Source organism: Anolis carolinensis, chromosome 6 (genome assembly GCF_035594765.1).
Source record: "Anolis carolinensis isolate JA03-04 chromosome 6, rAnoCar3.1.pri, whole genome shotgun sequence".
Lineage (NCBI taxonomy): Eukaryota > Metazoa > Chordata > Lepidosauria > Squamata > Dactyloidae > Anolis > Anolis carolinensis.
In genome coordinates this window covers 91,397,317-91,467,311 of record NC_085846.1, presented here as the reverse complement: position 1 = coordinate 91,467,311, position 69,995 = coordinate 91,397,317, and the positions used below count along the sequence as shown (strand labels likewise).

Below are 69,995 nucleotides of genomic sequence, written 5' to 3'. Positions count from 1 at the left end.
AGTGTGTTAAAGTGCTGAGCTGCTGAACTTGCAGACCAAAAGGTCCCAGGTTCAAATCCAGGGAGTGGAGTGAGCGCCCACTGTTAGTTCCAGTTTCTGCCAACCTAGCAGTTCGAAAACATGCAAATGTTAGTAGATCAATAGGTACCGCTCCAGCGGGAAGGTAATGGCGTTCCATGCAGTCATGCCGGCCACATGACCTTGCAGGTGTCTACGGACAACGCCGGCTCTTCGGCTTAGAAATGGAGATTAAGCACCAACCTCCAGAGTCAGACATGGCTGGACTTAACCTTTACTTTTACCTTATATTTAGGCCAAAAAATCAAAATCCAGAGATATAGAATGTGGGATTCATGGTTCTGCAGTACTATATGCCAAAAGGACTTTGGTATTATTCATGTTAATCATAAATTAGACATCATTTAGCAGTGTGGTGCTTCATCAAGGAAGTTTTATTCTATTTTATCTTGTGTTAATAGAAGCATAGATTCCAAGTCGAGGGAAGTAATAGCCCCACTATATTCTGCACTGGCCAAGCCTCACTTGGAGTACAGCAGTTAATTCTGTGTACCTCATTTTAAGAAGGATATAGACAATTTAGAGTGAGTTTGGAGAAGGACAACAAGGATGATAAGAGGCATGAAGAATGAATCATATGAGGAAAGGTTGACAGAGCTAGCCATTTTCAGCTTAGTGAAAAGAAGACTGAGGTATAATATGATCACAACCTTAAATATCTCAAGGAGCGTGAAGAGGGGACAGTCCTGTTCTCTGCTGCCCCAGAGGACAGGACCAGATTTAATGGTCTGAAGGTATAGGAGAGATAAGAGGTTGTGGGGTCTCTTTCTCTGAACCGCTTCCAAAAGAGTCTGGACAACTACTTGCTAGAGATATTTTAGCTGGAGAGCTTGCATTGAACTGGTGGTTGGACTCAAGGACTCATGAGGCATCTTCCAAATCTGTTTCCATGATTCTGCCTAGGAGAAACATTTCACATTTTAGTATGAGGGAGAACCTTATACAAAAATGGGGATAATGCTGTCGTCATCATCATCATCATCATCATCATCATCATCACAATAATAACAATAATAATAACAGCAACAACAATTTTATTTCTTGCCTGTCTCTCCACATGCCTCGAGGTGAGTTACAACACACAATCATCTAAAAGCTTTATATAAAATACACATATTTTACATATTTTGGCATAAAACTAAATGGAGTGCCCCTGGCAAATCAGGAGGTTGTGGAGGTTATGATTATGTAGTCAAAAAGAAGCATTAACAGCCAGAAATGAATAAAATTCTACACAACAAATATCTATTTCTCCTTCAGAAAAAAGTTAGAAAAGTGAGAGAGCAACTTAAAAAAAAACACTGAAAGAATTTTTAAAATAAAAGAATGTACGTAGCAGGGCAATTCATTAAAGTAATGACTACTTATAGTCTCCTCTAACAAGGCAGAAATGTGTGCTTTTCTGTGTGTGGGCCCATTTTACTTTAAAACGATGACCATTCAACATTTACATATATTTCTATGTATGTCGATGTATGTGTACATTTATTTGCTAAAAATATCATTTTTGAGCCAATAGGAATAGGTGAGACTTCTGTCCTAAGAAGAAGAAAAAACAACATTTGCAAGTCAGTCCAAGCTTTCTTTTTTCACTAGCACACCCAGTTGTACAAAAAGGTCAGATCCATCTCATAATTCCTGCAAGATGACAGTCATTTGTGAACATTATGCCAGGGAAAATCTGGCCACGCTCATTTTGAAATGGGGGAGTGTTGACTTAAAAAAAAAAACAATTTTAAGTCTATTTCACTTTGCCTCTTCCATGTCATAAATAATGTATTTCACTGAAACCTTTGACTCATTTGGATTTTTTAATGCATAGATTAAAAGGAGGTGGTGGAAGAGGAAGACAACAAAGACGGAAGAAGGGGAGAAAGTAAGGAAGGGATGTTAATCCAAAATGTGTAACATCCCCCATAATGTTGATCCTAAAATGAAATATGAAGTAACCAAATTAGTACATGTGTTTGTGTCTTTAAGCCAAATGCCAAAACCGATACTTGGTTTTGGCATGAAAAAAATCGTATTTTCTGTTTGTTCATTGATTTAGCATACATATATTTTAAAAGCATAAGAACAAATAATACATTCACCTGAGAATGATCACATTGCCAGATCTGTCCACTATAAGGTGGCCTTTGGCTTTTCCAAACTTCATTCCCCTTTCTCCCTTCTACATAATCTTACTGATGGTGAAGCAAACCATAGCATCTGCAGAACAAAATCCATCATTCCTGATGAGCCATCCAGGCGAATCAAGCCATAAAATGTAGGCAAAAACTATCACTTACATTTGCTCATGGGCACATAGGTTTGCTTCTGATTAGCAGCCACCCATGAAGGCAGCTGGTTGCTGATGTGCTTCCCTCTGGCTGCACACCTTATTCGATTCAGAAAGTTCAGCTGCATGTGTTGCTAAAAGAAATCCATTTATGGTTCTCAGCTCCAAGCCTGATTTCACACAAGTGCCATTTCCTTATCACTCAGGAGGTGGAGGAGTTAGAACTTTGTAGCGTTACAGTGATGCCATGTCCCATTTCACAGTAAATAATCCTCGTTTGAAAGCACCTCCATTGAAAAAGCAGTCCAATCCAAGGGTGCATCTGCACTGTAGAACTAATGCAGTTTGATGCCACTTAAAGTGCTGTGGCTCAGTGCTATGAAATTCTGGGATTTGTAATTTGCTGAGGTACTGGCACTCTTTGGCAGAGAAGGCTAAAGACTGATCAAACTGTTACTGAAAACCCCAAAAGGTGAAACCCAGATTCTGCAGGTCCATAAGAATCAACAGGGAGCCAGTTATTACCCTTTTCCCTAGTTTCAGGCAATCCTTCAATAAATTCATCTAGATGTTGCATAATTATGACACACACCCCACACTTGAAAGAGTGTCCAAACATTCAATTACCATAATCTTTTGACAATGCCCCAAGAGAGACACAGGATACATAATAGGCCTAGGAAGAGCCACAGGGTTTTCCCTGGTGTTTTATTTTTGGGAACATTTGCTCATTCCAACCACTGGATCAGACCCCCTCCCTGGGGCCACAATTCTACGGTGCCAGCACTGTGGGCACCCTTTTGTCTACCTGGCTGGTATCCATCGTCCTGGCAGTAACAGAACTATTTCAACCCATTGTCTTTGACCCAGCTGCATTTCTTTCCACTCACACCCTTCTCCTGAACAGATCAAGAAACAAACACAAGCATTCAAATAAACCAATGACAGTTTATTAAATTTCCCACCAGAACTGAAGCCAATCAGTGGTGACAATGAATGGAGCTCCTAGACCTATCAAGGAGAGGATCCTGGCTGGGACCATTTTGGACCAATCAAAAGGCAGCAAGACAGAGTGTCTTTGTTTTGAATGGCTGTCATAGTGCTATAAATAAATCCATATGTTTGCAATTGCGCTTATTTCAGTCTGGAGCATCAACACTGTTGACTTCCACTTTTGGCCAAAGGAAAATAAAGCCACTGATCATTGCCTTCATCCTGTCTGTGTCTCATTCGACCTTTTGGGAGCATGACACACAGGTCCTGAATCAGCGGTTCTTACCATAGCCAAAATCATATAACAAAACTACAAATCTCATGATTCCAGGGTAGGTGCACTTTAAATTTCTAGGTGAAAAATCTTGAACTCCATATCTGCCTAAGAATACATTAGCCATCCATGGCGCCCAGTCATGTTGTTCTGTTTTTAACAGCAGCCTTGTAGGATCCAAAGTGGGTCACATAACAAACATTTAGATCAACTTTAGGAAGGATAGTAAGCTTTATTTTATTTATCCCATGCATCTTAGCTGACTGTTTAACAAGGGCACTTCAACTAACAACAGCCAATCCTTCACCTAGCCACAGCCAATTTGCTTTTTCCTTTTCTTTCCTTCTTCTCTGAACTTGAAAAGGTGTTTGTTAGTTCAAACCCCTCAATTGGATAGTAAAGAGTATTTGTACCAGGTTTGGGCCAGAACCACCAAGCTATGTGGGAGCCTTTGTGGTACAAACTAACAAACCAATGTATGTAATACATTGAGAGATTTCTTTATCTGTTTATTCACATTTTGTAACAGGGATGAGGGAATATGAACCCCTCAAGATGATGATGGATCCCAGCTCTGATCAACCATGGAATTTGATCTGGACATATCAACCTTTTATGGAAAGCTTTATTTTAGAAGCCAGAAAAAGAAGATGAGGGACACAAACCTGTCACAAATCAATTAACTCATCAATGTTGCTCAGAACTCAAGCAGAATGCTTGAATGACATCTGCTGAGTGCAAACCCTACTTCTGTTGAACATAAGAAGGGCTAATTTCCTCTGACCTCAGTCCGTAAGGTTTTTTATCTGCTGAATATGTGGTGAGAGCTTTTCCACTGTGGGCCTCACCAGTAAAATTATATCCATCCCTATGCCTGCAAAGTTGCTTAAGATCACCCACTAGGGATTTCTTCTGCCGGGAAGAGCGGCAGTCATTACATCAGCTTTTAAAACGCAAACATCCCATTGCCATTCATATCAACTGTTTATTTTAACACATTTTTTAAATTTCCAGCTCTTGTTCCTCAAATCATAGACTTCGTGTCCCTGTGTCGTATTTAGACACCCTCAAAAAATTTAATGCATTTTACCCAGAAGTCAGAAAAAGGGAAAGAGGCTTTCTTCAGCATTTTGCTATTTATTTTGGGCCTTCAATGCCCTTTAAAAACGGCAAACTTTTACTCATCAAAAAGGCATGCAGCAGCTCCCTGTAAAACCTTTCAAAGCCACTGCCTCATTTGACCCAAGAGTGTGGTTTGTGGGGGACATACAGAGCAGATCCTGTAGTCTCCACTCTGTTGATCAAATTCCCCAAGTTTGGGAGAAGAAAATCAGAGTCCACAACTGGATGTCCTAATTCCAAGTGTTGCATTTACTGTACGGGCATTTGCTCATTCAGTGAAGAAATGCTGAATTTAAGATCTATTCCTTTGGCTTGCTCAAACAGTTTCAATATCTATCTATACATCGATATCTATCTATCTATGTCTTATCTATACATATAATAAAAGTGAAAATCTGTATGTGTGTATGTGGCACGGGTGTCCATTTAGTCAGACAGGCTCCCACTTCCACAAACAGCTACAACTTCCAATGCTGAGGAGCCACCAATGGCCCTCCCTCCAAGGAACACTGCAGGTTATAGTGGGTGCCATGAACATGTCCAAGAGCTCTGCCAATGTCCTCCACAAACACCATACTACCCACCTCCCAAGTGAAGGCTTTCAGATGGGGATAATTTCATCATAGATTTTCTGTTTTTTCTCCACCAAAGACACTTCCCAGTGTTCCTTTCTCTCTCAATTGGTGTGGAATTTGCACGACCCTGCCTATTGCCTCTCCCTTAACCCTTTCCTACCCTTTTCTATAGCACACTGCAAATAGAGCGGAATTGATCAATAACTGGAACTAAACTTACTGGTGGGGTTTGAAGGAATGACTCAATATGATGGAAGTTGCAGTTCGACTTGCATCAAGACACAGCACTTGGACCCCCACCGACAATGGACATGGACCCCATTTGGTACACAGAACCCCCATTATGAATAGAACATACTGGAGGAATTGGGGGGTGGGACTGAACCACTGTAGTGGCAGTTGTAGTTTACCCTGCAGCCAGAGAGCACACTGAACTCCACCGGTGATGCATCTAGAGAGCACACTTGCCCAGCATGACAAACTTTAACCACTGGTCGAGTTTCTGGGGGTTACCTGTCATTATATGAGTTGTAGTTCACCCACAACCTTATGTATTTTTGGACAATTAAAAAATTGACTTTTTTCAAATAACCCGAGCAATGCCGGGTACCCAAGCTAGTAATACAATATTGGTCAATCTTACTTCAATCAATGTGATGTTTTCATGATATAACCTAGTATTTTGCAGGTTCAGTGTCCATGGAAATCATTGTGGTCATGACATCATCTTCTGCATGCACACATTGGGAATTATGCACCTACATTAGAGCGTAGATGTTCATTGTCCTATTTTTACATAGGCAGTTCTTTGCATATAGCCTCTTCAGCATTGCAGCATGTGCTTTTGTTGTGGATGGGTGCATCTGCAGAATTAATTCAGTTGGACACTACTTTAGTGGCTCAATAAAATGGAATAATGGAAGTTGTAGTTTGATGAGGTGTATGTAGTGTTATTTTGTATGCGTATTACATAAAACTCCAGCAGAATTGCACTCAGTGTACACATGACCATTATATGTTAAACATGGCAAATTCAGGACCTTCTACACAGGGCCAAATCCTGGGAGAGACTGGGATATTTAATCCGAGTTTCTCCTGGGATTCAGGTCCCACATCCACCCCAGACTGGGCTTTCCCTCGGAGGTGGCTATATTTTGACGCATCACAGAGGGTAGGGTGGGAGCACCATCCCTCTCCTTTGGGCTCTTGGAGCCCTAAGAACCAGGATTGCAGTGGGAATTGATCCCGGAATCGCAGAAGCAGTTCTGGAAGTCAATCCCCACAGGGCATACTACTGGAAAGATCTAGACCTTACATTAAGGTCAGATCTTTCCAGGTGTTTTATCAACCCAGGGAAATCCCAGTTTATTCCGGGTTAATTTGGGCTTACCCGAGGTGTCATTTGGATGCCTCAGGAAAACACGTGATAGATTCCACATTTTGGGCCTATCTGGAAGGGCCCTCAGATGTATGATTGCCAAATCTCAATTCACTAACAAGGTTTTTAGAGAAAGCAATACACTCCAGATTTTTTTCTGAATAGTCACAGATCGGTGCCAACCAGCATGTGGCCTGAACAGAGGTGGAATTTTTTTGCTGGCAATCCAAGGCGAGTTCTCTGTTGCTTGATCCACATTGTGTCACATGGACATCAAGATAAGCAGCATTGTATGGCTTGAATGCATACCCTTCAATTTTCACAGATGGAAATCAGGACACTTAAAGCCAAGCAACATCAGAGTGTGGTCAAAATGGGAAAAGTTATGAATGAATGAAGAACACACAAGCTAGGAGAGGCTACAGTAGCTTGCTTCTGCCTGAGGCCCCATCTATACTGCCATATAAAATCCAGATTATCTACTTTGAACTGAAATATATGACAGTGTAGACTCATATAATCCAGTTCAAAGCAGATAATCATCTATATATATAAAAGAGTGATGGCATCAGGGCAGCAGACAAAACAACAAAACTACAGACCCCCCAACCTCGAAATTTGACAACACAATCCATCATCCACGGCTCTAGGTTGATACAACAAAAAGAAAAGAAAAATAAAGTCGTAATTAGAGGGAAAGGAATAATGATTTTTATCCAATTGCTGCCAGTTAGAGGGCTAAGCTCCGCCCACTTGGTCTCCTAGCAACCTACTCAGTCCAGGGGACAGGCACAGTTAGGCCTCAGGCCTCTTCCACACTGCCTATAAGATACAGATTATCTGATTTTAAGTGGATTATATGGCAGTGTAGACTCAAGGCCATTCCACACAGCTATATTACCCATTTAGAATCTTATATTATCTGCTTTGAACTGGATTATCTTGAGTCCACACTGTCAGATAATTCACTTCAGTGTGCATTTTATACAGCTGTGTAGAAGGGGCAGTTCTAGGCAGATAATATAAGATTTCAAATATACAGTAGAGTCTCACTAATCCAACATAAACAGTGTCCTCTATCCTCACCACTTTCACAGTACACAAACAACCAAATGCATACTAAACATAAAGACAACCATACAACAGACATTCAATACCACCACTACCTCAACAATTTCTCACCAATACTACCAGACAATGCCACAGCAACGCGTGGCCGGGCATATATATATATATATATATATATATATATATATATAGAGAGAGAGAGAGAGAGAGAGAGAGAGAGAGAGCATATAACTACACTGCAATATAAAATCCAGATTATCTGCTTTGAACTGGATTATATGACAGAGTAGACTCAGCCAGAGAGAGTGCGCTAGCACTGCATGAATGGAAGTTCAATAGAGAAGTTTCTCAGACCCCTGTTCTAAAGCCTTATCCAGTGGCATCATGATACAGAAGTGGCTTAATATATTCCTTACTCTCTGGACATTCATTATATCTCTCTTGTTGAGTTCAGCGAGCATTTTGTCTCTATAAAGCGTAGAGAGTCAGTTCCTATATGAGCCCTTGGTAGTTCTTATTTATGTGCGGATTCCCAGTAGGAGTACTCAAATGCCTAAGGGTTTGGCGAAGCCAGCCAGAAAAAAGACTTGCAAGATTTAGTCTTCCTGTCGTGTGTCCAAACAAAATACATGTAGAGAAATCTAGAATTATATGTAAGTCCATTTACTTTTTGATATTACCACATCATTTCCACTTCTGGCAAGGAGACTTTGCTGAGGTTAAGCCTGGGCACCGTTTCACGGAGCACATTGGCACCCTTCTATATTGCCGACAGAGGCCTCATTGAGGAGAATAGCCGTGGCGCGGCGACCCGGTTGCCCTTCAGTTCTTCTCACAGACTTATTTGTTGAGTCTCTCAAGCTGCTGTCTGAACACATAAACATGTTACACAGACGGCACATTAGATGGAGGTGAAATACACATGATTATATTTAAGGGCTTACAATAGTCATTAAGAGCTCTTTAACCGCAAGCCCTGGCTGGGAAGAAAGCGAAGGCTTTGACTGCATCTTTTGGCTACTCTTTCAAACTGACTTTCTCTTTCTTCATTACTGAACTCAGGCCAATTTTGTCAGCCCAATGGCAATGAAGAAGCAGAAGAAGCAAAAAAAGGGGGAGGTTCTTTTTTTTTTTAAGGCACCAAGAAAAACATCCAGGCCCCTGTTAATAGGATTATAAGATTTAGGGAATATGATGTTGTTGCAGATGATTTATTTTGAAAGTTGATTTTGTTTTAGTCAAAACAAGCGCTGACCTGCACACAGGGGAGTTTCAGCCAACGTGCCAAATACAATCATTCCTGGTTTGAAATATGTGATTGCCTTTTAATGTGGAAATTTCACAAGGTCACATAGGGAAGGGGTGAGGAGGAGGAGGAGGATGTGAGATTAAACTCCTTTATTTTATTATAACAAAGTCACTTTGCGATATGGGCTACAACGCCCTGACACTGTCCAGATACCCTTCGATTCCTTTGTGTATCGGAACAGAAGGAACACATGCAATTCACACTAGCTCCCCAGCTACAACTTCTGTTGCCGCTTTTGTAAAAAAAATGAGAAAGGAGGTAGCAGGCCAGGAGGGAGAGGATTAAGTGGGTGGCTAAAAGAAAAAGAAAGGAAATAAATAAATAAATAAATATAGACCTGAATTGCAAACCACATGCAAAAACGCCAAGGGGACGGACATAGAGAGAAGAAAGCAGTCAATCCTATCAAGAAACCAGGACAAAATAATCTCCCTCATTCTCATTGATAGCTCGGCGGCCGAACTTGACAGCCCACAATTTGGCATATTCAAAAGGAACTTGGTTTTTGAGGCTACTCTGCGTCCTTCTTTCAAATTGGTCAGGAAAATAAGCAATATTAATAATAACCATAATAAAGAGGCCTGTCATTTTAAAAAGCAATCTTCCTAAGGACATAAAGAGAAGGCAAGAAAGGGCGGTGAAGCCCTCTTTCATCCTCCTTTTAGCAAACGTCCATTTCTGGCTTATGGGGGGAAGCACACCATCTTCTACTATAGACCTAAATATTGGCAGAAGGGAAAAGTTCAGGGTTTGTCTGCTTTCTGTTTCTTCTTTCTCTTTTCTCCGCCTCTTTCCATGGATGGATTCTTTCTTTTTAACATTCATTTTTATTCAAGAGAACAGAAATACAAGCATACGAATGGAAACAAATATTGGGGAAAAGAATTACAAAAAGGAAGAACAATATTCCACATACACACACACCCCAAAAAAAACTAGACTACAACTAAAAGAACTCTATTTCTAACAATCATCTTAACCTATACAGTTCACACTACTAAACATATACAGTGTTCCCTCACTTATCGCTGGGGTTAGGTTCCAGGACTACCCGCAATAAGTGAAAATCCGCGAAGTAGGGACACTATATTTATTTTAATATTTATACATTATTTTAGTAGTTATACACTATTTTAAGTCTTTATCAGCCAATCTTGTGTTGATAAATGGCCTCCTTCTCCTCCCATTGCTGCTTGGGCTCCTTTTCTCTTCCTTTGGTTTCTCCTTCCTCACTTCCTTAGGCTGTAAATTGTAATTTTTATTATTTATAATAGTCTTTTAGAGTTTATTGAAAAACCGCAAAACAGAGAATCTACGAAAAGTGAACCGCGAAGTAGTGAGGGAACACTGTACCAAGAACTATTATATAAGCCTCATACTCATTGTCTATTGATTTTTACTTTTTACTTTCTACTACAGTAGAGTCTCACTTATCCAACACTCGCTTATCCAACGTTCTGGATTATCCAACACATTTTTTGAGTCAATGTTTTCAATACATCGTGCTATTTTGGTGCTAAATTCGTAAATACAGTAATTACTACATAGCATTACTGCATATTAAACTATTTTTTCTGTTAAATTTGTTGTATAACATGATGTTTTGATGCTTAATTTGTAAAATCATAACCTAATTTGATGTGTAATAGACTTTTCCTTAATCCCTCCTTATTATCCAACATATTCGCTTATCCAACGTTCTGCCAGCCCGTTTATGTTGGATAAGTGAGACTCTACTGTACCTTAAAATATCATTATATATTAACCCTTTTACTTTTATTGACACATGTCTATGTCAGAAATCTAATAGTTGACATTTGTCCCCATCTTTGCTGTAGGAAAATGATATCCCAGGGCATTTCCACACATACCCAAAAACCCGTGATGGGACATAGGTTTACCTGACATAGGTTTACCAAACAACACCTCAAGTAAACTCAAATTAATCTGGAGTAAACTGGGGTTTTCCAGTTTACTCTGGATTAATGAAGCACCTGGAAAGATCTGAATCTTACTGAAAGGTCCAGATCTTTCCAGGTATGGGCCTGTGAGGATTGACTCCCGGGATTGCATTCCACGATTTCAGGGGTCAATCCCCATTGCCATCCCAATTCTTCAGGCTGTAAGAGCCTGAAGGAGCAGAATGGCACCCCCACACTTCCCTCCCAGCTCTCTGCTTTCCCCCGAAACATACCTGAAGAGCCTGAGCATGCAGCCAGACCCCTCAGGTAAGTTTAGGGGGAAAATGGGGGGGGCTGGGGGCTGGCTGGGTCCCCTTCCGGGTCAATCTTTGGTTGACCCGGGCGGGCATGTAGTCACCACCTCAGCAAAAGTGCAAGGTTTTTGGCTGGTGAGGGACATGAATCTCAGGAGGAACTAGGATTAAATATCCCAGTTGCTCTTGGGATTTGGCCCTGTCTGGAAGGGCCCCAGTCTTTCTTAAAATTAGTCAGGGATTTCTCCATGATGAACGTCTTTTTCTATCTTAGGCCCCAACCACACTGCTATATAAAGTCCAGATTATCTGATTTGAACTGGATTATCTGGCAGTGTACTCATATAATCCAGTTCAAAGCAGATAATCTGGGATTTGTATCATATGACAGTATATGCACAGCCTCAGTTAATTCACATATCACCATCAGCCATTCCTCTTGCATTGGACTAACTGAATGGATTCTGATATTGGAAATGATAATGTTCTCACATCCAGCAGTGTTTGCCTACTTATTTGTGCATTTTATATATGAATTTGAAATTCTAGAATAGATCTACACTGTAGAATTAATGCGGTTTGCACCACTTTAACTGCCATGTCTCAGTGCTATGGGATTATTGGAGTAGTAGTTTGGTGAAGTGCCAGCACTCTTCAGAATAGATGGCTAAATACCTTGTAAAACTACAACTCCTCGCATTATGCCAGTGTAGGTTCACCCCAGATAGGTACTTGAATTTCTGCCTAGGAATTCTTGTTTAAGGGTACATCTACACTGTAGAATTAATGTAGTTTGATACCATTTTAACTGCCAAACATTAATACTATGGAGTCATGGGAGTTGACGTTTGGTGAGGCACCAGTACTCTTTGGGCCCTTCTACACTGCCATATAATCCAGAATATTTAGGCAGATAATCCACATTATCTGCTTTGAACTGGATTATCTGAGTCTACACTGTCATATAATCCAATTCAAAGCAGATAATCTGGATTTTATACAGCTGTGTAGAAGGGGCCTTTGACAGAGAGGGCTGAAGGCTTTGTGAAGCAGACAAGCACACAAGTATCTCTCTGGAATAATGGGAGTTGTAGTGATTCTGTGTACTTATAAACTTCTACCTGAGCATGTTTGCAGTTTACTATTGAAAGTGGAGGAGATACATTGTTATGGTTTTTAATATATTGTTGTGGTTTTTAATGTTAGCTGCTTTGAGTCTCCTTTGGCAGAGAAAAAGTGGAGTATAAATACTAATACTAACATATTTGTGCTACTCTAAAGTTACAAAATCTGCATAAATGAGAAGAAGAAGCAGAATCAAAAGGCGAAAGAGTTCACACGAGGCTGGATCTACACTGCCCTATATCCCAGGTTCTGATCTCAGATTATCCCAGATTATCTGGCAGTGTAGACTCATATAATCCAATTCAAAGCAGATTATCTGTGATTAGATCCTGGGATATAGGGCAATGTAGATCCAACCTGAGATTGGCCCTTCTGTATGTCTTTTATATGCTTCAGATACCCTTTCAGCACAAAAAGAGGGTATTTAAGATTACTTTGTTCCATCCTTAAATAGGGAGCATTTGAGAATAACATATTTGATGAAGTGTGCATATGGAGAAGAGAATGTGATGGTATCTAGCACCTGCTCTTTGTGGCCATTCATTAAAAGTTCTCCTGCTGACCAGCCATAGCAAACTGGTCATTTAGAAGAGAGACATAAGAAGGACATAAACGATGCAGCCCAAATGTTTCCTCGTAAGAATGGATTGAAATGACACATATGCCACAGAACCTTTTGCTTTTCCATGTAATTTGCTGTCATTACGTTGGTATGGTGCATTTGGAATGCATGTCAGCCTGCTCTCTTTTATAAGTCGGAAGAGAGGAGAAGGTGCTGTTATTGCAGGGTTCCTTGCAAAAAGCCCGGCTGACGTTGTTATTATGTTATCTGCTGGGCACAGCACAGCGAGCGCAAAATAATCCATGTTTATTAAGACGAGAGAATAAGCATGAATCAGGTACATTTGGCTGTTGTTAGCAAGCCTGCGACTCAGAGGCTTGGTGCTATAAATGGAAAAGCGGTGAGAAGATGATCCCATGTTTTCTATCTAATACCTAAATGTAACTGTACAACTCATTTCCTCCGCCTGGGTAGGGGTAGTGTGAATATTAGAAATGTACTGTCTTTGAGTGCATCTACATTGTACATTAATGCAGTTTGACAGCACTTTGGCTCAACTGAATCCCAGGATTCATAGTGAGGCATCATCACTCTTTGGCAGGGAAGGTCATAGAATTATAGAGTTGAAAGAGACCTTGTGGGCTATCCATTCCAAACCCCTGCCAAGAAGCAGGAAAATCACATTCAAATCACTCCCAACAGATGGCCTTCTAGCCTCTGCTTAAAAGCTTCCAAAGAAGGAGCCTCCACCACACTGGTGAAAGACTTTATAAAACTTATACCTCCATGATGCCATAATATTGAATCATGGCAGTGAAAGTGGTGTCAAACAGCATTAATTCTACAGTGCAGATGTACCCTTTGACATTAGTAAGCATGAATGAGACTTTATACCCAAATAAATGGAGTCAGTGACTTGAAAATATTATTATTTTCCTCGAAAAAGACCTTTAGTTTGATCTTTGCAATTAAAGTTGTGTTAAGCTACATTAATTCTACCATGTAGATCCACTCAGACTCTAGATCTAACCCCTGAGAAGCTGAGAAGTGTCCCTGCTTCCACCTGTGCCATTGTTGCCTATCTTTGCCCTCAAATCAAAAATATCATTTTATTTTATTTTAAGTGTATAGCAATCCCTTGATATCCACTGCTATTTGGCTCCAAGATACCCCCCCCCCCCCTCCATGTATATCAGATACGTGGATCTCATGTCCCATTATGTACAATGGTATAGTAAAATAGTATACATTATACAAAATGCTGTCCAAATCAAACAAGTACAGGACGGGGGGGGGGGGGGGGGGGGATGTGATTGGTTGAATCCATGGGGCAGAATCTGTGGATACCGAGAGCTGGCTGTATATCATTTGCCTTGAGCAGATGTTGAGATTCTAATGATATCAAAAACAGGAAATTAAAGAGGTATGATAAGCCTGAAGTTTGTTTGTTCATGCTTTATATAATACCCAGTGACTTCTGCATCAGTAGAGAAGTGACTCAATTTCAGATTTCGACTAGTTTTAAAGGAGCTATCCAAGGTCCTGAAAATGGTTAGCAATATGGTTCAGCACCACTGATTGCTCCTAAAGTAAAACTTGAAATAGATTCCCTGCCGTGCTCACATGGGAGCATTGGCTGCCACTGCTATGACCGATAAATATGACAATACTATGCACATTATGAATCAATAGCACATATCTCAAACTGTCCTACACCACATAGAAATGGATGAGGTTCTATATTCTACTTGTAGATCTTGGAATGATTCGCAAGGGGATTTGCAAGAGTTTCTGACTCCCAACTAATTGACAGAAACAAAACAATCTCCTCTATTCTTGAAATTCACTTGCTAAAACCATGGCCTGAGATAACTCTAACATAGAGAGCTGTAGTTATTTTAGTTTGCTCATCCCTGCATATGGCTGATGGATTCTAGTAGGCCATTTGTATATGGAGTCTAACCCTAAATGTCTAAGGATCCTGATACTTGTACCATTCATACTTGATTGAATACTGATATCTGTTTAAAACATTCTCCGTGTCCCTCAGTCTGGAGCAGCACAATATGCAGAGACAGGAGAAGGCCATCTCTGCTGTGGTACCTTTGTTACAGAATGCCTTCTTCTTCAAGATCCAACTGGTAACCTTCTTGGTTTCATTTCAAGATCAAAAAAAAGCCAGTCTCTTTATTAATGCCTCTGAGGTATAGGGATCAAGGCCTGACTAAGGTTGCATCTACACTACAGAATTAACTCAGTTAAACTGCCATGGCTCAATGCTATGTAATCATGGAACTTCTGCCAGGTGTTCAGCATTCTCTGCCAAAGAGTGCTGGTTTCTCACCAAACTACAGCTTCCAAGATGCCACAGTCATGGCAGCTAAAGTGGTGTCAAACTGCGTTAATTCTACAGTGTAGATGCACCCTAGGTTGTGAAGTTTTACTTCAATTTACCTCATTTTTACTTGTTTTAAACCATTCAAAATTGAATTTTCCCTCTAACTTAAAAAGGTATATGGCTTTTTCTGATGTCAGTCCTTTGCCCTGAGGTTTTATAATATATAGGACAGGATATAGAGAATTTAACAATCTAATAAAAGCCAATTCATTTACCTCTCCCATCCTTCCTTCAAGTTATTGTTTTACACTTAGATCCACCTCTAATTTTCTCATCTGGCACTAGCTGACAAAGTTCAGGTTCGAAAGAAAATTAAAGTAGATTTCACAAGTCTGGCATCTGCCCGTGCCTGTTGTAACATACACATTTAATCCCTTCTCTCAGCAGGTCTGTGGTCAAGTCATTGTAGGCCTATGGCTTTTTAAAGTGGTGGTGATTTATGTCTGTCCACTTTCATCGCTGATGACTGTCTGACAACTAAGAGAATAGCCTCGATGTGCAGTGCTGGAGATGATGCCTGTAATACTCCTTCTAAAATGAGAGCCTCTCTGCATCTCATGGCAAAGTGGGGAGGACCATGACTTAATGCTAAGGTACCTATGCTGCCTGCTGGATGTCTTAGATTCAATCCTTGGCATCTTCAGGCAGGCTGAATTAGAAAATGTTGCTTAAGAGTAACTTTTCAAAAATTTGGAAAGATTAATATCAAAAATTCTGATAATCACCATCAATCTGTGTGTGTGTGTGTGTGTGTGTGCGTGCCTGTTTGTTTGTCTGAAATGTCCGGAGATGATATTTTTGAAACATGGCCATACAACCTATTTGTCTGTTTGTGCCACAGAAGCAATTGTTAGGTGAAGTGGCCCTCTGTGATGTCACTGGATTGGCTGTTGCTAGATCAAGTGGCCCTCTCTGCTGTCACTGGGAAAGAAACATGACATGTGTATGAAAGAGAGGGAGGGAGGGAGAGAAGATTCACAAAGAGAGTCTGTCCACCATTGCCCGATTATTGCCAAGGATACATTATGTGGTAGGCCCTCTAAGAGATGAAGAAGGGAGAAAGTAGGCAGTCAGCAGTCCCATTGATTCCTGGATTATGCCAGGTATATATGCTAGATAATATATGTAGTATGACCCTTCTATCCACAGGGAATACATCCCAAGAACTTCAGTGGATATACCTGAAAGCCTGGGTAATAGCAAACCCTGTATTTTGACTGTACCTGGGCTAGAAGAATTTCATAGAATCGTATTTGAGGACCTAAAGAGGTCCACAGACACTCTCTAGATCCGTGGTTCGCAACCTGTGGGCCACAGCCTAGCAGTGGGCTGTGAGAACGAAAATCCAGTCTGTAAACCTCCTTCCTCTTTATTTATTTTATTTTATTAATTTTATTTCCGCTCCTTTCTGCAAAGCTGACTATTGCATTTGATAGACCACATCAGGCCTAGATTATTAAATATGGTTTTATGTGGGTGAGCAGATGGCAACTACTGGATAGAATATGTTCTGTATCAGAAACTACAGCTGATGTGGTTTATCCAATGCAATTTTCCAAATCAGCACTCCAAATAACCAAATTAAATCTAAAGTGATGTATAACCCTTTTGGTACTAATGTTGGAGAGTGGTCCCTGGTCAAAGTGGGCCCTGGTCAAGTGGGCCCTGGTTAAAAAAGTTGGGAACCACTGCTCTAGATCCTCCACTACTGTATGTATGTATGGACTGGAAGCAGGCCTGTAGTGAGGGGGGGGGGGTTAGGGGTTCAACCCCCCCCCCCCCCATTTTCAGGTTATAAAAAAATCTGGTTTACTCATGAATTTTAACTGGTTAACCAAATCCTCATGCTAAGTCTATGAGACACAAAACATTAAAAGTCCCTCCAGGCACTATCTCAAGCAGATATTGACAGGTTTGTAGCAGCGGGGGGGGGGGGGGGTGCTAGGGGTTCAACCCCCCCCCCCCAAATTTTCCAAACCCCTCCCGAATTTTTTTTCTGGCTACGGCCCTGACTGGAAGAATACTATAATCATACCTCTGAGGTAATACTGTATAGTTTGTAGTGGGGCAAGTAAAACTCTAAATATCTGTTCTGTTCAACCTCTTTATTAATGACTTAAATAGAGGGTTAAAACACATGGTCATCAAGTTTGCAGATGACACCAAATTGGGAGGGATAGCCAATACTCCAGAAGATGGGAGTAGAATTCAAAATGATCTTAACAGATTAGAGGGATGGGCCAAAACTAACAAAATGAAGTTCAACAGGGACAAATGCAAGATACTCCACTTGCAAAGATACAGAATGGGGGATGCCTGACTGGACAGCAGTATGTGTAAAAAAGATCTTGGAGTCCTTGTGGACAACACATTAAACACAAGCCAATAATTTGATGCGGTGGCTAAAAAAGCCAATGGGATTTTGACCTGCATCAATAGGAGATGCAGGGAAGTCATTCTACCCCTCTGTTCTGCCTTGGTCAGACCACACCTGGAATACTGTGTCCAATTTTGGGCACCTCAATTGAAGGGAGATGTTGACAAGCTGGAAGGTGTCCAGAGGAGGGTGACTAAAATGATCACGGGTCTGGAGAACAAGCCCTATGAGGAGCAACTTAAAAAGCTGGACATGTTTAGCCTGCAGAAGAGAAGGCTGAAAAGAGACATGATCAGGGCCATGTGAGGGGAAGTCACAGGGAGGAGGGAGCAAGCTTGTTTTCTGCTGCCCTGGAGACTAGGACACGGAACAATGGCTTCAAATTACAGGAAAGGAGATTCCACCTGAACATTAGGAAGAACTTCCTCACTGTGAGAGCTGTTCAGTAGTGGAACTCTCTGCCCCGGGGTGTGGTGAAGGCTCCTTCTTTGGAAGCTTTTAAGCAGAGGCTGATGGCCATCTGTCGGGGGTGCTTTGGATGCAATTTTCCTGCTCCTTGGCAAGAGGTTGGACTGGATTTCCCACAAGGTCTCTTCCAACTCTATAATTTTATGATTCTATAATTCAATCTAGTTTGTGAATAGGCGGATTTTACCATACAATATTGAGTTAGATGATGCAATGTCCTGATAATATAAAGCAACTTTTGTTGTTCTTCTGAAATCTGTGTCAGCCAGATTATTTTGGAAAATGGAGACAAAATTGATGCTGGGCGTTATCACAGCATCCTGGAAAGGTGAAGACTTTTGCTCTCCTTTTCGACTTGCTCCTTCTCTCTGTCCCTGTTTTCCTTCTCCCTCCCTTCCTCCTCTTTCCCGCTCTCTCCTTCAGGAGAGAAACCCAGCTTGCCTAATGAAAAACCCAGCCTTGAAAGGGTGACCACAGCTCACAGGTTTCTCCTGGCATGACAAGCGCTCCGGAGGCCTACTGTCAGCAAGGGGCTGGACAAGGAGCAGCCTTTCATTGGGTTTGTCTTACTGAGAGGAAAAACAGCTTTGTGCAATAACTTTATGGCAAATGTTGGCAGAGGATTTGCACAGCATACTGAAAGAGAGACATTTCTAACCACAACCCGATGAACCGCACTTGTTTACCCTGGCGTCCGGCCACGGGTTGTTCATAGGCTTTCTGTCTCTGCTCGACATGTTCCAGTCTTGGAGGCTCAGTTATTGCCATTAGTTTTCCAGGACATTCCGCTAGGCTAAGCAAAATTGCCCTGAGCACTAGTCAAAAACCACGGGGGTAGTACTTTTTAAACTCAGGCCATTTTCAGGAGGAAAGAAAGAAAGATACTGAACATCCTCTTTCTCTTTTAAAAGACTATGGAGAAGAAAAGATTGTTACACCTCCCATCCTGAAGAGTTGCAGAGGTACAATATCACATGCCATGGCAAGCACCAATGGAGGTACAGAAGTTTGAATGCAAGGCAACAAGAAAGAAGAGCATCTAGACATTACCCCCGAGGAGGTCATCTACACTGTAGAATAAATGTAGTTTGACACTACTTGAACTGGCATGGATCAATGCTATGGAATCATGCGAATTGTAGCTTTACAAGGTTGTTAGTCTTGCCAAAGAGTGTTGGTGCCTCACAAAACTACAACTCCTAGGATTCCTTAGCATTGAGCATTCAGCAGTGAACAAACCCTCATGTACAATGGTGGCTTTTGAAGCAAGCAATGTATTGAGTTCTCCTGATCTGGAAGCAACAGTCTGTATTAGTCCTCTTCAGTGTTATTATTGTCATCCCTTGAGGATTTGGGCTACAGAACCCAATAACAACACACATGCAGGAGAAGATCTCATAAAATGTCCATCCGCAAGTATCTCATGTGGCAGAACTGGAAAAAGTCTTTGTCAAAGATCTTGAAAAGCCACTGTCAATCAAATTATGAGATGCATGCCTTGGTGAGTTTGATGTAAGGTAGTTTCTTGAGGGCAAGAGAAACTACTTACAAATGACTAGTTACTTATAATTAATTATGTTTTCCATTAACAAATGTGGAATGCCATTACATTATCTCTGCGACTTGATGAGAAGTAACTTCACTTCTTTTGCAATCTAACTGCAACTTTATGTATAGGGAATCATGGGAGTTGTAGTTTGGTTAAGCGTCAGTACTCTTTGACAGGTTATAGACTTCCATGATTCAATAGCATTGAGCCATGGCAATCACAGCAGTGTTCATGGTGAATACCTGTCTGAACGTATCTTCCCCTATGAGCCCACAAGAACCTTAAGATCTTCTGGAGAGGCCCTGCTCTCGGTCCCACCCGCCTCACAGGCACGGCGGGTGGGGACGAGAGACAGGGCCTTCTCGGTGGTGGCTCCCCAGCTGTGGAACTCCCTCCCCAGTGACATTCGGCAGGCCCCATCCCTTTTGGGGTTCAGAAAAAAACTGAAGACCTGGCTATGTACGCAGGCATTTGAAGAATAAGCATGTGTTGGCTTCGACTCGGTCTGAATTACGGCTCTTGTATAACGTCTGGTGGATGAATGGCATAAGCACTTTGCATTGTTTTAAACTTTGTATATTGTATTTTATGACTATTTTATGACTATTTTATGATTGTTTTAACTGTTTTAATCATTTTAGTTTATTGTATATCAGTGTAACGGCATCAATTGCCACTTGTAAGCCGCCCTGAGTCCCCTCGGGTGAAAAGGGCGGGGTATAAATAATTGAAATAAATAAATAAATAAATAAATAAGAACCAGCCAATATGAATTCGTGAGAAGTTAAAGAGATAGATTTCAGACAGACCTTTGCATGTTTTGTTCTCCATCCCAAAGCTCAAGATAATTAAACTTGTTCCCTTTCTGAACATATTGAGAGCTACAGACAGTTGCAAAAACTGAAATGTATGGACCTCTGCTTCATTTTTATTCATTAATAAGAGTAGACTGTGGCAAAGGAGGAAGAGGCAAAAGAGAGAAGCGACATCAAACAGAATCCAAGGGAGGCCAAGGAAATATTTGACACCTTTCAGCTTCCCTTGCTGTTTTTGATTTCACTAAATCACTCCCATCTGGGAATTGTGTATTTTCTCCCAAAAACACAGTGTAGAAGTAGTCCAAATGTCAGTTAAAAAACCCTCTGGGGTGCATTTTTTTAATAGGAGCATGAAGGCGGTCTGCTCCATCCTCAAATACTGCCCACTAGTATCTGCCGTCTAAAGTTCACTCTATAATATAGAATCAATACAGTTTGACATCACTTTAACTGGCATGGCTCAATGCTATGGAATCATGGGAGTTATAGTTTTACAACATCTTTAGCCTTTTCTGGCAAAGAGTGATGGTGCCTCATCAAACTGCAATTCCCATGATTCCATAGTATTGAGCCATTAAAGTTAAAATGGTGTAAAATTAAATCTATAGCATAAATGTATCCCAAGGTAGTGCATCTACCTAATGACAAAACCAACTCTCAGTTGAACAGGACAGACTTGGGTTCCGGATTTAAAAATCAGTAGAGACAGAGGCTGGTGGTTTTTCCTAAGGAAGAAATTTCACATCTGCGTAAACCAGGCAGAAATGTATTTTGGTAGCCATCTGTTTGACTTTGAAGTTTGTTTTTTGCCGCATGTTCTTAGCCTAACGGACAACGGGGAGCAGGGGTCTTCCATTCATCTGGATGTTTCTATTTGTTTGATTAAAGTAAACATGGAAAAATCAAGGAAACAGGAAGCTTCTGTTAGCAAATCACAAATATGGAATTGAATCCCCACCACGAAATAAAGAGACCAGACACAAGATGTGGAGAAATAAATTCAGATGCTAAAATATCTCGGACTCTCCTTAGCAATAAGTTGACGTGCCTATATCGGAACAGACTGTATGTGATGCAAGCGAAGCAGGACCAATGGGAGTGAGAGGTTCCATGCTCCTATTGTGAGGTCACAGCTGATTGTCTGTTACATAATACTTATGGGCAATTCAGCTTTGAACATGATAAAGCAAAACTGGCCCATTGGTGCTCTATTATTTTATATTATCATAGGAAAAACTTCCTTTCTAGTGCAGCTAACAAAAATGAAAAGCAGGCTTAAAGTACAATAAAATTCCAAAAAGGTGATGCCAATATAATGAAATGCAGGCAACCAAAGACTTAAACACGCACCTCAATAAGTTCTTCACCAAGGACCGCAATGAAGTCAAAGAGGGCTCAACAGCCTTCTCAAGGCAAAGAATCCTATAAAGTTGATTGTAGCTATATTAAATATATTTTCCAAAACATAAAAAGGATTTTTAATTCTTACTTGGATGTTGTGAATATATGTAATTAAATATGGAATTAATTGGGCTTTACAGTAGCTTGAAATAGAAGCATTCTGATCCAGAGACACCACAGTGGTTTTAGGCACAGAAAACGACTCGGAGGCTAAGTGGAACATTCAAATCTGTGCTTCATTTGCACCATATTGTGTCTGGATTGTATTTCTCTCTGCTCTGTGTGGGCTTTATGCTTCCTAAGAAATTATGGATGTGCACATAACTGTTTGCTATTACATTAACTAAAGCAGATGCTGCTCATTACAATTTCTATCATCCATTTGTTGCCACATTCAAAGCAGCTGTCAGTGGGTAGCATGTTTACTTTCAAATAAGCAAACAAACAAACATTGCTATGACCTTAGTGAGCGATATTTATTTGTGATGAATTATTATGCATAGCTTATTAAGTGGGGGTCAATGATGAAGCCCTAATGGATTACAGAGATATGAGGTACTCCAGAAGAATAAAATCTATTTGCTGATAATGTATCATATCAGAATCAATATACAGGACAAGTATCCATTATCCGGAATTCCAAAATACTCCAGAATCCAAACTTGTCCATGTGAGTGGATGAGATAGTGACACCTTTGCTTTCTGATAGTTCAGTGTACACAAAGTTCATTTCATGCACAAAATATTATCTTCAGACTATGTGTATAAGGTATGTACAGACTTAGTAGTTAGTCCTGAGTTCAAGTCATACTACCATTTTCAATTGTGTCATACCCATGGTTCTGATTATTCACAAGTTTGAAACCACACCACCTTCTGAAGTTGGGGTTGCTATATGATTGCTTCTGGTATAAGGAATACTTGACCTCTCCCCACTCTCAACCATCTTTCTATATGGAATCATGAGAATAAAACGTTATGTAAATTATCATTTCTGTACAGTTTCGTCAATGTTTCATGTATGCATATTTGTATTGGATTTGTTGCTCACAGTTGACATATCTTCCCTTGTGACTTTATCTTGGGGTGAAAGAAGGACAAAACATATACATCCAGTTTCTCACAAAGTATCAGTCCACATGTAAGTATGCTAGGTCAGGCTTATCTCTCCCATGACTATTCCCAGGTAAACGGGGTGACCAATAAACCCACCTGAAGAGCCAAAAATCAAACCCAGAATTTTACATCTCATCGCCTTTAAAATACCTATGCATAATGTTGCTGCTTTCATTCTTAATGCAATGTGCAGGAGATTGTTGTCGTTGTTATATGCCTTCAGTTGAACTCTGACTTGTGGTGAGCCTGTCATAGTGTTTTGCTGGCAAGATTTATTCAGAGGAGATTTCCTATGATCTTCCTTTAAGGCTTGGAGAATATTATTTGTCTAGGGTCACCTTGATTCTACGAGCAGGGCCAAACCTTGATCCCAGAATCCATTTCAACGCTGGGATCAATGTTTGCCTTTTCTCAGCCCTACCAAAATTGACCAGATTTTAGAATTCTCTACCAGTGAAACTACAAATTCCAGGATTCAGCAGTTGTCATTGAAATGGCATGCAAGTGCTATGATTATGCCTCTCTTTTGTCCTCCAATAAGCTCAAAATGGTATATCTGTCTCTTCTCCTATCTATTTTATTTCCACAATAGCCCTAGGAAAGTGTGATTAGCTATCCAGAAATGCCTACCTCTACTGCAGACTAGGAAACTAGACAATTTCCTGTAGATCAGAAGCCTGGACATGTTGTCATGTATAATCATGCATTAATTATATGCAGCAACTCCTCTCTCTCTCTCTCTCTCTCTCTCTCTCTCTCTCTCTCTCTCTCTCTCTCTCTCTCTCTATATATATATATATATATATATATATATATATATATATATTCATTGACCTGGAAAACTGCTTCTGTGCCTCGGTACTGCACACGTATGTGCCTTTAAATATAATGATACTAGATGTATGCAATCTCTGACCCAATAAATGCTTTTCAGAGGGTGGCTTTCATTGTGCTTGAATCAAACCTTACAACGTATTGACAATTTCGCATTGCATTGTCCATGTCATTCCAGGTGACTTGCACAAAGCACAAGGTGGCTATTTTGAAATCAATAAAGGCTCTATAGGTTTACATTAAGTGAACAGAAATAAATATATAAATGCAACTTCATTGGAAGAAATGTGGCCCGATGTCCTTCTCATTACATAGGGGACCTGAAAATCTGTGAGTAATTTACTCTCTTGTATTGAGGCACTGTAGAGTCAGATGATATGAAGATTGGGGAAGAATGACCGAAAAACATTGATGTTGTTTGTCCAAAACCAAAGGTATTTTTTTCTCCAGAGAAGCTGTAAAGCAAACATACAAAGAAAGAAGTTACAATTTATTATATTAAATTATAGTTAGTTTAATTAATTATTGAGTTATATCCTACCTTTCCTCCAATAACAGAACTTGAAATGAACTGAAATGAAAAGCACCAAAATTTCTAAGCTGAAAATGGCTTTCAGTCCCCTTCTGTTTTTAGTTTTTAAGGTTTGAAGACACACACACACAGAGCAGGAAAATTGGAGATAGTTTGAAACTGGTCTAGGGCCAGCAAAAGTGGCTTGTGGTCATACGTGACCCATGGTCTATTCCTGTTCTAGGTTATGCTAATCTTTTTTCCTCTCCAGATGAAGTAGGAGGAATAACAAGAATGCTGAATACTATGTCGGTCCATCAAGTTCAGTGATATGTTTCATGGGGACCTCCAGGTGCTGTTTGGTCATCCAGATATTGTGTGACTGTGCCTCAGACCTAGCCCACATGGCAAGGGATGGTGAGAATTATAATCCATCAGTACCTGGAGCAGGAACATATAACCAAGCCTTGGTCTTCATTAATGGGTTCTTCAGGCATGTTTCCCACTTTTACATGAAAATGCTGGAGATTGAACCTGGAAACCTCTATATGCAAAACATACACCCAACTGTCCCAGTTTGGAAGGGACTATCCCAGTTTGGAAGCAACTGTCCCAATTAATCCTCTGTCATCCCACACTCTGGTGTTCTTGGCTACACATGTCCTGTTGGAAGGTGTGGTAAAGCAAGTGCTCTATCACAAAGCTATGTCCCTTGACCTGAATTAGACCACCGAATGCGGTTACGTTATGGTGTTGCTGAAAAACTGCAGAAGTAGTCTATGACACAGTCATTTCACCTGGCTGTGTGAAAACAACATCTGGGTTATGATCAGAATGCAATGCTAGTTGGGTAGTTGTTTTTGTTGTGTGCCTTCAAGTAGTTTTCATCCTATGACAACCCTATGACATATGTTATGTATCTTCAAGTTGCCTGTAAACTATGGTAACGCCATTAATTTCATAGACTTTTCTTAGGCAAGGGACATTATTGTAGGGTTTTTTTGAGAAGACTAATTGAGATGTTTTCCATTGCCTTCCTTAGAGGCTGAGAGAGTGTGATGTGTAGAAGGTCACCCAGTGGGTTTCAGCCAAGTGTGGATTTGAACCCTGATTCCCAAAGTTGTAGTCTAATGCTCAAGCTACTGTACCATATTGGCTGCCAGGTCAGATGCACCGGGAGCTTAATACTGAACAACAGAGACAGCAATAGTCTCAGTAAAGTTCTTAGGTTTTGCAAAAGCAGCCTCTCATCTTAGTATTTGGTGCAGGTTGTAGGGGAATCACTGCCTCCCATAAAAATGAAGGCTCTGCCTTGTTGATGTCAACACTGATTGGTGAAGATGCCAATAAGAACAATGTCACAGAAGAAAGGCAAGCATTAACTGACAAAAACACTTTGTAGATGGATTCTCCCTCTCTCTCTTTCCTAGAATAATTTTACCTCTTTGAAAAACACTGTTCTTTGATGAAATAATGTATTCATTCTCACCTCTTCCTGAGCTGTGCACCCAAATGAGGAGGAGCTATCAGCTGCGTGATCTCTTTGAAACAGCTGAAAGTCAGATCGGATTCATCGGGCAAAGTCTTTCACTCACAAGCATCCCAGAGGCGTCTCATGTCCTCTGATCTCAAAACTGATGTCTCTGACACTGAGCAAGTGATAAGAGCTGACAAGTGATGGATGTTTCTCAGACAGTCAGGCTATCATGTGATAGCTGCACAGGGAAGAGAAAAAATAACCAAACTCTATGGAGCTATTTATTCAGCAGGTTTTTGTGTCTGTCAAACTCAGAGCTTGGAAAAGTGCTTTTGGAGACAGAAATTCTCAGAATCCCTTAACCAACATGCCCATAGGTCAGTAGAGTCTGGGGGCTTTAGTTCCCCAAAAAGGAACTTTCCTAGACTTTGCTATAGAAGTGGTGCTGGAAATGCCTCCCTCCATTGTTCCAGGGTCTGGTGCCAAACTGCCATATGCTTCAACATGTCAAAAAATCTTTTAATGTTATTATTTTGATCATTGTTTTCTGTGGGGTGGGGGAAATTAGTTTAAATGGATGTATATAATGATATAAATCATATAGGGGGAAACTATTGTCTTTCTAAATTGTATAGCAATATCTATATTGCTCAAAAATGAATAAAGACATAGATATAGATATAACGATATTGATGCTAAGAAGAGTGGAATCATAGAATCATTGAGTTGGAAGAGACCTTGTGGCCCATCCAGTCCAACTCCCTGCCAAGATGCAGGAAAATCGCATTCGAAACACCCCCAACAGATGGCCATCCAGCCTCTGCTTAAAAGCCTCCAAAGAAAGAGCCTCCCCCACACTCTGGGGCAGAGAGTTCCACTGCTGAACAGCTCTCACAATGAGGAAGTTCTTCCTAATGTTCAGGCGGAATCTCCTTTCCTGTAGTTTGAAGCCATTGTTCCGTGTCCTCGTCCCCAGGGCAGCAGAAAACAAGCTTGATATCTCCACCCTATGACTTCTCCTTTTACTTTTGCCCGAGTCTGCAGGGAAGGTCACGAATGTTGCTGAATGCTGTATGCATATGAGAACTGATCCTGAGTAAGTCACATTTCTTGTTGCAGTTACTTATAAGCCACACCAAAACCTTGGCATACAAACTCTCTCAAAAATAGTAATACAATAAATATAGTTTGAGAATTCCTATTTTAACAGAAGCAGTATAATTTAAGAGTCGAGATCCCAAAACCCTTCAGAAGCTGCTGCTGGGGAGATAATTTATGCCAGTTGAAACAAATGTGTACATGTGTTATGCATCTTCAAGTTGCCTGTCGACTTATCATAACTCCATAAATTCTATAGGCTTTCCTTAGGCAAGGAATAGTGAGAAATGATTTTCCCAGAGTCTTCCTCAAATATAGCCTACAACACCTGGCATCCATTAGTAGTCTCCCATTCGAGTACTGACCAAGTCTTAACTGCTTTGCTTCTCAGATCAGTCAATCAATCTGGTGTCTTTAGAGTATTTATACTCGGAAACCAATGTACATTTCTTTAAATCAGAGTTCTTTATAGACCTCACTTGATCATTTCCTCATTGCCCTCTTTTTGACATGGAACCAGGCTGATTGTAGCTGATCAGCAAAGATGCATCAATGTTAAATTACCATTTACTAAATTCCCCACACTGCCAGATTTTGTAGCCAGTTTTAAAAAGAATAATTGAATCTTAGAACTGATTAATGATAAGATATTAACCTAACTTGTCAAAACATATGACTTGCTGAAAGTGAGTAGGTACATAAACTTTTTTCCCTACACAGTAGTTAAGCCTACACAATTGGTTTTACAGAATTAGCTTGCTATAAATCTGCTTTTAAGGAGGAGGATTATTATTTTCTCAATACTTCCTCACCTACGTGAGGAGGGGGGGGGTGTTTGAAATGATCAGGTTTCTCAGAAACTTTAAAAAAGGCAGTTTCATCACAAATGAAGCTTGAGATACTGGTGGTTTTTCTTTTTCCCCTCCTACAACATATAATTCTAGTGAATCAGTGGTAACTGAGGAAATAATGCACAGTGACTCTAGTCTCTGCTAATGTAATATATGCCAGTACTTCCTCTCTTTTTCCTTTTTTGCTTCCTCCTTCACCACCAATATTTTAGTCCCAACTATTTGAGACAATATGGTGTAGTGGTTTGAGCATTGGACTATAACTCTGGAGACTTGGGTTCAAATCCCTGCTTGGGCATGAAACTTACTAGGTGACCTTGGACAAATGAAGTTTTCTCAACCTCAAAGGAAGGCAAAGGCAAACTTTTTCTGAACAAAACTTTGCCAAGAAAACCCTGTGTATTTATAAGGAAATTCAATTTTAATTTTCCATCTTATTTCTTGGCTGCTGCGATTTTTTGTTGTTGCCTAAATTGAATTTCACTTTCCTTTTTGCCTTTTCCACCCATATATTCAGCGGGCGTTTCATCTCCATCCAACGTGCAGCCGCAGATTCATGTGATCCGATATTTCCTCGGAAATGCAAAGGGATGGGCATCTTGACGCGACATCTGAAACCTGCCCATGCCTCTTAGCATGTTGTATTTCCTTTCCCGAGTCAGGCTTGTCAAAGAGATGTAGAACAGTAGCTAAATGATCATTATTATTTTGAAGTGTCAAATTCTGATCTTTCCCACATGGTGCCCCGTGTAGGATGAGATTTTCCTAATGCATAAACAATAACTATGATTATGACTTTTGACAACGAAGGTGTTGCAGAAATGCTATTCTTGTATAAAACCTGCCATTTGGGGAGGGAAGACCATCTAAAATGACAGTTGGTCCTCCATATCCACAGGTTCTGCATCGATGGGTTCAGCCATCCACAGCTTGAAAATATTCAAAAGAAGGTCCTAAAAGCAAACTGTGATTGTGTCATGTGCCAAGCCCTATGCTGACATGTAAGAATACTCTGCTGTAGCCTCCCACTATTTCAAAGTTTTTTAGGCTCTCTCTAGCACTCGTTTGAGTTGTTCACCATTTAATATCAAGAACACCATTTTATTGGCCCATTGTATATAATGAGATTTAGTACCCACAGATTTTGGTGTCCACAGGGCTGGAACCAAACCTCAGCAGATACCGAGGGTCCACTGTGGGTGGAACCGGCATTGTCCGTAGACACCTCCAAGGTCATGTGGCCGGCATCACTGCATTGGAGCGCCGTTACCTTCCCACCGGAGTGGTAATTATTGATCTATTCACATTTGCATGTTTTCAAACTGCTAGGTTGGCAGAAGCTGGAGCTAATAGCGGGCACTCACTCAGCTCCCCGGATTTGAACCTGGGACCTTTCGGTCTGCAAGTTCAGCAGCTCAGCGCTTTAATACACTGCGCCACCGGAGGCTCCTAGAAAACATATACATGAGTATATGCATTATTGCCTGCATGATACTTTAAATATTATAGCCAAAAAACAATCCAGAAGACCTGTGTCAACTTATCCACAGGTCAATCTGAATATTGCATCCTAACTCTCACATTTTTTAAAAAGGAACCATCACCTTCTATCAGCAGAGTGGCAAAAGTGAGAACTTCGGCCCCTTCTACACTGCCATATAATCCAGATTATCCAAGCGGATAATCCACATTATCTACTGGATTATATGAGTCTAGTAAAGGTAAGGTTTTCCCCTGACATTAAGTCTAGTTTTGTCTGACTCTGTGGGTTGGTGCTCATCTCCATTTCTTATCTGAAGAGCCGGCATTGTTCGTAGGTGTCTCCAAGGTGATATGGTGGGCATGACTGCATGGATCGCTGTTACCTTCCCACTGGAGCGGTCCCTATTGATCTACTCACATTTACATGTTTTCGAACTGCTATGTTGGCAGAAACTGGGGCTAACAACAGGAGCTCACCCCGCTCCCCAGATTCGAACCACCAACCTTTCGATCAGCAAGTTCAGCAGCTCAGCAGAGGCTCCTTATATGAGTCTACACTGCCATATAATACAGTTCAAAGCAAATAATCTGGATTTTATATGGCAGTGTAGAAGGAGCTTTAGTCCATCCATGAAGGAATCTAAAAGAAGCAATTACTTTTTTATTCTTGCCACTGTCACGTCCTTTCTGTCATTTTGAATGTCTGAATGGGAAAGTAGCCATGGTGGCCAGGGCAGCTAGCTCCCCGAGTTGTCACTGGCATTTTCCTCTCTCTGTGGAATGACCCTTGACTTATCCATAGGTCATATCAAAATTTCGGCCCCAAACTTGCCCTCGACTTACACATGGAAATCATTCATGGATCTTTTTTCATTAGTTTTTCATTTGGGGGAAGGAGATCAGAGTTTATTAACATGTTAGCATTTCAATTAGTTACTGTTTGGACTTTTAGGTTTGGAATTGGCTGTTTAGTTCTAGCATAGCTTAAGTCTAATACATACATACATACATACATACATAATTATATATATATATATAGAGAGAGAGAGAGAGAGAGAGAGAGAATATATATATATATATATATATATATATATATATATATATATATATACACACATACATACACACAATATAGATATAGATATAGATATATAAGCTTGAGGACTTGGTGGTGCCCAGGTTATTAGCAGAGGGTATTGTTTGTTTTGAGGTATTCGGTATTATTGGTTTGGTCCAGGTCTGACCTTCGTGTGGGTCACAGTATACACACACACACACACACACACACACACACACATGTATGCAGTTTTTCCTATGCTTGTATTTGTTTTATGTCTTTTCTTTTCTGAAGAGGAATAGGCAATTCCTAGAGCCTGTAGTGTCTACACTTTAAAAAAAATCCTTATTTGTACTATATTTTCCCAATCCACATAGACCCCACATTTCCCCCATTAGCACCACATGTAGCACACACATCGCAATGGATTTGTCTTATGTGGCTATAGTCCAAAGATATTCCCAAATTTGGATCAAATGGAAGAGGTTCACTTGTTGCAGGTCACCAGTTTCAGAAGCCAATTAGCTCCTGTCTTTCCCTGCAGGCACATTACAATCAATATGTTTCCTTTTCTTCTTGGAATGTTGAAGCTCAGCACATATATATATATATATATATATATATATATATATATATATATATATATATATACACACACACACACACACACACACACACACACACACACGATACCACAGCTCTGTTGCTTTGAAAAGAGGGCAAGGGCTAGAGGAAGAAATATAAAAATGAAATAGTGGTGCAATGGGATCTCAATGGGAAGGAAAATTACTTTCTACAAGCTGTGTAAACTTTAGTTAGGAGAGAAAGGGCTCTCTTCTCTGCCCAACACAAGTTATGCTTAGATTGTACTCTCCTGATACCTGATACTTCAAGAGAAAAGGGAAAGTTGGACAAATCTTTCTCAGGAATTAACATCCTACACAGAGTTGCAGTCATTGCATGTAGGAGATGCTACCCTATTTTCCTGAGGCCCCATCTATACTGCCATATAGTGCATTATGTGGTCAGTGTAGACCATATAATGCAGTTTAAATGCTTGAACTGCTTGAACTGCATTATATGAGTCTACAATTGGAGTACAAATTCAGGTGCACCACAGTACAAATCCCAAAGTCCTGAATAGGTATGAGTTTTAGCCTAAACTTTAAAGGAGCTATCCAATGGCCAGCCTCTTCTGGGGAAGACTTACTTTGTACAGCTTCTATAAAGTTTAGAATAAAATCCAAAATAGATTCATCACTGCCCTGATATTGGAACTACCAGCTTCCTGAATAGATTCAACACATTGGATAGCTCCTTTAAAGTTCAGACTAAACATTAGTGTGGACAATCTATCCTGCTGACAAGGGAATCGGTATCAGAGGGTGAATTTTACCGATTGTCACAGCATCTCACAGCTTAAAACTGGGCAAAAATTACAACTGGAAGACAATTGTGATGGTAATTCCAGGGAATAGATATGAACTGCTAATCCAGGAGTGCAAGCTGGTTGATGGGGGTGAAAAACAACCCCCACTTATGAAATTTAATTTTAATAAGAATCTAGAAGCTTTGGGGGTTCCAGTAAGTTGGTGCAAAAAAAGGCTTTATTAGGCTCATAGGCAAAAAGGCACAATGCCCGTCAGTGGGTTAAAAGCTTGTGTAAACCCATAAGGAACTCTGAGAAGTAAACTCTACTACTGCAGAACTCACCAAAATATGTTTTAGGTTATGTCATTGACTGGAAACAGATGCCAATAACTGAAATGTGTTTCCAAGTAAAACACGCCTATGGAGTCCTTGCCCAAATTTCTCCATTCTTAGACTCCACCCTCCCCAGCTTTAGATGATATATAATTTTTTTCTTTGGCTTATTAGTTGGGAAATACAGTACATACAGGCAGGGCCGTAGCCAGAAAAAAAATTCGGGATGGGTTTTGAAAATTTCGGGGGGGGGGGGGGGGTTAACCCCTAGCACACACCCCTCCCCACTACAAACCTGTCAATATCTGCTTGAGATAGTGCCTGGAGGGACTCTTAATGTTTTGTGTCTCATAGACTTAGCATGGGGATTTGGTTAACCAGTTAAAATTCATGAGTAAACCAGTTTTTTTTTATAACCTGAAAAATTTCGGGGGGGGGGGGGGGTTGAACCCCTAACCCCCCCCCCCCCTCGCTACAGGCCTGCATACAGGCAAGATGGAAACCAGTAGCAGCAAATACTCAAATGAGAGCTGTTGCCAGTTACACACCTTTCTGAAGCCTGCTTCTTCTTACGAAATCATATGATTTTTGTTAAGTCAAGTCAACTTTATTTATACCCTATCCCATTTCCCCTTGGGGACTCTTCTTACTCCTGTACTTTTTGGTAAAGATTTTTTCTGGAATATTAATTAAGCTAATTGGCTAGAGTTTCTGGTGTCCTTGGGGTCTCCTTTTTTTAAAAGTGGGAGTCCAATGGTAAACTCCCAACCACTAGGAGAACAACTTGGAATACTTATATGGGTGAACAATTTTTTTTTGTGGGGGGTGGCAAAGAGCACCTGCCAACATGTACGTACATATATGTTCAAATACCCCAAGAATATTACTGTTTTTCAGCACTCCACGTTTTTCCTCATTAATATATTTTGCCATGTTGACCACAATCGGATGTTGCTTCCCACACATCTCCCAGTTTTCATCTGTGAAATGTGAGTCATGTAGCATAGGCTCAAAACCAGCTGAGCTGTTTTATCATAGGACTTATAAAATTTCACAAAAAGTAAAAATACAACAAGAACAAAGTGAATAATTTATATTGTGCTGCCCTTCTGGGACATCCGTAATCTGTCATATGAAGCAGTAGTTTTCTGATTGGCAGGGAAAGTTTTAAGCAGTCTGCATTAGGTCCTGCCAGGGACGCCTGGCTTGACAGCAGTGTGTGCGAAAAAGACCTTGGAGTCCTCGTGGACAACAAGTTAAACATGAGTCAACAATGTGATGCGGCTGCTAAAAAAGCCAATGGGATTCTGGCCTGCATCAATAGGGGAATAGCGTCTAGATCTAGGGAAGTTATGCTCCCCCTCTATTCTGCCTTGGTCAGACCACACCTGGAATACTGTGTCCAATTTTGGGCACCACAGTTGAAGGGAGATGTTGACAAGCTGGAAAGCGTCCAGAGGAGGGCGACTAAAATGATTAAGGGTCTGGAGAACAAGCCCTATGAGGAGCGGCTTAAAGAGCTGGGCATGTTTAGCCTGCAGAAGAGAAGGCTGAGAGGAGACATGATAGCCATGTACAAATATGTGAAGGGAAGTCATAGGGAAGAGGGAGCAAGCTTGTTTTCTGCTGCCCTGCAGACTAGGACACGGAACAATGGCTTCAAAATACAGGAAAGGAGATTCCACCTGAACATCAGGAAGAACTTCCTCACTGTGAGAGCTGTTCGACAGTGGAACTCTCTCCCCGGGGCTGTGGTGGAGGCTCCTTCCTTGGAGGCTTTTAAGCAGAGGCTGGATGGCCATCTGTCGGGGGTGCTTTGAATGCGATTTCCTGCTTCTTAGCAGGGGGTTGGACTAGATGGCCCATGTGGTCTCTTCCAACTCTACTATTCTATGATTCTATGATTCTATGATTCTATGTGGCATTTGCTAGGTGTTTCCACTACTACAGGACTGAAATTGAAATGATGCACCTGATTCTGACAAAAATCTGGGAGACGTACTTATATTGTTTTTGGAAATGAACATAAATTATTATTATTATTATTATTATTATTATTATTATTATTATTATTATTATTATATTGTACGACACAGCAAACAAGATAGATATGCTGGATTTCGTTTCACAAAATCACAAGTCGAACACTTCCCAAGTGTCTAGGACTGTGTGATGTATTTTCGGATGATGCGCACAGATCCCAGTAGGGTGGCCTTTTGCAGTTGGCAGATCGTAATTTTGTCAATGCCTATTGTTTTCAAATGCCGGCTGAGATCTTTTGGGACGGCACCCAACGTGCCGATCATCACCGGGACCACCTGCACTGGTTTCTGCCAGAGTCTTTGAAATTCAATCTTGAGTTCCTGATAGTGGCTGAGTTTTTCCTGTTGTTTTTCATCAATGTGACTCTCACCTGGGATGGCAACATCAATGATCCAAACCTTTTTCTTTTCCACAACTGTGATGTCTGGTGTGTTGTGTTCCAGAACTTTGTCAGTCTGGATTCAGAAGTCCCACAGTATCTTTGCGTGCTCATTTTCCAATACTTTTGCAGGTTTGTGATCCCACCAGTTCTTTGCTGCTCGCAGGTGGTACTTGAGGCACACGTTCCAATGAATCATTTGGGCCACATAGTTGTGCCTCTGTTTGTAGTCTGTCTGTGTGATTTTCTTACAGCAGCTGAGGATATGATCAATGGTTTCGTCAGGTTCCTTGCACAGTCTGCATTTTGGGTCATCAGCTGATTTTTCGATCTTGGCCTTAATTGCATTTGTTCTGATGGCTTGCTCCTGGGCTGCAAGGATCAGGCCTTCTGTCTCCTTCTTCAGTGACCCATTTGTGAGCCATAGCTAGGTCTTCTCCTTATCAGCTTTTCCTTCAATTTTGTCAAGAAACTTTCCATGCAATGTTTTGTTGTGCCAGTTGTCAGCTCTAGTTTGCAGTGCGGTTTTCTTGTACTGATTTTTTGTCTGCTGTGCTTTGAGGAGTTTCTGATTTTTGGCTTCAATCAAAGCAGGTTCTTCACTTTGCTTTACATATTCTTCTTCTTTGACTGCTTGTTTTACTTGTAAGAGTCCTCTGCCACCTGATCTTCTAGGCAGATACAGCCGGTCAACATCATTGCGAGGGTGCAGTGAATGATGAATGGTCATGAGTTTTCTTGTTTTTCTGTCCAAATTGTCCAGTTCCGCCTGTGTCCAATTTATAATGCCAGCAGTATATCTTATGATAGGTATGGCCCAGGTGTTTATGGCCTTGATGGTGTTGCCTCCATTGAGTTTGCTTTTGAGAATTTTTCTGACCCTTTGTGTGTATTCTTTGCTGACTACAGTTTTCACATGTTCATGCTTGATGCTGTCCAGTTGTAATATGCCCAGATATTTATAGGCCTCTGGCTGGTGACACTTTATTGTTTGGCCAGTAGGCATATTTATGCCCTCACTATCAATGATTTTTCCCTTCTTCAATGCCACTGTCGAACATTTGTCCAAACCAAACTCCCCACCATCAAATCAAATGTAAGCTAACGCAGCATTTGTGTGGACACACATAGGCACAGAGAGGGGCTGGTAAACACATCCCATGTTGTGTGGGAGCAAGGAGCAATTGCAACACTCTTAATCTATAGGGTAATAGCCTATGTGTTGACTGAAGTTGTTTTAATCTCCCATCTGAAATGACCAGTTATTCCTTTATACCAACCACTCTTTTGCTGCCACCTGGCAATAGAGGCCCCTGAAACCAAGGGTTATATCTCGCAAAAAGCTATTTTCCCCACTGTGTGATGACCTGATTACTGCTGTGATCCCCCTTTACAGATCAAAGAAAGATTAGCGTGATTTTCTTCCTTTTTTGTGTGTGTTTTCCTGGCACATCACAAACCTCTAGAGATGTAATGGAAATGAGGAGCAGATTTGTAGCGAGAAGAGAATGTAACCCAGGGTGCATTTAATGAGAACACGTCAAAAGAGGTTTGTCCCATCAGCTGAATCATTTCAACTGGAGTTTAAACATGAATATGTTGGCATGTTTTAGACAAATCAAATAATTCTCTCGATATAATGTGGAGTCCTTCTATTTACATGTACTTAAACATGTCTTCCAACCACTATTTGATCTTAGCCATTTTACTCTTATTACTTTTAAAAACCTATCATTAAGTCTTCTGACCAAGGCAAATTCAAGGCTTTTTGCTAACAGAGAGTGCATCTACTCTGTAGAATTAATACAGTTCAATACCAGTTTAACTGCCATTGCTCAGTGGTATGGAATCATATGGGCTGATGTTTTAAAAGATTGGCCTTTTCTACCCAAGAGTGCTGGTGCCTCACCAAACTACAAATTCCAAGATTCCGTAGCATTGAGCCATAGCAGTTAAGGGGGTATCAAAATGAATTTTTTTTCTATGTCAGGAGTTACTTGAAAAACTGCAAGTTGCTTCTGGTGTGAGAGAATTGGCCGTCTACAAGGATGTTGCTCAGGGGATGCCTGGATGTTTAGATGTTTTACCATCCTTGTGGGAGGCTTCTCTCATATCCCCACATGGGGAGCTGGAGCTGACAGAAGGAGCTCACCTGCTCTCCCTGGATTTGAACCGCCAACCTGTCAGTCAGCATGCCTACTGGCACAAGGGTTTAACCCACTGCACCACTGGGAACTCTGAAATGCATTCATTCTACACTGTAAATGCACCCTTGAGCTGAGGAGCAAATGGCACAACTTTCCATCTACATTAAGCTGTCTAATATCCAAAGCATAGGAAGCCAAAATCTAATAAGTACCCTTATCTAACATTTCTTACAATATTTATCAAATTCAAACATGAGAAATGTGTTGCTCCTTCATGACACCCAAAATGCCATGCTCAAATAAATGGTACCATGTTGTTTAATGGGAGGGCTGGCCCTCAAATGAGGACTGGGCATGCTCAGTGGCCGGGGAATGCTGACTGAATGTCTGCAAGGAAGAAAGAAAAAACAGGGAATGGAATGGATTTACTCAAGAAGTGCTGTGCACTGCAACATTTTACGCCAAGGTCTGTTGTCCAAGTTAATTAATTGAAATCCTAGCTTAAAAGACAATAAACCATACATTGCTGGAGCAGCAAGATGACCAGGCAGGCCAACTGTCTTCATGCTCTACTTGTGAGCTTCCATGAGGCATCTGATAGACCTCGAAGGAAAACAGCATGCAGGAGAGAGATTATTCTACTGATCCAGCAGGCCCATAAGTTGTCCAGCTCAAGTTCCATTATGAGAAATTGAAAATCTACACAAGAGACATATAGATCCAATGTAGCAAAATTTCTAAAAAATTTGAAGGTCTTTCCATTTACATTTCTGGTAGGTGGGACATCAGAATGGTTTCTGCCTTACTCTTAGGCAGTCTGTAGGTACATCTGTATTGCAGAATTAATGCTGTTTGATGCAATTTTAACTACCGTGGTTCAATGCTATGGAATTATCAGAGCTTTGACCTACTTTCCCAAGGAGTGCTGATGCCTCACCAAATTAAAACTCTTGTGATTCCAAAGCAATGAATCATTGCAGTTAAAGTCCTGCCAAACTGCATTAAGTCTACCGTGTAGATGCATCCTGATATGATGACATCAGGCAGTCTATGTTAGGAGGTGGCAGTATGGTGTTGAAGGAGAGAGTTCTGTGTTTCACACTGCCAGTTCTGTACTCTAAAGCCTAGTCGTCTGTTGTGTCCAGTTATAGCAGCAAATGATATATCTCATTGCCAGTGTTGACAGACGGTTCAGCCATCAGTCCAGTGCCATTTTGTACTTTGCTGAAAGGAGTGAAATATCTTGGGTTGTCCTATCAGAACGAGGTGACTTTTTTGAACCATAGTTGAGAGTCAATGGGGGGCTATGGTTAAACTGTTGGGACATTCAGCTTGAAATTCTCACTCAGCTATGAAGCTTACTTGGCAACTTCGAGGCAGCCAATCTCTCTCAGTATGACCTACCTAATAGGGTTGTTATAAGAAGAAAATAGAAAGGGGAAGAGCCATATACATTGCTTTGAGTCCCTAGAAGACATATCAGGAGTATGTTATACTTGGTTATGGGGTGCACTCTGATACCAGAACAATGATGACTTCACGGATGTTGCCTCTCTGCCCAACTAGGAGGAAAACTCCATTTGAATAGACTTAACTCTTCCTAATTATTTTTGCTGCCAAGCCAGCCCATTGAACATCTCATCCCAAAGCAGTCAAATAAACCCCTAGATATCTAGATGATCTTGCCAATTCTTTCTTTCTTTTGCCCACTCTTGGCAAGGGATCCATTCACAGCTGCTTGAAAAGTCTGCTCAACAGGAGACCTCACGCAGCTGCTGGCTTCTGCTGAGCAAAACAGAATTGGCTAGATTTCAGCCTCCCAAGAAGCAGCAATAAAGCAGAGCTGTACTGCCTGCTTTTCAAAAAATATGACCTGTGACTTGTCTTCTTATCCTTCCTAAGAACATAGGAAGATATATGCTGGAGCCTACAATGGCTGGCGATCTAGAGAGAACTCACAAGCTATTGGCACTCACAGGTGTGCTACTTCTGATATTGGAGGTAATATAGAGCCTTCATGACCAGAAACCCCAGAATTTCTTTTTTGAAGTTGGAGATGGAGAAGGTCAACATTGACTGGAGATTATTACATTTACCTATTTGCACGTACTTGCAGCAAGAAGGCTAACTGTTGTTCTCATCCATTATCACTGAATGATTCATAAATACGAAGACGCTTACAAGCACAATCTAGAGTTACAAGTGCTCTCCATGTATTCAGTGTAGCTAACTCCTTATCAGCCCTTACTATTCCTGGACGACCATAATTGTATTCATATTTGTTTGTTGCTGCTGTTGTTATTTGCCTTTTCAGTCACTTCTCAGTTATGGTGACCCTAAGGAGAACCTATCACACAGTATTTGGGGCAGAATTTTTTCAGAGGGAGTCTGGCCTTTCCTTCCTTTGAAGCTGAGAGAGTATTACTTGCCCAAGGTTCTCCAGTGGATTTCCATGAGTGAGAAGGGATTCAAATCCCAGTCTCCAGAATTGTAGTACAATGCTCAATCCATTGTGTGTCAATAACATCTAAGAGGAACTTCTATGAAAACCTACAGGTGACTTCTTGCTACCTACTTCAAATTTTGATCTATCTCAATGATTTGGAGGGGGAAATCAAACCCAAATCCAAATACTATACATGAAAAAGACCACCAGAGAACCATATTCTAGCCCTATCACCTTTCACGCCCTGTGGTGTCCACATGCCAGCCTTCCAACCCACAGTATTAAGGACACAGAGCAATTCCTACTGTTGACCAGGGTCTTTTTCACATTACATAACTATGGCACTATAGTTCTCCTTTAACTGCCATAGCTCCATCCTAAGGAATATTGGGATTTGTAGTTTATGAGGAGTATTTAGACCTCCCTGCAGAAACATTCCAGGTCTTCACCAAGCCACAAACCCAAGTAATGGATCTAGCTTGGGAACTGCTGGTTTTCAACTCAATGATGAATCCTAGCTATATTCTAGACTATGGGAGAGCTATCCAAAGTGCTGAACCTGTTTTGAGTATAGGGTTCCTGTCATTATTTAGTTCCTTTAAAGTTTGGATTAAAAGATGAAACAGAATCACCATTGTATGCACTCTTATCTAATGAGGTCAATCCAGTTTCTTTCCTTGTAAAGATTCAAAGGATTGCCTGAACCAATTCACAGAAAAAGTAGGAACAAAACCTAGATTTTTCATTTTGCTTGTGGATACTTTTATGGGAAATTGCAGCCAACATTCCCTTCTTGATCTTGCATACAATAGCCTAAATTCTGTTATGTATCTATTTAATCATATTCCATCTTTTTCCCGTTATGGGATTATCTCCTGGGATGAGTTCCTACTATTAAAGGAGATAACTTATTTGTGATCTAAACTAGAGTTAATCCATTAGATCAATGGGATTTCTCCATATGTTGACTCATTACTCCACAATGAGTGAATGGGTCTACTTTTGTACCAACAGGATCTCATCCAATGCTTCCCGCGTTCTTAGGTTGCATGCAATAAAGACATCAAAAGCCGAGAGCACCTATAAAAGGTGAAAGGGCAAGTTCTTTGAAGCCAATCCCTACTGGGAAATGGTTGACTGGATATATGTAAGCCTTCAGGCAGTGCACATTGCATTAGGTAGAAGAGAGTGTGCATTATTCAATAGCATACCGTGTGAGATTGCATTGTTTTGGACACTTTTTTTTTTTAGCTGTAACATAGTGCTGTGGGAAAGTGGATCCATTACCGGGAGAAGGGCAGGATAAAAATTAAATAAACAATAATTAATAAAATGGTCCTGTGCTACTGAAATCATCGTGATCCAATGATTTCATTGTTGGATTAGGACTCTGGGAGACCAGGGTTCAACTTGAAGGCACATAATGCAACAATAGCAAATATTTATATTTGTGTGAGGGAGAAAGAAAAGGAAATTGGGTAGGGAAATGAATTCACCCCAATTGGACTAGTTGCCTCTGTATGCCTCTGTATCTATATCAAAAGACAACTAGTCCAATTGGCAGGATTATTTCCCTACCCAATTTTCTTATAATCCGTTTATCTATCTCAAGGGCATTTCTCATGTATGTGTGTGTATGTGTATATCTAGGAGCCTATGGTATCTAGATTAAGGTGCAATTTTTCCAGAGGAAAGGATTTCTAGAGCTTTCTCTATCTAGAAATCCCCTCTGGGGAAGAATTGTTCCTTGATCTAGAGGCCATAGCATTCTACATATACATAGACACATGTACATACACACATATACAGTCGAGTCTCGCTTATCCGTAAACGGGCTGGCAGAACGTTGGATAAGCGAATATGTTGGATAATAAGGAGAGATTAAAGAAAAGCCTATTAAACATCAAATTAGGTTATGATTTTACAAATTAAGCACCAAAACATCATGTTATACAACAAATTTGTCAGAAAAAGTAGTTCAATACACAGTAATGCTATGTAGTAATTACTGTATTTACGAATTTAGCACCAAAATATCACAATGTATTGAAAACATTGACTACAAAAATGCGTTGGATAATCCAGAATGTTGGATAAGTGAGTTTTGGATAAGTGAGACTCTACTGCATATCTATATCTACCTCAAAAACTCCTCCCCTGGAAGAATTGTACCTTAATCTAGATCTCATAGCCTCCTACATACATTCTCACGCACATACCCATATACACACATCTATATTATCTATATCCATCTATCTCGAAATCCACTGGCCTGTTAGATTTACTCCTTGATCTAGATAACATAGCCTCCTACACATACCTATCTACCCTATATACACGGGTATAAGCCAACCCAAATATAAGCCAAGGAACCTAAAAAACTGGGAAAACTTATTGACTCGAATATAAGATGAGGGTGGGAAATGCTGCAGCTACTGGTAAATTTCAAAAATAAAAATAGATACAGTACCAATAAAATTGCATTAATTGAGGCGTCATTAAATTAAATGTTTTTGAATATTTACATAAAACCGTAATTTAAGATAATAATAAGACTTGAATAAGATAAGACTCTCCAACTCTGATTACCTATACACTTTAGTATAAGCCAACCCAAATATAAGCCGACCAGGACCCTCACTCGAGTATAAGCCAAGGGGGGCTTTTTCAGCCCTAGAAAGAGGCTGATAAACTTGACTTATACTCGAGTATAAACAGTATATTTATATCTACCTCAAAAACTCCTTCCCTGGAAGAATTGTACCTTAATCTAGATACCATAACCTCCTACATACATTCACACGCACACATACCCATATATTATCTATATCTATCTATTTCTATCTCAAAATCCACTCGCCTGTTAGATTTACTCCTTGATGTAGATGCCATAGCCTGTGACGTATATGTAGACACACTTATGTATCTATCTATCTATATCGAAATCCCTCCCCTGTGAAAAAACTGTGCCCTGATCTAGATAGCATAGCCTTCTATCTTTTTCAGTCTCCATGCCCCCACCACCACCACCACCACGCAATTCTCCTTTACACACACACAGAGAAACACCACAAACCAGAGAAAAGGGGAATAATAAAACTGGTGGTTGTGTGAAAGAAGAGACCAAAGAAAGGGAAAAAAGGACCCCGTTTTCTCTGTGTCTTTCTCCTCTTCTCGTTTGTTTCTCTTTCGACTTCCAAACCAGCCAACCTGTCCCCGCGTGTGTCCCCCACCACCACCACCACCACCGTCGCCGCAACCACCGCCACGAACACCCCCTTTCCCCTACGAATTCATTTGAATAGCTTTCAAGCTGTAAAATGGAAATGTAGCTCCTGCCCTCTATTTCAGCAGCAGCCGCAGCAGCGTCCTGGCAACAGAGCAATTTTCTATCATCAAGGATAAATGGCATCGAACAGAACATTCTGATAAAAAAAGGGGAGGGAGGAGGAAAAGAAAGAGGGGAGAAGGAGAGATTGTGTGCCTCTGTGTGTGTGTGTTGGAGGGGGAGAGCTTGAGCCCGGGAAGAGTGTGTGATTGCTGCCCTTCCTGTCTGTCATCCCATTACAAAACCTTCCCTTCCAAACCTGAGCTGCATGCTGTCAGAACTAATAACGCCTCTGTAATAAAGAGTTTGTGTGTGTGTGTCGGGGAGGGGGCTGCATTCAGGCACAATGTTCCCATTTATGACATAGAGCTCCTTCCTTTCTCCCTTCTCGGCTCTCCTCCTCCTCCCCACCCCCTTGTTTCAAAAGAAAGAGGTCCAAAAATTGTGTGTGCACGTGTGTGTATGCATGCAAAGCTGGCTTGCAAATAAGAAACCAAAATGTGGACCCCTTCCTCCATGGCCTAGCAAAGCATCAGAACCTCCATATCTGATTTCCATGTTCAGATATTGCTGTTGTTGTTATTGTTAGAAATCAACTCCTCTATTTAGTATATTGAGTAGTGTGGAAGGAGGAAGGAAATAAAGGACAGAGCAACTTACAACTTAGCTTTGTGTGTGCTTAAAAAGAGATTTACTACCCTGTTTCCCCTAAAATAAGACATCCCCTGAAAATAAGACCTAGTAGAAGTTTTGCGGAAACACTAAATATAAGACCTCCCCCGAAAGTAAGACCTAGCAAAGTCTTTGTTTGGAAGCATGCCTGCCAAACAGAACACCAGAGCATGCAAGATTGGGAAATGTATGTACCAGAGATTGTTGTACATGGAAATAATGGTAGTAACAAAGAATTCTTGATAGAATTCACAGTTTGTCTGGTTTGCTGGTTTGTGATGACAACTACTGTACAGTATATAATAAATGTTATTTTTCTTTCTTTCTTTTTTACTCAACAATAAATATCAATTCTTCTCTATGGAAAAATAAAACATCCCCTGAAAATAAGACCTAGCACATCTTTGGGAGCAAAAATTAATATAAGACACTGTCTTATTTTCGGGGAAACACAGTATCCATAGAATCTGCCATTTTAGTTAATCAGGGTCTCCGCAAACAAATAACCTGGATAACGTGAATGCCATGAAGGTTCCATTGAAAATAATTCATTTATAGGCTGTTCCAATGCCCCTAAGCCAGAATCTTTGTATCTTCTCATTGAAGCAAAGATCCCAACTACTCTTGGGTGACAACAACCCAATCCATGGCACCTCTGATGACGCTTGCCTTTTTGATCACCCAAAGAGATCAATTCACCTTAGCTTCTAGATCGTGGACAGCCTTCAATCCACATATGGAGCAGATTGGAAGTATGGAAACTGCTTTCAATTATTCCAGCTCAAAAGACCCTAACACACATCAGCCCCATTGAAACTAAACCACAATCCAGTTACTTGCATTCAAGCTCTATATGAGAAGGAGGGAAGGACATCTTGTATCTACAGTCTAAAAATGAAGCATTAGTAAAGACTAGTAAGTCCAATGGCTTCTTGTTAACTACTTTGTAGATTAGATTGTTGGTTCATTCAATGTGTGTGTGGTGACCCCATGAATATCACAGGGATTTTTTAAGGCCAGGAATAGTCAGAGATGGTTTGCCATCGTTTTCCTCTGAAATATAGCATACAGAATAGTGGTCCCACAACCAAGTGCTAAACGGATCTGTCCCTGTTTGGCTTCAAAAATCTAATTTGGTCCCTTCAAGTTCCAGGAGATCTTAAATAATATGGTTGGGCCCTATCTACTTTAGGCAATAGCCTTGCTCGGAGCTGTCAAATATACAGAAATGCAACTGCTAAGTTAAAAAAAAAGTTTCTCATTTCTGTCCTATAAGGTATTTACCACAAGCATGAGTTGAAACAAATGTTGCAGTGTTTCTTTTCTGGTTGGAACTAACAATTAGACTTAGTCCATGAGGTCGATATAATGTTCTACTATGGAATAAAGGACATTCAACTCTGACAGGTGATGAGATGGTTTGAGGTTTCACCTGGAATCACCTCTAGAGGCATCAGGGGCAAAAGATACAGAAACATTTGATCCTCCATTATTGGAAATGTAAAATCCACCCATAAACTTAGAAACTTCTCATCCTGGGCAAAGGACAGTAACTCTTTTGTTGGCAGAAAGCAGAGAGAAAGTAGGCAGTCTTTATATTAACAGAGTCGAAGATGCTAGATTAGTAGTAAAAGTCAATCAAAACCCAAACTGGATAGCATAATTTCGTGAACAGAGGACAGAAAGCTTCCAAAACAATTGTTTTCAGTGTGTGGAATGTTATCTGCAACAATTAACCAGGATCTCTGAGTCTAAGTCAGAAGGGTTCATATGTAAGACATCTACACATTCATGTCACATCTTTCTCCTCAACAAGGTTGCTGATATTATACAACTAGTAAAATCCAAATAGAACAAACAACCTATAAAACAACAACTAACTATAACAAACAGCATGTAGATTTAACAAAAACAAACACTCAGAAGAAATTTCATGTTTCTTCAGTAGAGCTCTCAAAGTAGGAATCTTCCAGCTCTGGCACATTTATTTGGGAACAAGCTCTACTGAACTCAGTGAAAAGTGCTTCTGATGTGCCTTGTTAGATCTGGCTGCTCATTCCTTTGAAGGGTCAGCTTTTCCGCTTTGACTAACCAGCAGAATTTGTTCCTTGCAAAATTAAACATTGCTTTGCCCGACAGAGGCTGGAACAAGTGGGTACAGTATTTCTGTTTCCTGCTTTGGGCTGCAAAAATGATGGGGCCAAAGTGCACTCGGCAGAAAATAAGACATGATCCAGCATTCTTTCTGAGGCCATAACACATGGATTGTGGGATTAGTCAAGCACATTATGCAAACCTTGGTTTCATACCCTTTCAATGAACCAGGACACTTAGTTTTTCTTGTGTGCCTTTAAGTCAATGGTTCCCAACCTGTGGTCCGTGGACCACCAATGGTCCACAAGAACTAAAATATGGTCCATGGCCTCACCATTACTACACTGTTGCAATGAGAGAGACTGGTCTCGCGAAACCCTCTTATAGTGCTGAGGCTTATTAAATATGGTTTTCTGTGAGCGAGCAGATAGCGACTATTGGATGGCATATGTTCTGTATCAGAAATTAGATCTGATGTGGTCTATCTAATGCAATTTTCTGAATCAGTGCCCCAAATAACCAAACCGAATCTAAAGTCGACCAAAAACTGATTCATAAGCCTTTTGGTACTAATGTTGGAAAGTGGTCCCTGGTCAAAAAGAAAAAGTTGGGAACCACTGCTTTAAGTCCTTTCCAACTTATGGCAATCCTAACGCAACCATATCGGGGGATTTCTTGGCAAGATTAATTCAGAGCAGCTTCACCTTTGCCTTCCACTGAAGCTGAGAGAGTGTTGCTTGTTCAAGGTCACAAAGTGGGTTTCCATTGCAGAGCGGAGATTCAAACCCTGATTTCTAAAGCCATGGTCCAGCATCAAAACCACTAGGCTACACTGAATTTCAACCCTTGCATTTACTACAAAGAAATTCAGGGCGAATGTCTGACCAAAAAAAGCTGACTTCAATCTCACTTAGTAATCTTTGAACCGCTGGGGAGATTTGAACCCTGACCATCCCAGATATTTCTAGACATCTCTAGATATTTAATATGTAATTGCTCAAAGGGAGGATTCTTATTGGGATTGTGCTTTACCTTTTTAAGCTTTTGTATGACTTTTAAATAATTTTAAACTGTTTAGCATGATGATAAGTGTTGTTATTGTTTTTCATTTATTACTTTTGTGAATCACCTTGGATCCCAGCTTGGGAGGAATGTGGTATATACATGAAATAATAATAATAATAATAATAATAATAATAATAATAATAATAATAATAATAATAATAATAATTCAGACTTTTCATGGAATAGCTGAAGTTCAGCAGACACTAACAAGCTACGTACATTTTCTTGGTTATGATTATCTCTTATTTCAGTGGAAATTTTGGTTACAGAACCAAACAGAATCAAGCAAGCAAACAAACAAATACATTGGATTGCTCAAAGTTTTATGACTCATTACAGGAAATATATATTTAAAGCACAGTGGTATCTGTATTCCTATTTCAGGTGCTAAAACATATCAAAGGAAGGCTGCATTTCGGGACATTATTTATCCTTCCAATACAATCCTACACATGTTTACCTAACAAATAAGTATCATTGGGTTTTTGAGGAAAGGCACTCCCAGCTTCGTGAGTATGATATCAGTTTATCTGGGAGTAATGCCCATTATGCTTAATGGACTTATTTCTGAGTAGGCTGATGCTCTTAATCTATATTTACTGAGATTTCTAGAAGACAAATGCAATGGGAGTTTTCATGTTACTTTATTGCCATGGAGAATAAGTTGAGGCTATGTGCTACTTGCACTATTCAGATGAAAGAGGGTTGATCTTGGATCAAATGCAGCTTGTGAATCCTTACATAATGCTGCTCTGAACCCTTTGAATGATGAAGGAAACAGTACATTTGGGTGTTTTAAGGCACACAAAAGAGTACACATCAATCTTAGCATCTCTGTTGAGATGTTCAGGGACCCATTAGATACTGCACTGCCAGTTTTGTTTCATGGTTTACCTTTTGGGATTGAGCTGGTGTTCTGGGAATAGTTTTTGACCCCACTGTATCTCACCTTTCAAGGATAGCCCAAAGCAATTGGATGGTTTAAGGTGAAAAACAAGATGGTGTTCAGTTCACACCTATTTCTGGTTCCAACGCCAATGGAACTGGAAGTTGACTCATCCTTCAGCATTGGCAATGGGACAGCATCCTCCTCCACACATAAAGGCAGCAGATTAGACTGCCATATTGCTATTTTTTAACCTGAGAGAGAGCACCTCTCCAGGAATTTTTATGCTTTCCAGTATGACTCTATGGTCAACTTCCACTGGAAGCAGACCATAGAATCATATTGATGCACCTACAAATTCCTAGAGAGGTGTTCTCTCTAGAAATCTCTAGGTCTTCCAGCAGGTGATGTTGAACTGCCATGGATGAATGCTATGGGATTTTACAGGTCTTTAGCCTTCCCTGCCAAAGAGTGCTAGTGCTGCACCAAATGACAACTCCCAAGATTCCATAGCATTGAGGAATGGCAGTTAAAGTGGTGTCAAACCACATTAATTCTGCAGTGTAAATGCACCACTGGGCTGTAGGTTTTATGCCAATCCACAATGGAATTATGTATATAACAAGTGGGGAAGATGCTTCCTTCCTTCCCTCCACAAGAGGTGCATCTACACCAGGCATGGACAAACTTCGGCCCTCCAGGTGTTTTGGACTTCAGCTTCCACAATTCCTAACAACCTCAGGCCCTTTCCTTTTCACCCTCAGGTGCTTAAGTGGCTGAGGGGGAAAGGGAAAGGGCCTGAGGCTGTTAAGAATTGTAGGAGCTAAAGTCCAAAACACCTGGAGGGGCGAAGTTTGTCCATGCTTAATCTACATTGTAGAATTAATGCAGTCTGACATCATTTTAGCTGCCATGGATGAATGCTATGGAATCCTCAGCAATCTCCTCCAAAAGCGTGAACAGTCATTGGCGGCTCCCTATATTGCCCAGATGCGACCGCATTGCCGCAGTCAAAATCCAGTCAAGGAAGGATCTGGTTAGTCTCCACTGGGAGGTAATTAGCAGTTTTAATTTGCCTGTGTCGACAGCTTTCAAAAAAGGAAAAAAGGGGGAGGAGGAAAGGAAAGAAAGACAGAGAGATAAGTGCCATCAATCTTCCAGTCTCCAAGTTAGTTACAGGACAGGAGAAGGGGAATTGGGCCCAGAATCCAATTTCCTCCCAGCTTGTAATTCAAGCATTAGGTTGGCATTGCAACTCTGAAGAGTTGTTTAGGAGTCACTGAATCTGGTTTAGTCTTAAACTGTACTTAGGATCTATCTAAGTGAACCTTTTGTCCCATCTCAGGCCTGTAGGTATAAAAATAGTGAACCGTCCAGTTAGGATGGAGGTGTGAGACAAGCAATTGATTACTGAAAACTGTCAGAAAATGTTTTCCCTCAGTTGTCTATCATAATTTTATTGTAGGTGCAAGTTAGAGATGATGTGAATCACAGTGGAAAACAGGCTAGCTCTGTGGCGGCTGTCCCTATACAATTCATAGGTCCTTTCAAATAATCACAGTCCAACACACACACAAAGGTGTTTTCTTGATGTCTTGGTTGTTAAGCCTGTTCCTGGGGTTATTTGGGGCACAGATTCAAAAAATTGCATTGGGTAGACTGCATCAGCTCTAGTTTCTTAGATAAGGTATTGGTTATCATAATTTTCTACGGGTGAGAAGATGACAACTGGTAGATTTCATTTGTCCTGTATCTCAAAATCTATAGCTGATAGAGTTGGGCTCGAATCCAGTTTCATCTGTTTCTTTCGTGGTTTTGTACCATTTCATCCATTCGAATTGCACGGAATGGTACAACCCCAAGGGAACAAAAGAAACCATGAAACAAAAGGCAGAAGGGAACGGTAGCCATTTGATCAGCTGGTTTTTGTCACTTGGCTGTAGGCCCTGGCTCGCAGGGCTTTCAGCCAAGTGCTGGATGCTGGATACTCGTAGGCCCTGTCTCCTGGTCCTACGAGCATCAAGCATTTGATTGTAGGCCCTGGCTGCCAGGCCTACCATCAAGCCCTCAACCATAGCCTGCTAGCCAGGCCTATGAGCCATCAAGCACTCAATGGCTCTTGGGCCTGGCTAGCAGGCACTTTGCCACTCAAGGCCTGAATTTTTTTTTCAGACCTTGGAAAGAAAAGCCCATTTGTATAGGTGCCTTTTTCCATAAATGGTGGACAGAAATGGAAATGGGGCCATACAAATTGAACAAATAGAAACGGTAAGTAATTCCATACAAATGCACAAGTCTAATAACCGATAAGAGGAAACTGGTGCCGTTTTTGGAATCAGCAGGTCAAATATATCCAGAAACAGGGTGTCATTTGGGGCACTAAAATATGTGTTGGACAGTATTATGAGTGCACTTTAACTGCCATGATTCCATCCTATAAGCTCCTAGGATTTGTAGTTTAAGGAGCAGGTATTTAGACTTTTCAACCAGAGGGCTCTAGTACAAACCAAATTACTCACCCCAGGATTCCATAGAATGCTACCATGGCAGCTAAAGTGGATCCATAGTGTTATAACTGGCAAGTGTGAAAGAGACCCAAGTCACTCCTTACATTATTTTTTTCAACTACCATAATGTCTGTTATCTGTTTAGTGGTACCAACATGGAATCTAGAGATTTGGATCACGTTCACACTGCACACAGACATTTGGCAACACTAACTGCTAAGGCTCAATATTTTGGAATTATGGGAGTTATAGTTTCATAAGGTTTTTAGCCTTCTCTGCTACAGAGTGTGTTTGCCTTACAAAACTACAGCTCCCAGGGTCCAATAGCATTGAACCATGTCCGTTAAAGTGGTGTTGAATTGCATTAATTCTACTGTGTAGGCACATCCTTTAATTCCATTTTAACTGCCATGGCTCCATTCTATGAAATCCAGGGGATTGTAGTTTGGTGAATTACTAGAGCAATGGTTCTCAACCTGTGGGTCCCCAGATGTTTTGGCCTTCAACAGCTGGTAAACTGGCTGGGATTTCTGGTAGCTGTAAGCCAAACCAACTGGGGACCCACAGGTTGAGAACTACTGCACTGGAGCTCTCTGATAGAAAACTGTATGTACCTCATGAAACTATAACCCGAGGCCCCTGAAATTTCATAGGATGGAGCCATGGCAGTTAAAGTAATATCAAAATGTTATAATGATGTAGTGTGGAAGCGACACAAGTCTGGTTAAGACAGAGTTGGACATGAAACACCTTAAGTGCATGTGGTTGTACTGAAACTCACAGCTTTTCTCGCCATTGCTAGATTTTGATGGGATTAGCAGTCTGACCACATTTGAAGGACTGCATAATTCACGTTGTGTTGCTGAGAGATCTCTGGTTGTTGCTCTTACTGAAGTCAACATTCACCATGGGTTTCACTGGTGGGGGATCACAACCTTAGCCTATATACTTACTAGGCATAAGACTCGACAAATTCGAGCTGGGCAAGTTAGTTTTAAAGCAATGGGATATAACCTCAGAATTGAGTCTTGAGTGGGTGGGGACTTGAGTCCCTATGCATCTTTGTCCAGCTCTATTATAAATAGCCTCATTGTACCGTTATCTTCATATTTCACATAAATAACTTCCCTAGCGAAATATTAAATTCAGTGGGATTTCTTTCAGAGTTAGCATGCTCAAGCTGAGCTAGAAAAAAACCCCATATCCCATAGAAGTCTTTGAAACTTCTTTCCAAACTGAGCCAATACAAATTGCAATGAAAGTCCCCTTGATAACAACAAGTGTAATGTAGCATTCTACCATTTTGACTTATTGAAACAACTATCCTCAATCAGATGAATCAGGAAGATTCACGATTTTGCCATTGATTTTTGTATCTTGCATGTACTGGCAAAGATTTTCTGGGTTTCTGTACACATGATTTTTATCAGGCCAGACAAGAACATGGAAAAATCACTTTCTGTTCTTTCTACAGCTCCCAGAAATAATAGCAACGCTTCAGATTCTATAGCAGGGCAAGGGAAAGGCTCAAAGTTTTTCAAACTTCTGTGACAGTGGCCCTATTTTTCAAACATGTTCCTAGCTTGGCCACTTAGTGCTCTTCTATCTTTCTATGGCAAATGGTTTCTGAAATCCTATGTTCTCCTGAAAGAATCTGTAGAAGGAGCAAGAAAACCATTGGGGTTAGCATCACTTGGGTTAGCTCTCTGCACTTTTATTTGGGAACAAACTTTATTGAACTCTATGAAAAGGGCTTCTGATTTGTTAAGTCTGGCTGCTCATTCCTCTGAAAGGTCATGCCCAGAATTTGTTCCTTGCAAAGTTAAACATGGATTTTTCCCCCTGAAAAATCAAACATAGCTTTGCCCAACAGAGACTGGAATAAGTAGGTATTTCTGTAATAATAAATAACATAAATAATAAAGCTTTGGACTGTAATAATGGTAGGGTCATAGCCCAATAAGTATGGCATAATAAATCGACAGCCTTTAGGAAGCCATAATACATTAATTGGAGAATTAGTTGGACACATTATACCAACCTTAGTTCTATATCCTGTCAGTAAAATAGGGCACGGTGCCTTCAAGTCCTTTCTGGTGTATGGCAACCCGAAGGCAGCCCATCACAGAGTTTTTTTGGCAAGATTTTTTTCAGAGTGTGTGTGACTTTGCCTTCCTCTGAGGCTGAGAGAGTGTGACCTGCCCAAGATCAATGACTGAGTTGGGAAGGCCAACGCTCAAACAACTACACCACACTTCGTCATGGTACCTTTACCTCAGCATTAAACTGCTTCTTCTACTTTGATTTTCCAAGTAAGAAATAACACGACCATGTAACAGACTTACATCAGTCTTCTCATCCTTGACTCTGAGCATCTCCTTTTTAAGAAGGATATGGCACCATGTTTTGCCTGTAGACCATTCCCTAGGTTTTAGAATCCTTTTCCCATTTCTAACCAATGACAAATCCATCAACTTTCGTACATTCACTAACCGTGAGGACTGATGGCAATGGGAAATTGAGTTGACCACATCTAAAGAGCATCAAAGTAGAGGAAGATGTCAACTTCCCCAAAGTGGAAGATCTCAGATTCTCCCACGTCCCTTTCACTTAGAGAAGCCTAAATAGGAATTCATCCAGAAATGTGATTTTTAAAAGTTGCATGTATTTGTAGAAGAGAAAGCAGAAACATTTCTGCAGTATAAGCAGAAGTGAGACTTGATGTTATTCTGCCTTTTCCCAAATATGGCTTTCATTACATGCCTTCCAGCTCAGAACAATTACACAAGATACAACATGATTCATCCAACCAGAGCTACTTGCAAATATGGTTGCTAGCTTGCATTAAGGGCATTCAGGTATTTTTAAGATCTGTGACAACAGTAAATGCCACCCTATGAGTCTGTTTAGGCTTATCAGGTGGTGAATAAGAGAAGCAAACTAAATAACCTCCCAAAACATAGTGAGGCAGAAACATAGATTCATAGAATTGGACAGGAACGCAAGAGCCATCTAGTCCAACCTCAGTTTCTCTTGAACGTTTGCCATCCAGCCTGTGTTTAAAGTCCACCATCTACCAAGGACTCTTTCACACTAGACAATTATTGTCCTATAATTCTACTGGGAATACCTATATCCTATGGAATCCTCTGGTTCGTAATTTAGACAGAGGCACTAAATAGCCTAAAAGCAGTGAATCCTACCTGTTCTTGGATGCTAAGCAGGTTCAGGCCTGGTTAGTCACTGTAGGCTATATTTCAGAGGAAGGAACTGACAAAACACCTTCTCATTCTTCCTTGTCTAAGAAAAACCTATGGAATCAACAGAGTTTCCATAAGTGCCATTAAGTCCACAGGCAACTTCAATACACACACAAACAGAGGCACTATTGCTCTCTGGCTGAGAAACCTGAAAACCTCGTGCAACTACAAATACCAGGATTCCAAAGGATGAGACCACAGCAGTTAAGGTGAAATCAAAGATGGGAGTTCAGTCATGGAAATATGGAGTAGCATTGGGTTTTAAAGACTATACTGATCTGCCAAAGATTATCTGTAAGGCCATGGATTCCCTAGTAACCTTCAGAGCTGCATTTTCTATACTTTGACCATAAAGGAAGGGAGATACATGGAACTTTTATGTATTATCCAGGCAACTGCATGTTTTTAGTCCAACCTATATGCTGGTATGAAGTGAGGAACTGGCTGAGTCTTGGCTGAGGGTACATCTACACCGTCAAATTAATGCAGTTGGGCACTACTTGGACTTGAACAGTGCAATGGAATCCTGGGAGTTGTGGTTTGATGAGGCACCACCACTCTTTGGCAGAGAAGGCCAAAGACATAGTAAAATTACAATTCCCATTATTCCATACCATTGAGCCATGGCACTTAAAGTCGTGTCTACCCCATTCATTCTGCACTGTAGATGACCCTGACAATTCTTAAATATGACAATTCCATCAAGCACAATCTATGCTTACAAATGTCCTCCTTGTATTCAACGTAGCTAACTCTTTATCGGTCTTTATTATTCCTGGGGAGGCCATGGCTGTCTTGGTATTTTCTAATGTTTCTGTTGTCCTTTTGCACCTTCAAGTCATTTCTGAGATATGGCAACCCTAAATTCTGGATTGGCAATGGATTTGGAACTGTCTAGTTGAAAGGTGTGTTGTGTATGATGGAGGTACTATTTAGACAGACAGACAGATAGATAGATAGATAGATAGATAGATAGATAGATAGATAGATAGGTAGATAGATAGATGATAGGCAGATGATATCAGAATGAGAGAGTTATCTTAAACATACATACTGAATAATAAAAACTGTGAGATAGATACACACATGGAAGCATTCATATAGCTCGTTCCCTAATATCAGCTTAAGGCTTTCATTCCCTTCCTCAGATGTGTGTGCGTTTTAAATAAATGGGTGGTTAAAATAAATATATATATGAGAAAGCCCTGAGATGTGTGTGTATTTGTGTGTGAGAACATAAACATGAATAAAAGCTCTCTATCGGTATTATAAATGTAGTACCCCCATATCACTTTCGGTGTTCATTATCTCAGATATATATATAATACATATAATGGAAGTTCTCAGATAAATATATAGATGAGAGAATGAATGTTCTCTCATCTGTATTAGGGGGAGAAAGGGAGAGGGAGATTATTAGGAGATGCTATAAAATGATCTGTTATTTTAAATGACACCAGAATTAGAACCTGCGGGATGGGGGGAAATTACATCTTTCGATGTGATACCTCAAACAGTTGAAGATCTTGGGGGCCGGAGAAATTAATGACCCTTCCTTGGTGAATCTTACCTGATGAAGCTCCGATGTACTCGGTTTTAACTTACACTTAGGTTGTTTATATTGTCTAATGTGCCTTGTCCTGTCGTAAACTGTTTGTATTGTTTTCTTTTGGCATTGAATGGTTGCCATATTGTTGGAAACCGCCCTGAGTCCCTTTGGGGAGGTAGGGTGGTCTATAAATAAAGTGTATTATTTATTATTATTCCTGAGGTGTATTTTATTTATTCTCACTCAAAAATGTTTCTTTATTTCAGCTGTTTAGCCAGATGGTTAGAAGACTGTAGGTTAAGAAATAAAGGGTGATCACTGGGAAACAACCCCCAGTGATCTTCCCCAATTGAATTAAATCTCTCCCAGCCTTCCTCCCAAAAAGCCTCAAGCCAGGGGATCGTTCTTCCTCTCTGCCTTTGCATCTGCGGTGCATCTACACTGTGGAATGAATGCAGTTTGTCACTACCTGAACTGCCATAGCTCAATGCTATGGAATCAGGAGAGTTGTAGTTTCACAAGATCTTGACCACCCTGCCAAAAAAGAGAAGACGAAAGTCCTTGTCAAAGTACAGATCTCAGGGTTGAGGGATCCATAGTACAGTAGAGTCTCACTTATCCAACATAAATGGGCCGGCAGAACGTTGGATAAGCGAATATGTTGGATAATAAGGAGGCATTAAGGAAAAGCCTATTAAACATCAAATTAGGTTATGATTTTACAAATGAAGCACCAAAACATCATGTTAGACAACAAATTTGGCAGAAAAAGTAGTTCAATATGCAGTAATGCTATGTAGTAATTACTGTATTTATGAATTTAGCACTAAAATATCACGATATATTGAAAACATTGACTACAAAAATGCGTTGGATAATCCAGAACGTTGGATAAGCGAGGGTTGGATAAGTGAGACTCTACTGTATTGAGTCATGGCAGTTCAAGTGGTGTCAAACTATTGGAAAATAACTGCACCAAGTCTCTGGGCACATATCCTTTGGGCAAATATGAATCTTCATGAATATGTGGAGACCACCTTTTGAAAACCACTAGTCAAGAAAAGCATGATCTTGTTAGAAGTCAACCCTTTGAACAAATGATATTCACAGGCATTCATGTAATGGCACACAGGTAACTCAGCTGTTAAACTGAAGAATCATGTCTTTGAACTGCCAAAGACAAACACATGTCACTACAAAAATACATTTGGTTAGCAGAGGATGGTTGTTCCTTAAAGTTGAAATTGCAGTTGTAATTGTAATTGTAGTTGTAATTGTATTTGTCCAAAAACATATATGATCACTTTAAAAACCTTAGTTTAAAATATGCTTTTAGAGATAACAAGAACAAAGTCATTTCTTGTTTACTCGTGGAGCCCTAGGTAATTTCGCCGTGTAGGCGAACCTAGTGGCCGCCCCCCCCCCCCCGAAGGCCCTGGACTTACCGGCGATGGTGGCGGCGGGAACCATTGGCTCCCGCCCTGCCGAACACAGAAGGCCTCAACTGAGGCGAGCAAAGCTCTGTGCATACGCACGAGTCCCGTCGGCCAAAATGGCCTACGGGACTCTTCTGCGCATGCGCAGGAGTTCACTCGCGCGGTGACGTAAGGCATACAGTGTGCCTTACGTCACCGCGTGAGCGAGCGACCCTCTGCGCATGCACGGAAGAGTCCCATCAGCCATTTGGGGTGATGGGACTCTTCCGCGCATGCTCAGCGGGTTCTGCCATGGGAAAATCTAATAGAGGTGGCGGTGGACCACGGCGGGGCCACGGCGGCACCAAGTTTTGACGGGGGTGCCTCGACTGCGCCCCCCCTTAGTGTGCGCCAACAGCGGCCACCTACTTGGCCTCACCGTTGGACCGCCTCTGCTTGTAAGCATCTTGTATTAATTCACCATACAGACACATTTCTTATTAAGGTTCAGTTATAGATAGGATATAGCTTCTCTGTATTGAGTACATGGTGCATAATCAATAGTCCATAGTCTTTAAGTATACTTATAATCACTGAAGTCCATAAGCATACATGCATCCACCTCCACTGAAGCCTAAAGCAAACTGTTAACATTGAAGTCCATAATCACACAGAATACAAAATGGAGTCCTGAGTCTGAACATGTTCAGTACAATCACTTATCTATAGTCCCTCCACACCAAAGAGGTACAGTCAAACTGGCAAATTAACATACACATAGAACTCAGATTAGCAAATACATACATTAACAAATAAATAGTGTAGGCTTGGGAAGTTGGTATTTCCAACACAAACTGCATTCATTCTGCAGTGTATGTAGATACACACTTGGGCCAGTTTTAGAAAAGAGATAGTAGTCAAGAGATCTGAGCTGCATGTGTGGAAGGGAGAAATGGGTTACCAACGAGGAGGAGAAGGAGACATTGCCAGCAGCACCTGAAATATTGATGGAAGTCCTGCAACTTGATCACAAGAAGAAGAGGAGCCCTGTCTTGGCTTAGTAGGAAATGATAGCCTTCTCCTTAAGGGCGGTTTGAATACATAAATAGATCAAGGCTGCGTCTTGCCTTCCTGGAGGGAAAGGGGAGATTCTCAGAAGCAAAGCCCAGCTGGACCATAAGACAATCCCTCCAAAACTGTAGGCTTCCTACAAGACAAAATATCAATTACTAATACTTATTATATTGATGCTATCAAAGATTAGACACATTAGGGAAGGCAGATTATTACAGCTGAAGATCTATGTTATTTTCCTTCTATGCATTACGGCTGGATCTAAACTGCCATTTGATGCAATTGGAACTGCATTATATGGTCACTGTAGACCCATATAATGCAGTTCAATGTGGTTCAATCTGCAATATATGGGCCTATGCTGACCATACAATGCCGTTCCAACTGCATTATATGGTAGTGTAGATCCAGGCTTCATTCCCAATCTCCTATGAGTACATCCATATAGTAGAATAAATACACTTTGACAGTATTTTCATTGCAATGGCTCACTGCTATAAGATCCTGGGTTTGTAATTTGATTAGGCACCAGGCCTCTTTAGCAGAGGAAGTCAAAGACTGGGTTGCTGTGAGTTTTCTGGGCTATATAGCCATATTCCAGAAGCATTCTCTCCTGACGTTTCACCCACATCTATGGCAGGCATCCTCAGAGGTTGTGAGGTGTGTTGGAAACTAAGCAAGTAAGATTTCTATATCTGTGGAAAGTCCAAGGTGGAAGAAAGAACTTTTGTCTGTTGGAGGCAAGTGTGACTGTGGCAAATAATCACCTTGATTAACACTGAAAAGCCTTGCAGCTTCAAAGCCTGGTTGATTCCTACCTAGGGGAATCCTTTGTTAAGAAGTGTTAGCTGGCCATGATTGTTTCATGTCTGGAATTTCCCTATTTTCAGAGTGTTGTTCTTTATTTACTGTCTTGATTTTAGAGGGGGGTTTTATATTGGTAGCCAGATTTTGATCAATTTCTATTGAAATTGTCCACATGCTTGTGGATTTCAATAGCTTCTCCAGAAATGCTGGACCAGTCTAACAACCATTATGTCAGACTACACAGAGGCCATTGATTAATTACCACATTCACACTTATCACCAACAGACAGGAGTTCTTTCCCCCACCCTGGACCTTCCACTGATATATAAACCTCACTTGCTTAGTTTCCAACAAACCTCACAACCTCTGAGGATGCCTGCCATAGATGTGGGCAAAATGTCAGGAGAGAATGCTTCTGGAACATGGCCATACAGCCCGGGGAAAACTCACAGCCATTCAGTGATTCTGGCCATGAAAGTCTTCATCAACACAAAGTTAAAGACCTTGTCAAACTACCACTGCCATGGTTCCAGAGCATTAAGCCATGGCCATTAAAGTGGGGTCAAACTGCATTCCCTTCTACTGTGTAGAACAGATCAACCCCTATAACCTACCCAGTCCTTCCTTTCCCTCTTCCCTTCATGCCTTTTAAGTCAATGTTGATGGCAGGCAGGACTCCAGCCTAGCGCCTGATTTCCCCTGACAGATTGAGAATTTTGGATCGAAGCCAAAATTGGCCCGTATAAAATCAAGGAAATGAAAGGAGACGTGATTTCTCAGTTTGTGACCAGAACTACATCTCCCCTAAATCATTGTCCATTCCTCCCAAATCCCTCCTGTATATTCTTAGTCATGGGGATTCTGTGTGGGAAGTTTGGTCCAATTCCATCACTGATGGGGTTCAAGGGGCTCTTTGATTGTAGGTGAACTATAAATCCCAGCAACTACAACTCCCAAATGTCAAGGTCTATTTTCCCCCAAGCTCCACCAGTGTTCACATTTGGGCATATTGGGTATTCATGCCAAGTTTGGTCCAGATCCATCATTGTTTGAGTCCACAGTGCTCTCTGGATGTAGGTGAACTACAACTCCAAAATTCAAGGTCAATGCCTAACAAACCCTTCCAGTATTTTCTGTTGGTCATAGGAGTTCAAGTTTGGTTCAATTTCATTGTTGGTGGGGTTCATTATGCTCTTTGATTGTAGGTTAACTATAAAACCCAGCAACTAGAACTCCAAAATGACAAAATCAATCCCCCCACAACTCCACCAATATTCAAATTTGGGTCTATTGGGTATTTGTGCCAAATTTGGTGCAGTGAATGAAAATTCTTCCTGCATATCAGATATTTACATTACAATTCATAACAGTAGCAAAATTACAGTTATGAAGTAGCAACAAAATAATGTTATGGTTGGGGGTCACCACAACACGAGAAACTGTATTAAGGGGTCACGGCATTAGGAAGGTTGAGAACCATTGATCTACACTGTAAAATGAATGCAGTTTTAACACCGCTTTAATGGCCATTCTTCAATGCTATGCAATCCCAAGATTTCATAGCACTAACCCATGGCAATTAAACTGCTGTCAGACTTCATTTTTTCTCCATCCTCTGAGACAGAGGATGATATTTCACTCCTTTCCACCCAAATTAAGTTGCCTCATGCCCAAAGCCAAGTAACTTATTTTGGCAGAAAAGGCAACTTTTTTTCAACGTTGTCTCTAATTGAACAAGGAACAATCTGTTGCTCTTTTACGACATCCAAAATATCATGCTAAAGAAGTTGCACAATTCCTAGGATGCCATAGCATTAAGTTAAAGTGGTGCAAAACTGCATTCGTTCTGCAATGTAGATGCACCCCAAGCACCAACCATTTCCTCCCCCTTCCTCCCAATGAGACCTCTTTCTAAACAAGATCCTAACTTCGCTTCTCATCCAAGAAACATGCGAGTCTCTGGACTGCTGTGAGTTTTCAGGGCTGTATAGCCATGTCTCCTGATATCTGCCACATCTATGGCAGGCATCCTCAGAGGTTGTGAGGTCTGTTGAAAACTACTCAAGTGGAGTTTATATATCAATGGAATATCCACAGTGGGAGAAAGAACTCCTGTCTGTTAGAGTCAAGTATGAATGTTGCAATTGGCCACCTTGATAACATTGAATAGCCTTGTAGCTTCAAAGCCTGGCTGCTTCCTTCCTGGGTGAAATAGTAAATAAAGGACAACACTCAGAAGACAGGGGCATTCCAGACAGGAAACAATCAGGGCCAGCTAACACCTCTAAACAAAGGATTCCCCCCAGGCAGGAAGCAACCAGGCTTTGAAGCTGCAATGTTATTCAATGTTAACCAATGTGACCAATTGCAACATTTGCACTTACCTCCAACAGACATTGCTCACCTTGATTAGCATTGAATAGCCTTAGAGCTTCAAAGCCTGGCTGCTTCCTGCCTAGGGGAATCCTTCGTTGAGATGTGTTAACTGGCCCTGATTGTTTCCTGTCTGGAATTCCCCTGCCTTCTGAGTGTTGTTCTTTAGTTACTATTTCCCCCAGGCAGGAAGCAACCAGTCTTTGAAGCTGCAATGTTATTCAATGGTGATCAAGGTGACCAATTGCAACATTTACACTTGCCTCCAACAGACATTGGTCACCTTGATTAGCATTGACTAGCCTTGCAGTTTCAAAGCCTGGTTGCTTTCTGCCTTTTTTTTCGTGTCAGGAGCAACCGGAGTTGCTTCTGGAGTGAGAGAATTGGCCGTCTGCAAGGATATTGCCCAGGGGACGCCCGGATGTTTTGATGTTTTACCATCCTTGTGGGAGGCTTCTCTCATGTCCCCGCATGGAGCTGGAGCTGATAGAGGGAGCTCATTCGTGCTCTCCCCGGTGGGATTCGAACCTGGCAGATTTCAGGTCAGCAACCCAACCTTCAAGTCACGAGGCTTTTATCCCCTAGGCCACCGGAGGCTCCTTTCTGCCTGGGGAAATCCTTTGTTGGGAGGTGTTAGCTGGCCCTGATTGTTTCCTGTCTGGAATTCCCCTGTCTTCTGAGTGATGTTCTTTATTTACTATTTCCCCTAAGCAGGAAGCAGCCAGGCTTTGAAGCTGCAAGGCTATTCAATGCTAATCAATGTCACCAACTGCAACATTCACACTTGCCTCCAGCAGACAAGAGTTCTTTCTTCCTCCTTGGACCTTCCACAGATATATAAATCCCACTTGCCTAGTTTCCAACAGACCTCACAACCTCTGAGGATGCCTGCCGTGGGTGTGGGCGAAACGTCAGGAGTGAATGCTTCTGGAACATGGTCTCACAGCCCGGAAAACTCACAGTGAAAGCCTTCGAGTGCACATGCGAGCTTCTCTTGACCCGGGGCCTCATCCCAACACATACCTGCTGGACCTGGAATAATTGGAGGAATCATCCTAGCCTAGAGTTCAGACATCTGAGACCTGGAGCTGGAGGCTTGCAAAGCCTGCCTCCTGCCTGGGTCCTCGACACACATTGAATTCATCTGAAAAGGAAGGGAATTGGAATCCGGTTTAAATTACCGGACAAATCTGTACACGAGACAGTGGCTGGGGCTCTCGGTGGATCCTTTCCCTTCTGCCTTCGATTATGTCTTTCGACCCAGAGAGAACGGCGCGGGTGGGATCCCGCTGGAGGCTTGCCTCTTCCCCTTCTTTGGGGCAGCCTACAAACCTCCCCCCAACAAAAAAAACAAAAAACAAAACCCATCCTCTCCCCCACTTCCTTCGCCTTCGCGGTATGGAAAGCCCTTGACGCCTGCCAGTCTGTTCCAAGGCGGGTGGGTGCCAATCCAGAAAAGTCAGGGAGAGGAAGGGGGGAGATAAAGAGAAGGAGGTGGGGAAGAGAGAAGGAAGGGAAAGAGAAGCTCCTTTCCTCCCGCCTCCCCCCTCCTTCGGGCTGGCAGCGTTTAACTCTTCCCTAAAATAGCTCGCTTTCCGAGCGAAGGGATCTGTGACCTGGTTTTGTGGGATCCTCTGCTTCCCACTCAAGAGAGGTGACAGCACCACATCCCCGCAGAAGAGCAAAGGCTCAGAAACTGGGGCTAAACTGGGGAGGGAATGGGATGGAGAGAGATGGGAGGAAAATAAAGAGAGGGAGGCAAGAAGGAAATGCGAGGAAGAGGGAAGAAGGGGGAAGGAGAGGAAGGAAGGAACAAAGGGAGGGATGAGATAGAGAGAAGGAGAGAGCGAAGGAGGAAAGAAAAAGGAAGGAAGGAAGGAAGGAAGGAAGGAAGGAAGGAAGGAAGGAAGGAAGGAAGGAAGGAAGGAAGGAAGGAAGGAAGGAAGGAAGGAAGGAAGGAAGGAAGGAAGGAAGGAAGGAAGGAAGGAAGGAAGTGTAGGCGAGAGGGAACAGAAATGAAGATGAAGGGAGACGAAAGAATGATGGAGAGGATAGGTTATCGAAGGCTTTCATGGCAAGAATCACTAGATTGCTGTGAGTTTCCCGAGCTGTATGGACATGTTCCAGAAGCATTCTCTCCTGACCTTTCGCCTGCATCTATAGTAGGCACGAGTCCTGAGAAGGGCGGGATATAAATGTTGTAATAAAAATATAAATAAAATAGGCATCCTCTGAGGTTTTGAGGTCTGTTGGAAACTAGTCAAGTGGGGTTTATATATCTTTGAAATGTCCAGGGTGGGAGAAAGAACTCTTGTTTGTTTGAGGCAGGTGTGAATGCTTCAATTGGCCGCCTTGATTAGCACTGAATAGCCTTTCAGCTTCAAAGTCTGGCTGCTTTTTGCCTAGGGGAATCCTTTGTTGGGATGTGTTGCCTGGCCCTGATTGATTCATGTAGAATTCCTCTATTTTCAGAGCGTTGTTCTTTATTTACTGTCCTGATTTTAGAGGTTTTTTTAAATACTGGTAGCCAGATTTTGTTCACTTTTTTGAGATCTCTAAAATCAGGACTAAATAAAGAACAACATTTTGAAAACAAGGGTATTCTAGAAATGAATCAATCAGGGCCAGCGAACACCTCTCAACAAAGGGTTCCCCCAGGCAGTAAGAAGCCAGACCTTGATGCTGAAAGGCTATTCAATGCTAATCAAGATGGCCAGTTGCAACATTCACATCTGCCTCAATCAGATAAGAGTTCTTTCTCCAACCCTGGACCTTCCACAGATATATAAACCCCACTTGCCTAGTTTCCAACAGCTCACAACCTCTGAGGATGCCTGCCACAGATGTGGACAAAATCTCAGGAGAGAATATTTCTGGAACATGGCCATACAGCCCGGAAAACTCACAACAACCCAGTGATTCCGGTCATGAAAACCTTTGACAACACATTTAAAATATGAGAAAATATTTCTGGATCAGACCCAGAACAGACAGCAGAGGGAATACCTTAAAGACAGACAAACAAACCTTAATCTGCTCGTGCCTTATATACTTTTATGGCATTGCATGATATGGTGATATACCTTCTAATTCTGATTTTTGTCAACTTCTGATTTTGCGTTTATGTGGGTGTGGGGAACCTTTGGAAAGATTTAATCACACGGAAGCAGTATTGCAACACATTTCAAATATATCAGGGGGTGAGCAGTTTGAGCATTGTCCTTGAGGAGGTCACACTTTCTCAGCCTCAGAGGAAGGCCGAGGCCAAGCCCCTCTGAACAACCCTTCTCAAGAAAACCCCATGATAGGTTCGCCTCATGGTTGTCATTACGATTTGAAAACACGCAATAAAAACAACAAGGCAACTCATTCATAGGGAAGGGACAATATAATCGGGTTATTCTTCTGGTGCCAATTGGTAAACACACTCCACACACACCAGAGACCCAGCGAATTGGCTCCAGGCCTCATCAGGCTGAGACTGGAATTAAGCAGGACTTACTTGTCCTTATAATTACATCGGATTTTTGAAATGGACTAAGGGTTTTTGCTGCACTGTAGAATGAATACAGTTTGACACCACTTTAACTATCATGGCTCAATGCTACAGAATCATGGGAGCTGTAGTTTGACCAAGTCAAGTAGCGTCAAACTGCATTCATTCTAGGGTGTAAATGCTCCCTTAGTCTGGATTCAACTGAGCTCTCTGGCTTTTGTCAATAGAGACTTTTAGGATTCCATGAGTTCACCAGAATCATTGAAAGGAGACTCAAATTTTATCAATTCCTGGATTAAGATTTTATAGGGGTGAGAGAAGACAATCGAATCACAATGTTATTTAAATCGCTTTTATAGCGCTGGCCTTAGAGGAGAGAAGAAAACAAAAGGAAAACAGATGAAAACATTACAGCTGAACATAATCTGCAAATCATCATATTTGTCTGGGCCCTTTCTGACTCCATTCACGATTTCAGGTGTATAGCTTGAATCCATCAACTTGAGTTGGACATAAATCCCATTGTATTGTCGAAGGCTTTCATGGTGGAATCACTGGGTTGTTGTGAGTTTTGCTGTATGGCGTTTTCCCTGCATCTGTGGCAGGCATCTTGTGAGATCTCTTGGAAACTAGGAAAGTGGCTTTATATATCTGTGTAATGTCCAGAGTGGGAGAAGGAACTGTTGTCTGTTTGAGACAGGTTTGAATGATGCAATTTACCACCTTGATTAGCTTTGAATAGCCTTTCATCTTCAAGTTCTGGTTGCTTACTGCCTGCCAGAATTTTTTTAAAAAAATCTATAATCAGGACACTAAATAAAGAACAATACAAAAAAAAGGGAAATACCAGACAGGAAACATCAGGGGCAGCTAACACCACCCAACAAAGGATTCCCCCAGGCAGGAAGCAGCCAGGCCTTGAAGCTGCAAGTCTATTCAATGCTAATCAAGGCGATTAATTGCAACATTTACACCTGCCTCCAACAGACAAGAGTTCTTTCTCCCACCCTGGACATTCCACAGATATATAAATCTCACTTGCATACTTTCCAACCGACCTCACAACCTATGAGGATGCCTGCCATAGCTGTAGGTGAAACGTCAGGAGATAATGCTTCTGGAACATAGTTATACAGCCTGGAAAACTCACAGCAATTCAATAAATGCCATTGAATATAGCTGGACAGGGTTTTAATGGTTTTATGGGTAGTTGTCTATGGCCTGATAAATGTTGTGGCTGAATTTTGGTGGTTGATTAAATGTTGTGACTGATGACATTTGAGGGAATTCCGCCTTTGTATTCCGCCTTCCTGTGGGTGCATCTACACTTCAGAATTAAGGCAGTTTGGCACCATTTCAGAGAGATCTGAGGACGTTACTAGGTATTCTGTCTGATTAAGTTGCCACTTTGATTAGCATTGAATAGCCTTTCAGCTTCAAGGTCTGGCTGTTTACTGCCTGGGGGCATCCTTTGTTGGGAGGTGTTACCTGGCCCTGATTGATTCATGTCTGGAATTTCTGTTTTCTGAGTGTTGTTTTTTATTTACTGTCCAGATTTTAGAGGTTTTTTTTAATACTGTTAGGCAGATTTTGTTCATTTTCATGGTTTTCTCCTTTATGTGGAAATTGTCCACATGCTTGTGGAGTTCAATGGCTTCTCTGTGTAGTCTGACATGGGTAGTCTGACAATGTGTTGTCGAAGACTTTCGTGGCCGGAATCACAGGGTTGTTGTGAGTTTTCAGGGCTGTATGGCTATGTTCCAGAAGCATTCTCTCCTGACGTTCCGCCCACATCTATGGCAGGCATCCTCAGAGGTTGTGAAGTATGAGACAAGCGTTCTTTCTCCCACCCTGGATCTTCCACAGATAGATAAACCTCGCTAGCCTAGTCGCAACCTCTGAGGATGCCTGCCATAGATGTGGGCGAAACGTCAGGAGAGAATGCATCTGGAACATGGCCATACATCCCAGCAACCCAGCTATCAGTATCGCTAAAGGGTTTTAAGAAAGAGAGAGAATAATCCTCTTAGAGAGAGATATTTCTGAATTATATATGTGTGTGTATGTAATTCAGAATTAAAATATGCAAAAGTTACTGGAGAGCAAGTTGCAAGCTTTCTGAGCCCGGCACGATTCTCTGGACACCCGTGTAAACGAACACCCAGGGATTCCGCCGCCTTCGAGGGCTGCTTCTCCAGGTCTAATTTCTTTAGACCGGAGCCTTGTAACTGAGCTCATCGTAGCAACCACTGAAGCTCTCCTTGGAGCACGAAGTGAGGCCTAAGGAAAGCAACGGAGGAACCAAGCAACGCCAAGAACTTGGGGGTGGGGGCGGTGGAGACAGAAAAGGAACAGAGAAGGAAACCAAGGGATGAAAGAGAGTGAAGGGAAGGAAGGAAAGCTGGAGTGTTACCCATATTTCTCTCACACACACACACATTTTGCAGTATCTCTAGGAATGTAGCCATGGGAGGAGAAGCAAAACAGAGGCATCCCTACTGAGAATCCCCCCACTCCCCTATTAATTTTTCCTTCAAATTTCTCACGTTGGGGTAATTTCAATCTGCCTGGGAGCATTTCAGAAATACAGCTTAGGCCTCTAAAGAAAAGAAGCAGGGAAAGTTACCTGCGATTTTCAGTGTCTACCTCACAGCAACGCCAGACATTGCAGAATGGAAAGGAAATTCATTGAAGAGGGTTTAAATTTTTATTTTAGGGGCAATGTCCTCAAATTTGCCCCCTCAAACTACACCCTGAATACCAAAGGATAGTTTTCTCTCTATAGCTGATACCCGAAATTAAAGAAAATGTACATGTCAGTGCTACGCAGTGAACATTAAAGGGCTTGGAGAGCATTGTCCTGAGCAACATATCCCAGAGCAAAACACATTGTTATTTTAAGCATGAGTATGGAATGGTCTTATGTTGTGTCTATATAATTTAACTATGCTGTACTTTGCCTCTAGCCTTGAGAAGAGACTGGATAATAATAATAATAATAATAATAATAATAATAATACGAAATCCAACATATCTATCTTGTTTGCTGTGTCATACTATGTCGTTGTGTCAATAATAATAATAACACCTCCCAACAAAGGATTCCCCCAGGCAGGAAGCAGCCAGGCTTTGAAGCCTCAAGGCCATTCAATGCTAATCAAGGTGGCCAATTGCAACATTCTCACTTACCCCAAACAGACAACAGTTCTTTCTCCCACCCTGGATCTTCCACAGATATATAAACCTCACTTGCCTAGTTTCCAACAGACCTCACAGCCTCTGGGGATGCCTGCCATAGATGTGGGCGAAACTTCAGGAGAGAATGCTTGCGTAACATGGTCATACAGCCCAGAAAACTCACAGCAACCCAGTGATTTCAGCCATGAAAGCCTACGACAGTACAATAATAATAATAATAATAATAATAATAATAATAATAATGGGTTTACCAAGTAATTCATTGGCCAGCACACATTTTAGTGCCTCAAATGTTTCTGAGTATATTTGACCTGCTGATTCCAAAAAAAAATGTCACCCTGTCAGCTTTATTTTGATATACAGAACACATACCAGGCTTCATCTGTTCCCCAATAGGAAACCATGATAACCATCTCAGAACCTAGAGCCGATGAGATCTATCCAATCCAATGCAATTTTCTGAATCAGCGCCCCCAAATCTCCCCAGGAACAGGCCTAAAAACCAAGACACCTATAATTTTTGAATTAACAATTATATGGAACATCTTCAGTAAAGCTGCAATGTCGTATAGACTTCTTTGAGAGTAACTCCACTGCGGGTAAAATGGGGTTATTGTCCTCCTATGAGACTTCCGACGTTTTCTACCATTGCAATAGCTTCAATCCCGACGTTTTCTACCATTGCAATAGCTTCAAACTCCAACTGTTTAGAAATACAGTTTAGGGCTTCAAAGAAAAGGGGCAGGCAAAGGGACTACTAGGAACAAATAGAAGAGATGTTCAATATTCCAGGCTCCATTCATTTATCGCATCAAAAGCGAGTTGAGGGTACATTTATAATGTGTTTAAAAACATTAAGTTAAAAACTTGGCGTTATACTAAATGTCCTTTGACCAGAAGCTGGCCATTTGGAGTGCCTCTGGTGTGACCACACTGTGCATGTGGTAGAGCTCAGGCTGCATTGTAGTAAGTGGTCGGTGGTTTCAGGTTCTGCAATGATAGAAATTTGAGGACTCAAGGAAAATGTGTTGGGAAATATTTGGACTAAAGTTCTGACTCTGCAATTCTGAACCATCCTAAGGAAGAATAGAAGCTTATCCCAGTTCATCACGGGTAAGTTTCTGCTGGTTAAGGAGTTTACTCCCAGTAGTAAAAGTTTTCCCCTAACATTAAGTCTAACAGCTCAGATATCCCAGCAAAATGTCATTGGGGGAGAATTCTTATTGGAGGGATAGTCTCATTTCCCTCCTCCCACGCCCCAGATTAAGTTTCATTGGGCAAAGCAGTGTTGCCCACGGATTGTTTTAACTTGAGTGGAAACCCACTACATTTGCTGCCACTGAATTCCCCTTCAGCCGAGTTATTTCACGCCAAGGCTCCAATGGAGTGCCCAAAGGGATATGTTTTAGTATATCAAAATCTCAGATGCATCCCCAAATTTGCCAGTGCCTGATTTTCTTTTTAAATCTACTTCCAATTTAATTAATGAACCAGGCAAAGAGGGAAACAGAAGGAAAGAGGAATGAGGAAAGAAAAGAAGGAGGGAGAAGGTAGGAAGCAGCCACTACGTTGTACTTTCCTGGCAAGAAATTGATATTTTTATACTAATCATAGAACAGAAAAGAAGAGATCTTGAAAATGACATGGAGTGAATAGTCCTTTCTCCTCCCTCGAGGCCTGGTTTCCTCCTGGCAGCTTCACCTGCAGCCTTTTACTTTCAAAGAGTGTATCTACACCGTAGAATTAATGCAGTTTGGTTCCACTTGAACTGCGATGGCTCAATGCTAAGGAATGCTGGGATTTGTAGTTGAGCGAGGCAACTACTCTTCGGCAGGAAAGGCTTGAATCTACAGCAGGCATATGCAGATTTTGGCCCTCCAGGATGTTAGGAATTGTGGGAGTTGAAGTCCAAAACATTTGGAGGGCTGAAGTTTGCCCATGCCTGATCTACATGATGCTATAATCTTGAGCCATGGCACTTCAAGCGGTACCAAACTAAATTAATTCTGAGTTGCTGTGAGTTTTCCGGGCTGTATGGCTATGTTCCAGAAGCATTCTCTCCTGAGGTTTCGCCCACATCTATGGCAGGCATCCTCAGAGGTTGTGAGGTCTATTGGAAACTAGGCTATGTCAGACTACATAGAGAAGCCATTGAAATCCACAAGCATGTGGACAGTTTCAGCAGAAAGGAGACCATGAAAATGAACAAAATCTGGCTACCAGTATTTTTTTTTAAAAAAAATCTAAAATCAGTTACAGTAAATAAAGAATAACACTCTGAAAACAGAGGAATTCCAGACAGGGCCAGTTAACACCTCCCACCAAAGGATTCCCCCATGCAGGAATCAGCCAGGCCTTGAAGCTGCAAGGCTTTTCAATTCTAATCAAGGTGATTAATTGCCACAGTCATACTTGCCTCCAACAGACAAGAGTTCTCTCTCCCACCCTATATTTTCACAGATATATAACCCTCACGTGCCTCGTTTCCAACAGACCTCACAACCTCAGAGGATGCCTGCCATAGATGCAGGGGAAACGTCAGGAGAGAATGCTTCTGGAACACGGCCATACAGCCGGGAAAACTCACAGCAACAACCTAGTGATTCCAGCCACGAAAACATATAAAATTAATTCTGTAGCCTAGTGCAGGAAATCCCTGGCTCTTAGACCCTTGCTCCCATACTCCTTGCAAGCCACGGGAAGTGGGTCGCCAAAGGTTTCACGGAGAGATCCCACGTAGTCTCCCCCTCCCACTCGTGCATAGCGTGGGAAATAGTTTTCGAGAGGCAGGCGCGTCCTTCCAGGCTGGAGCTCCCCGGGCTGAGTGGGGGTCCGTGGGCCAAGGCTCCAGGAGGCCATCCACGCCCGAAAGTATAGTGGATGCATTTCCCACCCACGCGTGAATCTTTCTCCGGACAGAAAAAGAGAAGTCAAGACTTCCAATAAATAGGAAGCTGCAGATAGTTCGCTCCAAGTTGTTAGGTTTTGACTACTTACCGCATCTACACTGTCAAAATAATGCAGTTTGACACCACTTGAACTGCCATGTCTCAGTGCTATGGAATCCTGGGAGTTTTTTCCCCCACTTGAGCCTTCTCTGCCCTTCCTTGGGTGCTTCACCAAACTACACCTCT

At 41.3% G+C, this 69,995-nt stretch overlaps 1 long non-coding RNA gene and 1 other non-coding gene across 2 annotated transcripts; one reads left to right on the top strand and one right to left on the bottom strand.

Annotated features, from left to right (window-relative positions):
• Positions 1-22,446: 22,446 nt before the first annotated feature.
• Positions 22,447-31,036, bottom strand: LOC134299886 (uncharacterized). Its single transcript, XR_010007136.1, has 2 exons — positions 25,942-31,036; positions 22,447-24,396 (listed from the first exon to the last, which is right to left on the bottom strand). It is a non-coding gene; the product is annotated as an uncharacterized LOC134299886 (long non-coding RNA).
• Positions 31,037-40,617: 9,581 nt separating this feature from the next.
• mir5395 (microRNA mir-5395) lies at positions 40,618-40,711 on the top strand. Its single transcript, NR_129996.1, has one exon. It is a non-coding gene; the product is annotated as a microRNA mir-5395 (primary transcript).
• The last annotated feature ends 29,284 nt before the right edge of the window (positions 40,712-69,995 follow it).